The 57515-nt window shown below is 37.0% G+C and overlaps 2 protein-coding genes across 3 annotated transcripts; one reads left to right on the forward strand and one right to left on the reverse strand.

Moving 5' to 3' along the window:
* Nucleotides 1-4688: 4688 nt before the first annotated feature.
* Nucleotides 4689-19686, forward strand: LOC128229988 (ion channel TACAN-like). Its single transcript, XM_052941952.1, has 11 exons — nt 4689-4829; nt 6681-6796; nt 7015-7131; nt 7449-7508; nt 9825-9938; nt 11356-11445; nt 11901-11966; nt 12368-12429; nt 16175-16267; nt 16578-16642; nt 18237-19686. The coding sequence occupies exons 1-11, from the start codon at nt 4689-4691 to the stop codon at nt 18462-18464; spliced, it is 1152 nt and encodes a 383-aa protein (XP_052797912.1). The 3' UTR covers nt 18465-19686.
* Nucleotides 19687-20041: 355 nt separating this feature from the next.
* On the reverse strand, nt 20042-56134 carry LOC128231374 (uncharacterized). 2 transcript variants are annotated; one of them, XM_052944126.1, is made up of 36 exons: nt 56000-56134; nt 55313-55719; nt 52915-52994; nt 52324-52445; nt 51898-52024; nt 51493-51695; nt 50332-50447; nt 50013-50103; nt 49650-49770; nt 47905-48033; nt 47514-47645; nt 47188-47390; nt 46739-46881; nt 46414-46516; nt 46085-46297; nt 45617-45947; nt 45181-45333; nt 44933-45079; nt 44387-44603; nt 44112-44268; nt 43782-43950; nt 43361-43522; nt 42950-43147; nt 42687-42803; nt 40290-40430; nt 39807-40077; nt 37823-37949; nt 36086-36257; nt 35775-35887; nt 35150-35327; nt 27134-27145; nt 25983-26048; nt 23519-23686; nt 22891-23057; nt 21830-21977; nt 20042-21659 (listed from the first exon to the last, which is right to left on the reverse strand). In XM_052944126.1, the coding sequence occupies exons 2-36, from the start codon at nt 55639-55641 to the stop codon at nt 21544-21546; spliced, it is 5442 nt and encodes a 1813-aa protein (XP_052800086.1). In that variant the 5' UTR covers nt 55642-55719; nt 56000-56134; the 3' UTR covers nt 20042-21543. The 2 variants fall into 2 exon arrangements, with proteins under 2 accessions (XP_052800086.1, XP_052800087.1); XM_052944127.1 differs by lacking the exon at nt 27134-27145.
* Between the last annotated feature and the right edge of the window lie 1381 nt (nt 56135-57515).

Here is a 57515-nt window from a genome sequence, read left to right on the forward strand (position 1 = left end):
TGCATGACTGGAGTATGGTCTTTAAATGCTGCAGCCCTAGCAAAAGTATACCATCATTCAAGGCCATGTCTCATATTGACGGTACTATACACAAGGCTTCCTTGCCTGACACAAACGTAAAAAAGACTATTAAAAAAACAGTATAATATCTTATCATTACATATCAGTAGCACACTTGTAAAATAAACAAAATAAACTCAGTGTTTTTGGGGACAACACTTGCGAACCCCATTCACCAGTGTGGACTTAGCACGTGGTTTATGACATCATAATTGGATACCACCAGAAATGAAAAGCACGAAAATCGCTATTATATAAATTATATTGATCTTTATTTTCCTATCGATTTTATCATAACAGTGCAGTCTATCATTGTATAAAAAGAGTTGTTTGTTATTATCTTGCAAACCGCTTTTCAGTACACAATAGAAGTGCAACCATGCATATCAAACAGTGTTTGTGAACACCTGTCAAACGCAAGTTTGAGAGATAATTTTCTATATACAGGATAAAACTTAGTAAGATATGAGGCTGTCTTAATACAGAAATAATGAATTGCTATATTTTGCTATCGCCAAAAGAAAAATGTAGTAGGCATTCACCTTAAGTAGTCATTTAGCTATTGGAGTAACACTGACAAATATATCGTAGTGTTACATTATGGTGTAATTAAAGGCAATTAAAAAAGTGGGTCACATGGGGTCAAAAAAGGGTCACTATGTCAAATCTTAAAAAAAATCTTTGGAACATACTAGAGGCATTATACATGGTCAAATATTCATAAAACTTAATCAGAATGTTTTCCTTGATGAAATCTTGGACTTATTTAAAACTGAATAACATATGATCGAACAGTAGGTCACTAGGTCAAATCTAAGATTTTTTTATCCGGAATGGAAATGATTGGTCGGATTATGTTCAAACTTGGTCATGATGTACCCCTTGATGAAATATGGACCGCTTGTAAAAGTGGGCCACATGGGGTCAAAAACTAGGTCATTAGGTCAAATTTTAGAAAAATCTTTGAAACACATCAGAGGCATTATGTATGGTCTAATATTAATGAAACTTGATCAGAATGTTTTTCTTGATGAACTCTTGGACATGTTTCAAACTGGGTCACATGTGATAAAAATAGGTCACTAGGTCAAATATTTCAAAAATCTTGCCCGAAACTATTTTATGGTGGTGATTGGTCGGATTATGTTCAAACATGGTCAGAATGTTCTCTTGGGTTAAATTTCGACTGCGTTTTAAAAGTGGGTCATATGGGTCAAAAACAAGGTCAGTATGTCAAATCTTAGAAAAAAACATTGGGAACACACTAGAGACAATCTAATATCCATGAATCTTAATCAGACTGTTCTTGATTGTTGTTGAATAGTTCGAAACTGGGTCACATGGGGTCAGAAACCAGGTCAGTAAGTGAAATCTTTGAAAAATTGTGTCCATAACCAAACATTGGTATTGAATAGTCAGTTATATTCAAATTTGGTCAGAATGTTTGCCTTATTGAAATCTTACACGAGTTTTGAAATAGGTCACATGGGGTCAAAAACTAGGTCACTAGGTCATTTCTTACAGAAATCTTGGGAACACTCTAGAGGCAATGCATATGCTCTAATTTCCATGAAACTAGAATGTTTGCCTCGATGAAATCTTGGAATAGTTTGAATCTAGTTGGTTATGTGGGGTCAAAAATGAGGTAACTAGGTCAAATCTTAAAAAAAAACTTGTGGACACTCGAGAGGCTATATTTTTGGCAAAATATCGCGGACCAATCTTCATGAAACTTGATCAGAATGTTTACCTTGATGGAATCTTACATTAGTTTGGAACTGGGTAACATGGAGTCATATACTAGGTTTCTTGGTCAATCCTAAATGCTACATTATATACAATATTATTTTTTTCAAACAGTTGCAATCAAACTTATATATATATATTTCACCATTCCTTGACTTAGCCCAATTGAGCGGGGGATATCAATTCAACGAATTTGCTTGTTGTTCTTAACAGCACAAAATTGTCAATGGTTAAATAACAAACACCATAAAAAGGGTATGACTTTAAGACATTATGAAGATAATTGCATTGAAAACTCATAAAAAATTAAAGAAGATAATAAGTAACCGCTGGTCGATTTCTAAGGTCGCCAACTCAAGTGATTATAAACAATGCTCTCAAGTCAATTGTTGAAATTATTGTACTTTGAACACTTATAATCAGGTCAAGTCAAATTTAAGAACCAAATATATACACTAATACAACTTCACGTGATATCAAAATATCTTAACTATATATTCCTATCTTAACGGATCCTTATCAATAATAATAATAATAATAATAATAATAATAATAATAATAATAATAATGTCAAACTATGTGAATTTTTTACTAAAAAAAGCTTTAGTTTTCGGTAATTATAAACACGTTCTTATACAATCTGAGCATTTGCCCACACATTTTGCCAAAACTATAAAATGTAAAACATAACTGAATAATCGAGTGTTGTGTACATTTTCCATTGGACTCCGCTAAGTTTCGTTAATACCGAACAGCAGTTTTCCTTTTTCGAGGCGTGCGGCTTTTTACTTCGGGCGAAATTCAAATGTGACTTCACAAACTATGTGGGTACATCGAAGAGGATTAGAGATCTCGCATTTCTAATTGCATCTTCGGCACCCCAGCATATCATAACATATAGGTTTTGATACGCTGGGGTGCCGCGGATGTTCTAATTGGTCTTGCAGACGCAACTGATGGAAGAAACGAAAATGCCATCAAGTGGAATATCGTATCATGTATAGATAAATGTCTGCAAATCCGAGCCTGTATACATTGTAGGTGTCGAAACAATATTAACCGTTAAAATTACAAATTGATATCGTACCTTAGATCTAAGTTATTTCTTAACATGCTTGTATCTTTTATTGACAAAAAGGTTGCCTCGTTACAATTTTAAGAACTTTATTTGCTATTCTTAGTGCCGTGACTTGGCACGATTCTGTGATTTGTAATTTTTCGATTTCCAAGTCTTCTATTAAAGGGACACGCTCATGTGAAAAGGACTCATGGCTTTCCATGAGATGCGCATTTGCTTACTGCGGACTTGTGGAAACTTTAAGATAATCCGGGACAGGCTGAACCCGGACTGGGTGACATAGCGGAACCGGATAAGGGGGGGGGGTAATCGCCAAGGGCTCGGACTGCGGTAGTGCGGAACTTTTGAATCGCCAAGGGCTCGGACTGCGGTAGTGCGGAACTTTTGGAACTGCGGAAGTGCAGAACTGCAGAAATGCGAACGGCGGCCTGCAAGACGTATGACTTTCCATACGCTCATGTTTTGTAAAATGAACTTTGTTACAGACGAATTACAGTGTAGTAAATCAATAATTAGTAAGATACTGACGGCTGGAACCTTTCAACAAATGTTGATATATTCTCAAATATATGTCTTTAAAGTCGCCGATCAGTGAATAGCGTTAGTAACGCATTTTAATATAAGGCTTACAGGTTTAATTACCCTCTAGCATATGTATGAGTCCTTGCGGGCGAGCTGTTTTGTCTCAGTCAGCATTCTGTTGTTTTTTCTTGACTGTGTTTGTTGCATTACGCCAGAAAGCTCGGCTGTCTGGTGTTTGTTTGTTTCACGGTCGCACGTTACAAATGGTGGCAGCGGTTGGATAATGACATCTGCCGGAACGGTGTTGCCTACTCTTCTCGGTGGGGGAAAGTAACGTAACGGTCCGCTGTAGACGGCGGAGATGCGTTCATAATAATAATCCGTATAAAACGGAAGTACGTTCATACCGGATATGAACTTGGTTGGTAATATGCAAATTAGCAAAGCCCGGGATCTGTGAGAACATAGAAGTTAGTGTATATAAAGACCAGTGGACCCCTGAAGGGATTTGTTGGTGTTCAGATGGCGGCGCACGTTACACTGGCAAGTGTTTGCTCGCCACTATTAAATCCAGGTTTTTTTAATACTGCCATTGCATTTTTTTTCTAGAATTTCGGTATCAAATAGTAAACTTATTATAATATTGGTGTTTTCAGATGTATTACCGTAAAAAGTACAAAAAATGAGCGAGTCCCTTTTCAAGAGATGAAACATAAAAGATGTCACTGACAAAAATCACCATGGGGCCTCATTCAACAATTTAGCAAGCGTGACCAGTGACAGTGTGGTAGTATAAGCCAACACAGGCCGCCCGCCCCCGCCCCTCCCACTGCCCCCCATTTAAACAAAGGGTAAAACCAAACTTCCTGGTGATGTGAGGATGATATATACATTATTTAAAATGCTTTATTTAGTAGTTCAAGTTTTCACACTAAATATATATAACTCATATAAATAAATACAAATAAATAACAATAAAACAGACTTTGCTTGACTTAGCTAGGTTTTCATAGGCTTTGCTAGGCTTTGCTAGGTTTCGCTGGATTTTTCAATCTTGAAGTAATGTAATTTTACAAATTTAACACAATATTGGCAATAAATTATACATTTTTTTCCAACTAAATATATAAAACTCATAAAAATAAATACAAATAAATAAAAATACAACTGACTTTGCTTGACTTTGCTAGGCTTTGCTTGACTTTGCTAGGCTTTGCTAGGCTTTGCAGTGTTTAGTAGGACCGATTTTCACAAACTATATATTTTCAAAATCACCGTCAAAATGGACACGAAATCGGAAGATTTGGCGTCTGTTAAAAACGTGGAGAACACTGAACAGCCAATCTTGCAAATTAAAAATCCAGTTGTTAAAGTTGCTCTTCAAGACTGGGAAGATCTTGATAAGGATTTGGTGCAGCTTGAGGTAATCTAACTCTTAATGATGAACTTGGGTAACATTCAGACTATCCTCTTAATTTCGGACAGTTTTTTTTCTCTCTATGCGATACTTCTTTATAGTTGTTGTATTAAAATGTGATCCGTACCTGGTATGGATGGTGTATATTGAAACAAATATAACACCAGAACATTTGATCCTAAGGCTAAAAGAAACCTTTATTCCCTGTGGGTGTTAAAGCCAGTATTGGACTCGACCACGTATCATTCTGATTCAGATTTATTGTCTTAATACACTTACAAGGTCTCCAGCGTGTAAGTCCACCTTTATGGCCGTCAATGAGTCTTTTGATTTTTTACTATGGCAGACTGCTGACGTCCACCATCCCAGCAAAACGTAGCGAACGGTCCTTGCGCAGAGAATTCTCGCAGCCACTATTTTGAAATTATCTCTGTTATAAATTCAAATTTCTACGAAAATATTATGCCTACTATTTAACACATATTTATTTATGTCATTATGCCAAAAAACATATTCAGATATCATTAAACACTTACATGTGTCAATTGTTTATCAAGTATTCTGATATCTGTAAATCTGGGACAGATCTGACAGGTTGTGTACATGTATAAAAGGATATTCAGGGTTCGAATTTAGACTCGCATACTCGCAAAATGCGAGCGACATTTGGAAATTGCGAGTGACTTATTCAAGCTCGCAAAATTCTGCGAGTGGGTTTGACCACAAAATGTTAAAAGGAAAGAAGAATAAACATGAACTTAATTCCGCTATGTAGTCGAGTGTAAACAGCCTATAAGTGGCATGTTGACACTACCGGTATAAAGAAGACAGAACGGAGTCACGCTCTAGTAGGTTTTCAAAAATAGAACAAATACGGAAAAGCCCGAGTTTTATCTCGAATCTTTCCGGGATGCACCGAGGCGTGCATAATACAAAGTAAATACGAATGACGTAATCACCTAGCTCAATCATTGGCTAAATTTAGCGCTTTTGCGCACTATATGTAAACCTCATCATCCTTTGAATATATTTCCGCCCAACTGTCAAAATGAATAGACTTCGTTGATCGATATATTTCATGGTCCAAAGTATCCACGCTACGTTTACTGTTGCTTTTTTATTTTAAATTTATTATTTTATTGTTTTTAATACTTATAGACTTAATGAAATCTGTAGCGTGCTTGTCGAATGGGTATTAAATTACCCGATGGCGAGGGTAAATATACAAAGTGAACAATGTCAAATTATTGGACAGCTTTGTTATCAAAAGGCTGCCAGCATCAGACGAGTCTTTCCATACTCCCCAAATAGAATAAGCCATCAACAAGTATTCGAGTCACTCAAGATTGATACTTTTCAATATTCATAATATGTCTTAGGTGTTAATTTCTACTTTAATTAGACAATATTATAAGGGAATAAAGCAAATAATAAAATTGCAAGTTGATTTGTCATTTTGCGAGTTGCCTCAAAATGCACTCGCAAAATTTTGCGAGTGCTCCTCAAAGTTAAATTCGAACCCTGATATTAGTGACCCAGAATATATTTATGTGAAAATAACGACTTTTATGACAAATTCAATCCAGTTTAGATCACTGTCAGGTATATATTGATTGATTGACCAATTTTGTCATTATTATTCAACATCGAAGCATAATATCGCTATATTTTCTTTCATCTGGTGTTAAATGGTAGAGAGTTTAAGCATTACAGGGATACATAAGAAATGCCAAAATATTTAAAAAAGTATCCCTGATCGCTTATTATTGTAGCTACCAACAGGTACAGTATTTCCTCGACTATAAGACAGGGAAATTGGGTCCCGATTTCTAACCCCAATGATTTGAACCATTGCAGTTGGACAATGATCAGTACAAGAAGAAGTTGGAGGAAATGAAGGTCCTGCAGAAAAAATGTCTGGCAGGCATTGCTCATCAGCGGTATAGGCTAAAGAAGATTACAGAGGCCTTAAAGTATGACAGCAGAACATTGGAACCTTTTTATTGTAGAATGGATTCAGTGAAATTAAATCTGTGAAATAACAGCGAAAACATATTTATATTACTATATGTTGTAATTGCATTTTTTTTCATTTTTGTATTTTATTTAAATCCAATTAAAATAATTGATACCTTAGAGCTTAGCTGTAGAATGAGAACGAAATTAATGGCACTTGTATACTTTCATGTAGGCCAGTGAAGCATTTAAGTGAAGATGAAGAGAAGGCTGTGAATGCTCTTCAGATGCACATGTTGAAAAAGAAGAGCACATTTCGGGACTATGAGGATAACTTGCCACACAGAAATGGGTACTCCTTGTTTCAATGGCATTGTTAATCAGATTATTATATTCCTCGTGTGGATAAATGTTCATGTATATGCTCAATAATTTTCTTGAAGATGAAAGAACTTCATCTTATTTGATATTAGAATTTATTCCTTGATTCATACTTTGTAGAAATAGAATTTGATGCTGAAATTAGGGGTTACATGTAATGAATTGAATTTTAAATTAATTTGCTTAAGTCAAGGCTCAGACTCAACATATAGCTTTTAGAAGAAAAATGCTTAACATGTAACCACAACAATTTTATTTTTTTCCACATAATGAATTATTTTCTTTCAGATTGTATCTAAACATAATTCTTGGGCAGGTGAACATCTCCTTACTTAACAAGGAAGACAAGTGAGTACAACACATGGCTTACACATTTAGTAAACTTACAATCATTTAGTATCCTTATTATGCAGAGTAATTAACCTCTACCATAACATCTGAATCACTGAAAAGATTGAAGGTTGACTTTGCAATATGGCAAATGTGAAAGAACATCCATCCTTGATTTTGTGATACTTAAATCTGACTAATGCAATGAAATGGCATGTCATTTTCAAATGTTAAGAAAATGTGTGAGGATTTGTAAAAGTCTGGCGCCAATTATTCACTGATTTATTTTTAGCTCAACTATTCGAAGAATAAGGAGAGCTATACTACTCACCCAAGCGTCAGCGTCGGCTTCACACCTTGGTTAAGGTTTTGCATGTAAACACCTTTAAGTCATAATCTCAGTAAATACATCATGTATTGCATTGAAACTTTAGATTATGCATTTCCAACTATCGAACCTACTAAATTAATGAAGTTAGATAACACTTATATGAATTTAATGCAAATAATGGGCCTTTATTATTTGACTTAGAAATTCTGGTTAAGGTTTTGCATGTAAGCACACATAGGTTAATATCTCAGCAACTACTTGATTTATTGCATTAAGACTTTATACAATGGTACTCAACTATCCAACCTACTTAATTAACCAAGTTAGATAACTCTTGTTTGCATTTAATGCAAATAATTGCCCTTTATTATTTGACTTAGAAATTCTGGTTAAGGTTTTGCATGTAAGCACACATAGGTTTATATCTCTTCAACTACTTGATGTATTGCATTGAGACTTTATACAATGGTACTCAATCATCTAATGTACTTTATTAACCAAGTTAGTTAACTCTTGTTTGCATTTAATGCAGAATAAATGCCCTTTATTGTTCGACTTAAAATTTCTGGTTAAGGTTTTGCATGTAACCACATTTTAGTCAATTTCTCAGTAAATACATCATGTATTGCATTGAAACTTTAGATTTATATTCCCAACTATCTTACCTACTAAATTAATGAAGTAAGATAACACTTATTGAATTTAATGCAAAAATGGGCCTTTATTATTTGACTTAGAAATTCTGGTTACCGTATTGCAAGTAAGCACACATAGGTTAATATCTCAGCAACTACTTTATTTATTGCATTAAGACTTTATACAATGGTACTCAACCATCCAACTTACTTAATTTACCAAGTTAGATAACTCTAGTTTGCATTTAATGCAAATAATTGCCCTTTATTATTCAGCATCGAAATTCTGGTTAAGGTTTTGCATGTAACAGCATTTTAGTCAATATCTTAGCAAATACATCATGTATTTCATTGAAACTTTTGATATGTATTCCCAACTATCTAACCTACTAAATTAATGAAGTAAGGTAATCCTTTGTAAATATAATGCAAATTATGGGCCTTTATTATTTGACTTGGAAAATAATGCACTTACTCAACCACCCAACCTACTTGAATAACCAAGTTAGATAACTGTATTTTGCAAATAATGGCCCTTTATTTCTGGTTTAAATTTTGCATGTAACAACATTTATGTCAATATCTTAGCAAATACATCATGTATTGCATTGAAATCTAATCTAATTTTACAGTGATCCATGTTTCGCCAAATTTCGAAAAGTGGCGGAATAGTCTCTGTGACAGCTCTTGTTGCAATTAAAGCTTGACTTTTCGAAAAATAAGGAGGCTTTACTTCTCGCCGGCCTTTATTGACTTTTTTACTTTCCGTTCATCACAGGCACATTTAAAAAAAATGTTTACCCGGTTTTCACAAAGTGAAACCTCATAATAAGAATGATGTACATGTACATAATTGTTCAGGTGGAAGGGCGTCATCAAACTCACCTATGGTATCAAATAATATTAGTTAGGTTTGACATAAAGTGACCAAACTTAGTATGTAGGAAGAGTTTATGGAGTCCTTTCATTGGATTGCATTTGGGGCCCCTAGGGTGAAGGTCACTGTTACTAACAATAGAAAAATAGTTGGTGTTGAATAACTTTGGTTAGGGTTGACCTACATGCATTGCGACCAAACTTGGTATACAGGAAGAGTTTATGGAGACCTTTCATGAGATAGCGTTTTGGGCCCCTAGGGTCTAAGTTCAATCTGACCCTGAGTAGCATCATCCTCATCCTGTCACTCCTCACATTTCAGGTACCTGTACAAGCAGGACTATGAGAGGTTCAAGCTGACTTTTAGTGGCATCATCCTCATCCTGTCACTCCTTCTCACATTTCAGGTACCTGTACAAGCAGGACTATGAGAGGTTCAAGCTGACCTTTAGTGGCATCATCCTCATCCTGTCACTCCTTCTCACATTTCAGGTACCTGTACAAGCAGGACTATGAGAGGTTCAAGCTGACTTTGAGTAACATCATTCTCATCCTGTCACTCCTCCTTGTCCTTGGAAACTACATTGTCGACTTCTCCAATATCAGGTAGGGCAGAGTAAGTTTACTATATTCTGGTTTCTTAAGCTTGCCTATTTCTTGAAAGATAAGAAGTTGGGGTATTGTAATAATTAGGGATTCAAACGAATGGCAAACTTGATATTCGAATATTCGGTGATTCTTTTGATCGACTATTCGATTACCGAAATACATATTATAGAAGATGTAGTAAACTACTATTATTATTCGCTAAAGTAATAGCCGGCATATTTTTATCCCGTAATTTGTTGTAGTCAGTATGCGTTGCGGACCCTGATTTCCCTAAATGAGTTTTTGAAATTCTCCATTTTCAGGAAGATATAAGCAATACATTTTAAACAAACAAACAACAATTTCAAATAATTTCAATTCCGCTGCCTTTATATTTGTAACAATGTGAAAATAGATGGATTCCTAGTCAAATAGCATTTTGCGCCAATGGAGTGTCTTTCCGTAGGACATGCAGCCTTGTTCTGAGGTTGACCTCTAAATTGACTAAATATAACTATGGATAACCCAAACCAAATGGGAACTAATAAAATAATAAAATGAAAAATGTGGATTTGACTCATCTATTGTACAAGAATAGAGAAAATACATCCTATTAAAAAAGCTATACTATACATTTACATTTCAAAGCATGAACACTTTATCGAAACATGGAAAACAATTTAAAGCACATAAATAATTTATGTTAATTGAAATGTTACAACATTATTGTAGCACAAGGCATTCAAATCATCACGTCGATTTAATGTATGTTGCACAGCTAAATTTGCGGCTAAGACAACGCATCAGTTTTAATGCCGATTCCTAGCCAGATATTGTAAAAGTAGGGGGACTTTTTATATAGTATCCGACAATAAATCCCTAAATGACATATGACGCGTGTTTAGTGTATTGTCATTACATTCACACCTCTGGCATTAGGGGCCAATCGTTGTAAAACAAGACAAACAAACTTTATAAACAACAACAGTGATGTCGGCAAAAGGTTTTATATTCTCTTTATTGACATTCTAATACCAAAGTTTGATCGAATATTCGAATTTTTGTTTGCATCACTATTAAATAACCTTCATTGACCTTATTGCCTTAAATCTTAAAGCTTTGGCATAACTAAAAATCCATTCAAAATATTCAAATGAAACTTGGTACGCACATATTGCCAGAAACAATAGGCACATCTATGGCAAGGCCCATTTCTGGCCTTAATAATTGTTGAGTTATACCCCTTGTTTGACTGAGAGTAACAAAAACTAGTGTTGCTGCGGACTGATTTCATTGTCAACTTTCTAACATCGGGCAAAAAAGAGTTTGTGAAGCATTCTTCTTCAAGTACTTGCAGCTTGTCGGTGCTACCCATTAATATACATTTTTTGTTTGTATGCTGTTTAATGTTTTGATTATTATCATATTTATCTAGATGGGCTGACTCTATTCTCCATTTCCTTCTGGTCTGGTACTACTGCACACTGACAATAAGAGAACAGATACTTATTGTCAATGGATCCAGGTACGCTCTCATATTTCATTAAAGGCAACGTATAGATGTTGTCGTTGATCTGTTATTGCTGATCTCTGTTTCATGTATTTCCATATTGTAGGTCTTAAAACCTGTAGTTAAAAGGTTGTGATTCAACATCAAAAATCAGCAATAATCCTTTTAAGGTACAATTAGCTTTGAAACAATTCTACAAAATGTAGCCAAATGTAATTGTGTTTTGTTGAATACAATAACATATGTCTGTAAATGAATCTTTTAAAGATTTTTTGCTTATTTAAAAGAAATAGATTTAGGCATCTGCATCTTTCAAAGACAACATCAGTAGTTGGTGTTGAACATTGGATGGACAACATCCATAGTTGGTGTTGAACACATAATAGCAGATGTTTTTCTTTAAGCTACATTAGCTTTTCAACAAGAACATTAAATTAATTACATAACCCAGGGTGTTTTGATTAATGCAGAATCAAGGGCTGGTGGGTGCTTCATCACTTTGTGTCCACGGCCTGTTCCGCTATCACACTCATATGGTAGGTACTAAATTTGCCTTTCTGATTGAAATACTAAATGGTCTCTTTATTCAAATACTTAAGTCTAATCTTTGATGTAAAGCTGTTTACAAAAGTAAAAATACGCCATTTGCGATAGAAATTATTCCATGGCTTCTTTATTCTTTGTTGCTAGATAGTAGATACATGTTTAAAACTACTTTTTGAAATTCATTAGGTACTAGTAGTCTGCTATCTACACTAGCAGTTACAAGCTAACAGACCTTAAGATGGAAGAGATTAGTTCTGCCTTTTGGATAAGTGCTTCAAAGTGCATTTTGGGGCAAACATAATTGCCTGAACAATATCAGAGTGTTATGAAATCAGTATGCATGAATGAATGACAATTTTGAAATGATGATACCATATTTGTTAATCCACAGGCCAGATAGCTACTCTTACATGCAGTTTCGAACCCAGTATGGCTGGTTTATCCTTTATGTTGGTAAGAAGCTTAGATGTTATTTTAACTCATCTGGTTTGGAATAAAAAGTCAAAGTATTGTTACAGCCTCTGTGTCATTAGCAGTGATTGATCAAACAATAACCCACTGCAAATGTGGGGGATAAACATAATCCTTGTATATAATCAATACATTCCCCTACATGTGGGGGATAAACATAATCCTTGCATATAATCAATACATTTCCCTACATGTGGGGGATAAACATAATCCTTGTATATAATCAATACATTTCCCTACATGTGGGGGATAAACATAATCCTTGTATATAATCAATACATTTCCCTACATGTGGGGGATAAACATAATCCTTGTATATAATCAATACATTCCCCTACATGTGGGGGATAAACATACTCCTTGTATATAGTCAATACATTCCCCTACATGTGGGGGATAAACATAATCCTTGTATATAGTCAATACATTTCCCTACATGTGGGGGATAAACATAATCCTTGTATATAGTCAATACATTCCCCTACATGTGGGGGATAAACATAATCCTTGTATATAGTCAATACATTCCCCTACATGTGGGGGATAAACATAATCCTTGTATATAGTCAATACATTCCCCTACATGTGGGGGATAAACATAATCCTTGTATATAGTCAATACATTCCCCTACATGTGGGGGATAAACATACTCCTTGTATATAATCAATACATTTCCCTACATGTGGGGGATAAACATACTCCTTGTATATAATCAATACATTTCCCTACATGTGGGGGATAAACATAATCCTTGTATATAATCAATACATTTCCTACATGTGGGGGATAAACATAATCCTTGTATATAATCAATACATTTCCTACATGTGGGGGATAAACATAATCCTTGCATATAGTCAATACATTCCCCTACATGTGGGGGATAAACATAATCCTTGCATATAGTCAATACATTCCCCTACCTGTGGGGGATAAACATAATCCTTGCATATAATCAATACATTCCCCTACATGTGGGGGATAAACATAATCCTTGCATATAGTCAATACATTCCCCTACATGTGGGGGATAAACATAATCCTTGCATATAGTCAATACATTCCCCTACATGTGGGGGATAAACATAATCCTTGCATATAGTCAATACATTTCCCTACATGTGGGGGATAAACATAATCCTTGCATATAGTCAATACATTTCCCTACATGTGGGGGATAAACATAATCCTTGCATATAGTCAATACATTTCCCTACATGTGGGGGATAAACATAATCCTTGCATATAGTCAATACATTTCCCTACATGTGGGGGATAAACATAATCCTTGTATATAGTCAATACATTTCCCTACATGTGGGGGATAAACATAATCCTTGTATATAGTCAATACATTCCCTACATGTGGGGGATAAACATAATCCTTGTATATAGTCAATACATTCCCCTACAAGTGGGGGATAAACATAATCCTTGTATATAGTCAATACATTCCCCTACATGTGGGGGATAAACATACTCCTTGTATATAAACAATACATTCCCCTACCTGTGGGGGATAAACATAATCCTTGTATATAATCAATACATTCCCTACATGTGGGGGATAAACATAATCCTTGTATATAATCAATACATTCCCTACATGTGGGGGATAAACATAATCCTTGTATATAATCAATACATTCCCCTACCTGTGGGGGATAAACATAATCCTTGTATATAATCAATACATTTCCCTACATGTGGGGGATAAACATAATCCTTGTATATAATCAATACATTCCCTACATGTGGGGGATAAACATAATCCTTGTATATAATCAATACATTCCCTACATGTGGGGGATAAACATAATCCTTGTATATAATCAATACATTTCCCTACATGTGGGGGATAAACATAATCCTTGTATATAATCAATACATTTCCCTACATGTGGGGGATAAACATAATCCTTGCATATAGTCAATACATTCCCTACATGTGGGGGATAAACATAATCCTTGTATATAATCAATACATTTCCTACATGTGGGGGATAAACATAATCCTTGTATATAATCAATACATTTCCCTACATGTGGGGGATAAACATAATCCTTGTATATAATCAATACATTCCCCTACATGTGGGGGATAAACATAATCCTTGTATATAATCAATACATTCCCTACATGTGGGGGATAAACATAATCCTTGTATATAATCAATACATTCCCTACATGTGGGGGATAATCCTTGTATATAATCAATACATTTCCCTACATGTGGGGGATAAACATAATCCTTGTATATAATCAATACATTTCCCTACATGTGGGGGATAAACATAATCCTTGTATATAATCAATACATTTCCCTACATGTGGGGGATAAACATAATCCTTGTATATAATCAATACATTTCCCTACATGTGGGGGATAATCCTTGTATATAATCAATACATTTCCCTACATGTGGGGGATAAACATAATCCTTGTATATAATCAATACATTCCCCTACATGTGGGGGATAAACATAATCCTTGTATATAGTCAATACATTCCCCTACATGTGGGGGATAAACATAATCCTTGTATATAATCAATACATTTCCCTACATGTGGGGGATAAACATAATCCTTGCATATAGTCAATACATTCCCCTACCTGTGGGGGATAAACATAATCCTTGCATATAGTCAATACATTTCCCTACATGTGGGGGATAAACATAATCCTTGTATATAATCAATACATTTCCCTACATGTGGGGGATAAACATAATCCTTGTATATAATCAATACATTCCCTACATGTGGGGGATAAACATAATCCTTGTATATAATCAATACATTCCCTACATGTGGGGGATAAACATAATCCTTGTATATAATCAATACATTTCCCTACATGTGGGGGATAAACATAATCCTTGTATATAATCAATACATTCCCTACATGTGGGGGATAATCCTTGTATATAATCAATACATTTCCCTACATGTGGGGGATAATCCTAATCCTTGTATATAATCAATACATTTCCCTACATGTGGGGGATAAACATAATCCTTGTATATAATCAATACATTTCCCTACATGTGGGGGATAATCCTTGTATATAATCAATACATTTCCCTACATGTGGGGGATAAACATAATCCTTGTATATAATCAATACATTCCCCTACATGTGGGGGATAAACATAATCCTTGTATATCATCAATACATTTCCCTACATGTGGGGGATAAACATAATCCTTGTATATAATCAATACATTTCCCTACATGTGGGGGATATACATAATCCTTGTATATAATCAATACATTCCCTACATGTGGGGGATAAACATAATCCTTGTATATAGTCAATACATTCCCCTACATGTGGGGGATAAACATAATCCTTGTATATAATCAATACATTTCCCTACATGTGGGGGATATACATAATCCTTGTATATAATCAATACATTCCCTACATGTGGGGGATAAACATACTCCTTGTATATCATCAATACATTCCCTACATGTGGGGGATAAACATAATCCTTGTATATAATCAATACATTTCCCTACATGTGGGGGATAAACATAATCCTTGTATATAGTCAATACATTCCCCTACATGTGGGGGATAAACATAATCCTTGTATATAATCAATACATTTCCCTACATGTGGCTTCAATATGTTGTGATTCGTGCCACTTTATATGTTGGATTTTACCATATAGGGTGTTGAGCCTACTCTTGACATGGATCTTGTTATTGCAGCGTTTGTCCAGCTGTTGCAGTACCAGTACCAAAAGGGTTGTCTCTACCGCCTCAAATGTCTCGGTCAGCGACATGACATGGACGTCACTGTTGGTAAGACGGCTTAAATAATGTAGAAATATATGCATAATTGTTTGAAACTTTAAAATCAGTCTGACTGATGGAGGTATTTTGTATTCATATAAAAGGGTTCATGTGAGAGAATTAATGTAAGGTTTAACCAGTGTACTTTGCTTTGTCTATATGGGCCGGTTGTTTGTACTCAAAGCAAATTCAAATTGTAGATACTATACAGTATACATTGCAACCAGATAATTGTTTATAAATGTGTATAAAAAATGCTTGCAAGAAAATACCTTTTAAGATTTGCTATACTATATGAAATATGTGTGTTTGTTTGCAGAAGGGTTTATGTCATGGATGTTCAAGGGCCTGTCCTACCTGCTGCCTTTCTTGTTCATGGCTTATGTAAGTATGGCTTCGACACATATTCCTTCAGGCAAGATACTTTAACAGCTTATAATTATAATATGCTGCATATATCTCACCTCCTACATGATGCTATCCGATGGGTCTAGGGTGATCCTGTGGAGGGGATGTATAAAACATTGTTGCTATGCATGACATGTACTGTTGAAGTTTATACTGACACTAATGCTGTTACAAAATAAACATTTTTATGTATTTTTTTAATTAACAAAAACTGTAGTGCATAAGTCTGGCAGGGAACACTGTGTGCATTACAAAGTCAACAAACTCTGTGAGACATTACACTGTTTGTAGCTGGTTGTGTTTCCCACTCGAGCTTCATTCTCGCATGTTAAAAAAACACTGGGGGTGTATGTCCCATACTTTCATACAACCACCAGCTTCTGACAGTTTAACTAATAATATGCAATAGAATTGAGAATTAGCAATTGTGTCTGGGCTGTATGTTGTGATGCACAGGGTTTTTTTGAGATAAAGTTGCACAGAGGTTTGGCGTATAAAGTCAACATGTTGCATGCACAACCAACATCACTACCTCTAAGGTCAAGGTCATGCTTGGGGATTAATCCTTATGGAATTCTGGAATGAAATGCTGCATACATGCACCTAGAGTATAGGTGATTCTTTCCAAGTTGAAGGTACCGGGTATGTTATGAAAGAAGTAATTTTGAAATAACATGACACAGATGTTCGGCACATAAAGGGGACATGTTGGGTGCAAGATGCAGGTCCTTATCTCTGTATGTATCACATGCAAGTCCCGCCCCCACCTCTTATTTCATGGCTCCCCAAAAAGCATCAATCATTGGGTCCTGCATATATGCTTATAGTTTGTTAGCTTAGCTTAAACGTAAGCATATTCCATTGATCTGTGTTGCATTGATAGCTCTTGTTCTGTTTTGCTTTTGACATTTGATCCTTGTGACATTTAACTGGAAAACATAAGGTTTATCACTTGTCACTAAGAAAAAAGAGGTCTTGTCGTAGGATCAGTGTCATTGTCGTCAGTGGCCGTCTTGTCATATGATCAGTGTCAGTGGCGGTCTTGTCATACGATCAGTGTCATTGTCGTCAGTGGCGGTCTTGTCATATGATCAGTGTCATTGTCATCAGTGGCGGTCTTGTCATACGATCAGTGTCATTGTCATCAGTGGCGGTCTTGTCATACGATCAGTGTCATTGTCATCAGTGGCGGTCTTGTCATACGATCAGTGTCATTGTCGTCAGTGGCGATCTTTTTGTAGTCTCATTGTCATTCTCCTCAGAGGCGGTCTTGTCATACAATCAGTGTAATTGTCGTCAGAGGTAGTGTTGTAATAGGATCAGTGTCATTGGCATCAGGCAATTATTTGAAAACTGGTGCTATTTATTTAAATGAAGTTTTGTGCTAGAGACAGTGCGCATATGTACATCAAAGCTTACAAATCTAGCTTTAATAATTGTAAAGGTTTGACTGAAAAAGCAGACAAGCATTAGCATTTGATATGCAGTACTTTTGTGGCCATTAAAAGAACATTTAAGGTATTCTTTTTTTTGAAAATTAAACTGTAACTTCATTTTCCCATACTTTCAGTTGTTCCAGCTATACAACGCTGTGATTCTGTACCAGCTGTCATACGACCCACGATGTACTGAGTGGCAGGTTCCTGTCCTCGCCATCATCCACCTTATCCTCTTCCTCGGCAACATGAGCACGACCCTGCTTGTCCTCAAGCAGAAATTCACAGAGGATATAAAAAATATAAAGAAGTTTTACAAAACCAAGTATCGCTTCAACAACTCCAAGCCAAAAATCATGTAGACTTACAAATAAAGTCAGTGGCATGTTGAAACAAGACTTTGACATAGCACTGGTTAAGAGAGTTCTTAGAGGTTCAATAAAACCAAATTACATTTAGAAAAGCTAAGGTGCACTTTAAATAATTCAGGTTATGCTTAACATGATTCCACGTTTTCTGACAAACATGTACAAAATGGTACAGTATTGAGTAATGTTGAAGACCTTTAGTTAAAGGTCTACAGAGTCTTACAGCTCATAACTGTAAATCCTGGAAAATGGCAGGGGATCTGTTTTAGTACATGTGTAGGACCGATAAATGCCCAAAGCAGGGTAAAGGATCCCTTTTGAAATAGTGTCCAAAGTCATTTATATTAATTTCAAGGTACTTTATTCTGTTATTGATTCAATTGTACCAGCAAAAACAATCTGTACAACTGTACAGTAGTCCGATTTTTATTAAAACTTCAAAAGCCCTACTTCTCAGAGTATTTTCGCAGTATATTTATTTATAGTGAAAGTGTACTTTGTTCTGGGCACATCCAGATGAGATACTTTGAGCAACGTTGAGGATGTTAGTTACAGTTTTTTTCCTTCCTGGGATGGTAAATGTACAAATTGTACTTTGTACTTTGTTACTTGCCATTTGCAGAAATACTATAAAACCATCATACTAATTAGAAATTTTATTTGAAAAAGTTTGTTATTTTTTTTGTGTTCATTTTATTATCAGGTCAGAAATACATCTATAAATAACAAGTGCAATAAAATAGTCTTTCTTTGATGACAAAATAGTCTCTAGATACAATACAAGGTAATTATAAACATGATATTGGCATTTGTGAACGACAAGTTTGGTGTTGTATTTTATTAATTCATTGATCGGGTATGTTTGTTTTTTAATTAGAAGGCTTTGTTATTGTTACGTTCATGGTTGGTTGTTGTGTTCGTTGTAATTATGTCATATGCATGTTATATTTAAATAGAGCGTATAACTAAAACATGATACTTGATCATATTAGTAATACATGTAGCTCATTTTAAATTTATTCCTTCATAGTAGTGTCCAACATACTATAACTCCATCCTCAACATTTAGTAATTTACAACGCCTCATTTGCGCTTGTTATCTATAATGTTGTGTGCCAGTTACATGATGTATATGTTATTTACTGATCTAAGTCATAATGATGTTGCCATACGTGTATATCGATCTTTACATAATTATAAACTAATACAAAAAGTATGTATTGTTCTGGTGTCAGCATAATTATATTTAACCATAATTTATTTCAATTTTATAATCAATGAAATTCCTATGGGCTTGACTTCTACAACATTTCTGAGTTATCCAACATTCGTCACCTTCAAGGATTAAAACCTGTTCGTGCATTGGTAGATTTAAACTAACTGCATGGACGTTCCCCATGGTGATGATAGGTGTGTGTTGGTCAAAGACCGACAAAAGTACTGCTATATTTGGCTCAACTGGGCTGGAGCTTTGCCATGCATGGACGGTTGTATGTTTTACACCTGTAGCAGTGACCAGGGGTAGTTTTATTTTAAATCATCAAGGATGAACAGATAATTAACACTGTAAACTTGTTGAGATATTTTTATTCGAACTACGGAAGTTTAATGCTGAGATTCCGGAAGGAACAATATAATACAAACGTTAAAGCAATACTATACATGTGTATACAGTTCAACAACGGTCGTTTTTGTATATTTTTTGTTTTTGATGTGTACCCACATTCAGTGTACAGTACTTTATTAGAGTATTGATTCTGATCAATGTTCTTTGCATCAACATATTGCATGCACATTTTTACGCAATTATCTGAGGGCAGGAAGAAACACATGACACCAGAAATATATAGAAATGCAAATAGACATATAAAACATGTCTAGATGAATATGTAGTGTAAACAGGATTATTGAAACATTAAAACAATACCAATGGTGTAATCTCTAAAACATGTATGTACTTAAAAATATGTATCAATCGGAGACAAAACAGTTGCGAAAAAATGTTAACAAAATATGAAGTATACAATAATATAGTGGTTTTCCAATGTTAGTCAGAATAAACTGTAGCCTGGAAAAAGAATAGATAATCAACTGAACACAATTAATAAATAGGACTTCCACAGCAATGTTTGTGAATATCTCAAATCCAGCTGACTTGATTAATATGTTTAGGTAAATTGTACGTTTATTGGTTTCTTTCAATATAAATAACCAATTTCTCGACATATATTTCTCAGCGTATTAAAACTAGCAAATAAAATGAATATAACGTAGTGATATTATGCCAAAATAAAATCTAGACGACAGGATAGAGGAAGCTTCGAAGATTGTACTACGTCTTGCTTCTATTACCATTGCACTGCAAGTTGAATTGTTATAAAACCATGTCACATTTATGACGTAATTTATCACGTGGTATACACACTGAGGAATGGCAAAAAATTAAGTAGGCGTTGATTAACTGTTCTATGAGTCGCATTGTCTTTGACAATGTAAATAAAAAATGACTTGATGAAAATGTGCATTGAAAATGATTATAGAAACCGTAAAACAATATCAAATACAAATTATGCAGACAATTTCAATCGTTAATAACGCAGTGCTATACATTTATGTCTTATAAAAAACATATATGTATATATATTAAATAACGAAACAATTATGAAAATATGTAAACAAAATATATACTACGTTTTTTAACCAAAGTTATTTAAAAAACGATTATGTCGTTATGCATGATTGTAAAATGTAAACACATCATAAACAGACATTAAACAAAGTTGAAAGTAGATACGAATAATATATACAATATGTATACAGCCTGAAATACATGTTTATCACAGTTTTCTTGTAAAAAAAACAACAACAAAAAACTTGATGTAAAAAAATCTGAAAGCCACAAGTGAAAACCTGAGTATTTTTCCTCATTGATTTAAAGGTAGGTTAAACGATTGTTTCCAAAACACACGATCGATAATTTTGGGAAGTATCTTTAACGTGTCTACATATTGAGCTTCCGAGAGAAGATCCTGAACACTTCATTCATACTCAACCATTTTGACACTAAACGTCCCTATATAAAGTCATCATCGTCATCGGACGCGTTCTCTTCAGTATCAAGGTCGGGATCAGCGGGGTCAAGGACGACTTGGTCGTTGTCCCCTACGAGCTCAAGGTAACCGGAAGTGTCTGAAAAATATAGATTCGTTAGGCTTTCATTGTTCTACAATTTATAAATTACATAAATTCCAAATGGCTTGACATTGAAGTAAATTGATACAATTTTGATGTACCAATGAAACAACACAAAAACATATATAAGTACAGAAGATTTTCTGAGATTTACTGTATAAAGCAACCTTTTTTGGTGTAGATCTCTGGGTAGTCGGATGGTTTACACGAAATGTCTATAGGAAAGTTGTTAAACTTCCACATTACAATCTCTGCCGGTTTTCCAATGGTAGCCAGAATAAAGCGGTTGTCTAAACTGTAGCCAAGGTTTGTTACCTGGAAAAAGAATAAGACAATCAACGACAATCGTTTCGCAAAAATACGACATCCACAGCCCGGCATTGTTTGTGAAGTATGGGATGTACATCTCAAATCCGACTTACTGATTAGGCTTAGGTAAATTGCTGGTTTAATAATACTATATTTATTTCAAGATAAATATATAATTTCCCATTTTTCAGCATAATCAAACAAACAAATAGATATGAATGTAACGAAGTGATATATGCACTACACAAAATCGTGACGACAGAATAAAGAAAGCTTTGACGCTTATACTACGTCTCGCTTCTGTCACCATTGAACTGTAAGACAGTTATTAATAACCATGTCGAATTGAGATGAAAGCATAGACAACAGAAGTCAACGCTCGTTTTGCTCATAAATGTTGAAATCCGTGGAGTACATCATTTGCTGTGCTTTTTTAATTTTAGTGAAATTTAGTTGAGAAAAAGTACTAAAACTATTTTATATGGTGAGAATTCTTGAAAGTCTTTCGACATACAGAACATCTTGTGTTTTTTTTTATGTCTAAATGTTCCAGACTTTTCAATCGCCAATATGTTGAGGCTTCTTGATGGTACTTTTTCAAATGAGAGTTCTGTTGAAAAAAAGTTGCACTTCCTGGTTGATTACAAAAAATGCAAACATCTATCTTAAAAAAGCAATCACAACAAAGCCACAATTTATTGTTGATTGGATAGTGTAAAGCATTTGGCACCTGAAATGTCACAATCTTTAGCACATTTTGAATTACAAGTTGTATGGGTTAGTTTCAATTGTATTATTAACAAAAGTATCAACTATTATATATTTTCATACAGTATTAGGTTAAAAGGGATTATACTTGAACTTTTGACTTCTGCACTTGTCCCTGTAGTTTCCATTATTTTATGATAACATTTCGTACCCCTTTGTCCAGTGTATATGAGGCAACTGTCTCATAGGACGCCTTATCCCAAAGACGTAGCGTCATTTCCTCCTGCCAGCTGCCAAACGTGAGGATGTATGGACTACCAGGAGAGAAGGAGATCTCAATGCCAGATCGATGACCGTGAATTCGGTGTAGCAGTGTGCCTTGAAACAGGTGTATCTCAATTAGAAAACAAGAGATGTCACGGTTAAGTAACAAATGCACCCGAGTGGGCCTTGTGGGACGGGTAGCCATTATTAAACCACATGAGATATTTGTAAAACATCTATGGCCCCACCTGCGTGGCAGCCAATAAGTCATTTGACATTAAATATCTTTTGAGGCAACCCTTCTTTTAATATTGACCGGACAAGGTTATTGTATTGAATGCCACTGTGGTCCTGAATTTTGACCTGAATACCTCAACAGTGGTCATCCGTAGGGCATAACCAACCTCCCTAACAATCCAAGGTCACCGCGACCATGACCTTCGACCCACTGACCTTAAAATAAAAAGGAGTCATCTGCTAAACATGAACAACCTCCTTTTCAACTTTGAGGACCATATTAGTTTGGTCTTAAGGCAACGTGTAAAACAAGCCAACATCGTTAATAAAGTTCTTACCATTTTTTATGTTGAACACCCTCAAAATGAAGTCATCATGCGCAGACAGAACAGTGCTCGCATCCATAAGCTGGAAAACATCAACGCCTACAGAACAACCGCTTCTCTCCTTGGTCGACGTGTATCGGTTGTGATATTCCGCATCTACTAGCTCTGCAATCAGCTTTCCTACAGGACAATTAACCACAGAAAATATTCATTTAATATTCATTTAATATCTATGTTAATACGTTCGTCAGAAATAGACATGTACATGTTGCGATATCTGGTAGTTGCGTTTTGCACAATTGTCTATGTGGTTGCATGCCAGTCTGTCGAAATAAGTTTCTCTCGTGGTGTTTTGAATACGTTCTTTAGATACGGATGCGATGGACGATTTCACACCACGCGTTGATTTCAAATTTGACAGCGAACTTAATGCCACCATATGTTTATAGAGTTCCTTTTTTGTCCGCTTTTGAAACGTGAGCATGGATCAGTGATTGCCTCTGAGTCATGGAGTTATTTTGGAACGTTTATGGCACAAGAAGGATAGGGTCATAATGTGCAATTGGAACACTATTGGCATAATAAGGAGCGCTAGGGACACCAGGTGCGCTGGAAACACTATTGGCATAATAAGGAGCGCTAGGGACACCAGGTGCGCTGGGAACACTATTGGCATAATAAGGAGCGCTAGGGACACCAGGTGCGCTGGGAACACTTTTGGCATAATAAGGAGCGCTAGGGACGCCAGGTGCGCTGGGAACACTATTGGCATAATAAGGAGCTCTAGGGACGCCAAGTGCGCTGGGAACACTATTGGCATAATAAGGAGCGCTATGGACACCGGATGCGCTGGGAACACTATTGGCATAATAAAGAGCGCTAGGGACGCCAGGTGCGCAGGGAACACTATTGGCATAAGGAGCGCTAGGGACGTCAGGTGCGCTGAGAACACTATTGGCATTATAAGGAGCGGTAGGGACACCAGGTGCGCTGGGAACACTATTGGCATAATAAGGAGCGCTAGGGACACCGGGTGCGCTGGGAACACTAGGGGCACAATAAGGAGCGCTAGGGACACCGGGTGCGCTGGGAACACTAGGGGCACAATAAGGAGCGCCAGGGACACCGGGTGCGCTGGGAACACTAGGGCACAATAAGGAGCGCTAGGGACACCGGGTGTGCTGGGAACACTAGGGGCACAATAAGGAGCGCTAGGGACACCGGGTGTGCTGGGAACACTATTGGCACAATAAGGAGCGCTGGGGACACCGGGTGCGCTGGGAACACTATTGGCATAATAAGGATCGCCAGGGACACTGGGTGCGCTGGGAACACTAGGGGCACAATAAGGAGCGCTAGGGACACCAGGTGCGCTGGGAACACTATTGATATAATAAGGAGCGCTAGGGATACCAGGTGCGCTGGGAACACTATTGGCATAATAAGGAGCGCTAGGGACACCAGGTGCGCTGGGAACACTATTGGCATAATAAGGAGCGCTAGGGACACAAGGTGCGCTGGGAACACTATTGGCATAATAAGGAGCGCTAGGGACACCAGGTGCGCTGGGAACATTAGGGACACAATAAGGAGCGCCAGGGACACCAGGTGCGCTGGGAACACTATTGGCATAATAAGGAGCGCCAGGGACACCAGGTGCGCTGGGAACACTATTGGCATAATAAGGAGCGCTAGGGACACCCGGTGCGCTGGGAACACTAGGGGCACAATAAGGAGCGCAAGGGACCGGATGCGCTGGAAACACTAGGGACACAATAAGGAGCGCCAGGGACACAAGGTGCGCTGGGAACACTAAGGACACAATAAGGAGCGCCAGGGACACCAGGTGCGCTGGGAACACTATTGGCATAATAAGGAGCGCCAGGGACACCAGGTGCGCTGGGAACACTATTGGCATAATAAGGAGCTGTAGGGACACCCGGTGCGCTGGGAACACTAGGGGCACAATAAGGAGCGCAAGGGACCGGATGCGCTGGAAACACTAGGGACACAATAAGGAGCGCCAGGGACAACGTGTGCGCTGGGAACACTAGGGACACAATCAGGAGCGCTGGGGACACTGGGTGCACTGGCAACACTAGGGGCAAAATAAGGGGCGTTAGGGACACCGGGTGCACTGGGTACACTAGGGGCACAATCAGGAACGCTGGGGACACCGGGTGAGTTCGGTGCACTTGTAGCCCCCAAAAAAAACTAATCAAGCTTGAATCATTGATTTTCAACATAATGTGAAGACCGGTGGGATATCATTGGCTATTATTTGACTATATCTGTCTGAAACTTAAAAAGAATAAGAAAAATAACATGTGTATTCAAACCTAAAAGAATCTATGCGTGATTTGTTATGGTTGTAAATGAGCGGTTGTCATCTATGTAAGTAAATGTATATAAAGCAAAGAGATAGTATAAGGAACATATTAACAATATTAAATAATTCTTATTGAATTTGCCCTACCCATTTTTGTATCCCACACTTCGAGAAATGAGTCTTCTTCCTGTCGTTTACTGCCCTTTGGAACCCCTGTAAAATTCGTATTTATTGTTAGCATTACCTTTCAAAGTATAATGCATAATTTCAAACACCAATGTTCGATAATTTACAGGCAGAAATGTACAAACATGGTATTCAAAAATATATCATCTCATATTTTATCTATATTCATTCTTTTAAGCAAAAAACGGCTAGTTGTGCAATATTTCAGGAAACACACGAATAAACACTAGCATATGTTTAAATATAACTACGCTAAAACTATGTTATGTAAATTCTGTAAGATCTCGATGAATAACATATATTTGTCTCCTTAAATTCGTTAAATATCCAATTTCATATTAAAACAACGACCATTCCACTTGCCCATAAAGAAGAGACGTATTTTGGGAACGAACATGAGCGAACACTTGTGAATTATTTCAAGCACACAGAAAGAAAACCACACGAGGTCCGAACGGGTGGATTGAATAAAACAAAATGAAAGTACATGAGGAGGAAAGCGAAAGTTTCGTTCAAACAATGACTGAAAAGCGATTTCCCTGTAATGTAGAAGACTCGTTGTTTGAAGATATCCTCATAGATGAAAGATGAAAATATATCATAAAAAAGCGGACTTCAACTTTTACAGATGATAGCATAAGACCACAGGCTTGTTCCAATAAAGGTCTTAGATGTAAATGTGAACTTATCTTACTAAATTAGTTATTTTGAAGTGTATTGGTACAATCTGAACAATGTTAAAGTTGAAAACGGAGTTGAAGATATGGACAAATTATCCTGTTGCCAACAGAAGCATTTCTACAGATTTAAGATTTTTGAATTTACGACTAAGATCCTTCATTGACACAGGGCCAAACCCTCGAGACCGGTTTCACGAAAAATGTAAGACCAATCCAATTAGATAGTTGAAAAGTGATTGCTTAGTTAGATAAACGACACAGTGTCACACAGGTTTCTTTGTGAAACCTGCCTATGGCTTCACAAAAAACATCAACAGCATAACGAACTAAGCAAGTGATTTTCTGGCACTTGATTGGACTGTTATTGTTTCTGTTTCTGCGTCTTAGATTTTACGTGCATTTGCTTCCAGCGATCTAAGTCATATATCTTACCTGGTATGAGACCTAGGGTAAAAATAGTGAAAAACACAAATATGTGCAATACATGTTAGTGTTGGGAGTTATAGCAACACCTAGTCAATTCAGGGGAAAAGTAACCTGCCTTTGTCATCCTCGAACAATAACTCTGGCAAATTATAAATATAAAATGGTTAATATAAGATATTGATAAATAAACATTGACATGATTATCAGTTTGTTTGTTTCCCATGTTTAGTATTTGCTGTCCCGTGAGGTTATGTTTCACATGTTTAGTATTTGTTGTTCTGTGAGGTTATGTTTCCCATGTTTAGTATTTTTTGTCCTGTGAGGATGTGTTTCCCTCGTTTAGTATTTGTTGTCCCGTGAGGTTGTGTTTCCCTCGTTTAGTATTTGTTGTCCTGTGAGGATGTGTTTCCCTCGTTTAGTATTTGTTGTCCCGTGAGGTTATGTTTCCCTCGTTTAGTATTTGTTGTCCTGTGAGGTTAAATTAACCTTGTTTAGTATTTGTTGTCCAGTAAGGTAATGTTTCCCTCATTTAGTATTTTTTGTCCAGTAAGGTAATGTTTCCCTCGTTTAGTATTTGCTGTCCTGTGAGGTAATGTTTCACATGTTTAGTATTTGTTGTCCTGTGAGGTAATGTTTCCCTTGTTTAGTATTTGCTGTCCCGTGATGCTATGTTTCCCATGTTTAGTGTTTGCTGTCCTGTGAGGTAATGTTTCCCTAGTATAGTGTTTGCTGTCCTGTGAGGCTATGTTTGCCATGTGTAGTATTTGTTGTCTTGTGAGGCTATGTTTCCCATGGTAAGTATTTGTTGTCTTGGGAGGTAATGTTTCCACTGTTTAGTACTTGTTGTCCTGTGAAGTTATGTTTCCCTCGTTTAGTATTTTATCCCGTGAGGTTATATTTCCCTCGTCTAGTATTTGTTGTCCTGTGAAGTTATGTTTCCCTCCTCTAGTACTTGCTGTCCTGTGAGGTTGTGTTTCACATGTTAAAGTATTGGCTGTCCTGTGAGGTAATGTTTCCCTCGTTTAGTACTTGTTGTCCCGTGAAGTTATGTTAACCTCGTTTAGTATTTGTTGTTCTGTGAGGTAATGTTTCCCTCGCCTAATATTTGTTGTCCTGTGAGGTTATGTTTCCCATGTTTATTATTTGTTGTCCTGTGCGGTTATGTTTACCTCTTAAAGTATTTTTGTCCCGTGAGGTTATGTTTCCCTCATTTAGTGTTTGTTGAACTGTGTCGTTATGTTTACCTCGTCTAGTATTTGTTGTCCTGTGTGGTTATGTTACCCTTGTCTAGTGTTTGTTGTCCCATGAGGCTATGTTTCCCTCATTTAGTATTTGTTGTCCTGTGAGGTTATGTTTCCCTCGTCTAGTATTTGTTGTCCTGTAAGGTTATATTTCCTTCGTTTAGTATTGGTTGTCCCGTGAGGTTTGTTTCCCTCTTTAGTATTTGTTGTCCTGTTGGGTTATGTTTCCCCCGTTTAGTATTTGTTGTTCTGTGAGGTTATGTGTCCCTCGTCTAGTATTTGTTGTCCCATGAGGTTATGTTTCCCATGTTAAGTATTTGTTGTCCCGTGAGGTTATGTTTCCCATGTTAAGTGTTTGTTGTCCTGGGACGTAATGTTTCCTTCATTTAGTATTTGATGTCCAGTGAGGTTATGTTTTCCCCGTTTAGTATTTGTTGTTCTATAAGGTTGTTTTTTTGTCCAGTGAGGTTGTGTTTTCCTCGTCTAGTATTTTTTGTCCTGTGAGGTTATGTTTTCCTCGTCTAGTATTTTTTGACCTGTGAGGCAATGTTTCCCTCGTATAGTTTTTTTTTGTCCTCTGAGGTTATGTTTTCCTCGTCTAGTAATTGTTGTCCTGTGAGGTTATGTTTCCCATGTTTAGTATTTGTTGTCCTGTGAGGTAATGTTTCCCTCGTTAAGTATTTTTTGTACCGTGAGGTTATGTTTCCCTCGTTTAGTGCTTGTTGTCCTGTGTTGTTATGTTTTCCTCGTCTAGTATTTGTTGACATGTAAAGTTATATTTCCCTCGTCTATTATCTGTTGTCCCGTGGGGCTATGTTTCCCTCATTTAGTTTTTGTTGTCCTGTGAGGTCATGTTTCCCTCGTTTAGTATTTGTTGTCCTGTAAGGTTATGTTTTCCTCGTTTAGTATTTGTTGTCCCGTGAGGTTATGTTTCCCTCGTCTAGTATTTGTTGTCCTGTGAAGTTATGTTTCCCTCCTCTAGTACTTGCTGTCCTGTGAGGTTGTGTTTCACATGTTAAAGTATTGGCTGTCCTGTGAGGTAATGTTTCCCTCGTTTAGTATTTGTTGTCCCGTGAAGTTATGTTAACCTCGTTTAGTATTTGTTGTTCTGTGAGGTAATGTTTCCCTCGCCTAATATTTGTTGTCCTGTGAGGTTATGTTTCCCTCGTTTAGTATTTTTTGTCCTGTGAGGTAATGTTTCCCTTGTTTAGTATTTGCTGTCCCGTGATGCTATGTTTCCCATGTTTAGTGTTTGCTGTCCTGTGAGGTAATGTTTCCCTAGTATAGTGTTTGTTGTCCTGTGAAATTATGTTTCCCTCGTTTAGTATTTTATCCCGTGAGGTTATATTTCCCTCGTCTAGTATTTGTTGTCCTGTGAAGTTATGTTTCCCTCCTCTAGTACTTGCTGTCCTGTGAGGTTGTGTTTCACATGTTAAAGTATTTGCTGTCCTGTGAGGTAATGTTTCCCTCGTTTAGTATTTGTTGTCCCGTGAAGTTATGTTAACCTCGTTTAGTATTTGTTGTTCTGTGAGGTAATGTTTCCCTCGCCTAATATTTGTTGTCCTGTGAGGTTATGTTTCCCATGTTTATTATTTGTTGTCCTGTGCGGTTATGTTTACCTCTTAAAGTATTTTTGTCCCGTGAAGTTATGTTTCCCTCATTTAGTGTTTGTTGAACTGTGTCGTTATGTTTACCTCGTCTAGTATTTGTTGTCCTGTGTGGTTATGTTACCCTTGTCTAGTGTTTGTTGTCCCATGAGGCTATGTTTCCCTCATTTAGTATTTTTTGTCCTGTGAGGTTATGTTTCCCTCGTCTAGTATTTGTTGTCCTGTAAGGTTATATTTCATTCGTTTAGTATTGGTTGTCCCGTGAGGTTTGTTTCCCTCGTTTAGTATTTGTTGTCCTGTTGGGTTATGTTTCCCCCGTTTAGTATTTGTTGTTCTGTGAGGTTATGTGTCCCTCGTCTAGTATTTGTTGTCCCGTGAGGTTATGTTTCCCATGTTAAGTATTTGTTGTCCCGTGAGGTTAGGTTTCCCATGTTAAGTGTTTGTTGTCCTGGGACGTAATGTTTCCTTCATTTAGTATTTGATGTCCAGTGAGGTTATGTTTTCCCCGTTTAGTATTTGTTGTTCTATAAGGTTGTTTTTTGTCCAGTGAGGTTGTGTTTTCCTCGTCTAGTATTTTTTGTCCTGTGAGGTTATGTTTTCCTCGTCTAGTATTTTTTGACCTGTGAGGCAATGTTTCCCTCGTATAGTATTTTTTTGTCCTCTGAGGTTATGTTTTCCTCGTCTAGTAATTGTTGTCCTGTGAGGTTATGTTTCCCATGTTTAGTATTTGTTGTCCTGTGAGGTAATGTTTCCCTCGTTTAGTATTTTTTGTACCGTGAGGTTATGTTTCCCTCGTTTAGTGCTTGTTGTCCTGTGTTGTTATGTTTTCCTCGTCTAGTATTTGTTGACCTGTAAAGTTATATTTCCCTCGTCTATTATTTGTTGTCCCGTGGGGCTATGTTTCCCTCATTTAGTTTTTGTTGTCCTGTGAGGTCATGTTTCCCTCGTTTAGTATTTGTTGTCCTGTAAGGTTATGTTTTCCTCGTTTAGTATTTGTTGTCCCGTGAGGTTATGTTTCCCTCGTCTAGTATTTGTTGTCCTGTGAGGTTATGTTTCCCTCGTCTAGTATTTGTTGTCCTGTAAGATTATGTTTTCCTCGTTTAGTATTTGTTGTCCTGTGAGGTAATGTTTCCCTCGTATAGTATTTGTTGTCCTGTGAGGTTATGTTTCCCTCATCTAGTATTTGTTGTCCTGTGATATTTATGTTTCCCTCGTTGAGTATTTAATGTCCTGTGAGGTAATGTTTCCCTCGTTTATTATTTGTTGTCCCATGAGGTAATGTTTCCCTCGTTTAGTATTTTTGTCCAGTGAGGTTATGTTTCCCTTGTTTATTCTTTTTTGTCCTGTTATATTATGTTTCCCTCGTTTAGTATTTGTTGTCAAGTAAGGTTATGTTTCCCTCGTTTAGTATTTTTGTCCCGTGAGGTTTTGTTTAACTCGTTTAGTATTTGTTGTCCTGTGAGGTAAGTTTCCCTCATTTATTATTTGTTGTCCCATGAGGTTATGTTTCCCTCGTCTAGTATTTGTTGTCCTGTGAGGTTATGTTTTCCATGTTTAGTATTCGTTGTGCGTGCGGTTATGTTAACCTAGTTTAGTTTTTGTTGTCCTGTGAGGTAATGTTTCCCTCGTCTAATATTTGTTGTCCCATGAGGTTATGTTTCCCTCGCCTAGTATTTGTTGTCCTGTGAGGTTATGTTTCCCATGTTAAGTATTCGTTGTCCAGTGCGGTTATGTTAACCTCGTTTAGTATTTGTTGTCCTGTGAGGTAATGTTTCCCTCGTCTAATATTTGTTGTCCTGTGAGGTTATGTTTCCCTCGTTTAGTATTTGTTGTCCCGTGAGGTTATGTTTCCCATGTTTAGTATTTGTTGTCCTATGAGGTAATGTTTCCCTCGTTTAGTTTTTTTTTGTTCTGTGAGGTTATGTTTCCCTCGTTTAGTATTTGTTGTCCTGTCAGGTTATCTTTCCCTCGTTTAATATTTGTTGTCCGGTGAGGTTATGTTCCCCTCGTTTAGTATTTGTTGTCCCGTGAGGTTATGTTTCCCATCTTTAGTATGTGTTGTCCTGGGACGTAATGTTTCCCTCGTTAAGTATTTGTTGTCCTGGGAGGTAATGTTTCCCTCGTTAAGTATTTGTTGTCCAGTGAGGTTATGTTAACATCGTTTAATATTTGTTGTCTTGTGAGGTTATGTTAACCTCGTTTAGTATTTGTTGTCCAGTGAGGTTATGTTTCCCTCGTTTAGTATTGTTGTTCTGTGAGGTTGTTGTTTTTTGTCCCGTGAGGTTGTGTTTCCCTTGTTTAGTAATTGTTGTCCCGTGAGGTTGTATTTCCCTCGTTTAGTATTTGTTGTCAAGTGAGGTTATATTTCCCTCGTTTAGTATTTGTTGTCCTGTGAGGCTGTGTTTTCCTCGTTTAGTGTGTGTTGTCCTGTGATATTATGTTCCCTCGTTTAGTATTTGTTGTCCTGTGAGGCTGTGTTTCCCTCGTTTAGTGTGTGTTGTCCTGTGATATTATGTTCCCTCGTTTAGTATTTGTTGTCACGTGAGGTTATGTTTCCCTCGTTTAGTATTTGTTGTCAAGTAAGGTTATGTTTCTCTCAGTTAGTATTTTTGTCCCGTGAGGTTTTGTTTAACTCGTTTAGTATTTGTTGTCCTGTGAGGTAAGTTTCCCTCATTTATTATTTGTTGTCCCATGAGGTTATGTTTCCCTCGTCTAGTATTTGTTGTCCTGTGAGGTTATGTTTCCCATGTTTAGTATTCGTTGTCCAGTGCGGTTATGTTAACCTCGTTTAGTATTTGTTGTTCTGTGATATTTATGTTTCCCTCGTTTAGTATTTGTTGTCCTGTGAGGTAATGTTTCCCTCGTTTAGTATTTGTTGTCCTGTGAGGTAATGTTTCCCTCGTTTAGTATTTTTGTCCCGTGAGGTTGTGTTTCCCTTGTTTAGTATTTTTGTCCTGTTATATTATGTTTCCCTCGTTTAGTATTTGTTGTCAAGTAAGGTTATGTTTCCCTCGTTTAGTATTTTTGTACAGTGAGGTTATGTTTCCCTTGTTTAGTATTTTTGTCCTGTTATATTATGTTTCCCTCGTTTAGTATTTGTTGTTAAGTAAGGTTATGTTTCCCTCAATTAGTATTTTTGTCCCGTGAGGTTTTGTTTAACTCGTTTAGTATTTGTTGTCCTGTGAGGTAAGTTTCCCTCATTTATTATTTGTTGTCCCATGAGGTAATGTTTCCCTCGTTTAGTATTTGTTGTCCTGTGAGGTAATGTTTCCCTCGTTTAGTATTTTTGTCCAGTGAGGTTATGTTTCCCTTGTTTATTATTTTTAGTCCTGTTATATTATGTTTCCCTCGTTTAGTATTTGTTGTCAAGTAAGGTTATGTTTCCCTCGTTTAGTATTTTTGTCCCGTGAGGTTTTGTTTAACTCGTTTAGTATTTGTTGTCCTGTGAGGTAAGTTTCCCTCATTTATTATTTGTTGTCCCATGAGGTTATGTTTCCCTCGTCTAGTATTCGTTGTCCTGTGAGGTTATGTTTCCCATGTTTAGTATTCGTTGTCCAGTGCGGTTATGTTAATCTCGTTTAGTATTTGTTGTCCTGTGAGGTAATGTTTCCCTCGTCTAATATTTGTTGTCTCATGAGGTTATGTTTTCCTCGTCTAGTATTTGTTGTCCTGTGAGGTTATGTTTCCCATGTTTAGTATTCGTTGTCCAGTGCGGTTTTGTTAACCTCGTTTAGTATTTGTTGTCCTGTGAGGTAATGTTTCCCTCGTCTAATATTTGTTGTCCTTTGAGGTTATGTTTCCCTCGTTTAGTATTTGTTGTCCCGTGAGGTTATGTTTCCCATGTTTAGTATTTGTTGTCCTATGAGGTAATGTTTCCCTCGTATAGTTTTTTTGTCCTGTCAGGTTATGTTTCCCTCGTTAATATTTGTTGTCCTGTGAGGTTATGTTCCCCTCGTTAATATTTGTTGTCCTGTGAGGTTATGTTTCCCATCTTTAGTATGTGTTGTCCTGGGAGGTAATGTTTCCCTCGTTAAGTATTTGTTGTCCTGGGAAGTAATGTTTCCCTCGTTAAGTATTTGTTGTCCTGGGAGGTAATGTTTCCCTCGTTAAGTATTTGTTGTCAGGTGAGGTTATGTTAACATCGTTTAATATTTGTTGTCTTGTGAGGTTATGTTAACCTCGTTTAGTATTTGTTGTCCAGTGAGGTTATGTTTCCCTCGTTTAGTATTTGTTGTTCTGTGAGGTTGTTTTTTTTTGTCCCGTGAGGTTGTGTTTCCCTTTTTTAGTATTTGTTGTCCCGTGAGGTTGTGTTTCCCTCGTTTAGTATTTGTTGTCACGTGAGGTTATATTTCCCTCTTTTAGTATTTGTTGTCCTGTGAGGCTGTGTTTCCCTCGTTTAGTGTGTGTTGTCCTGTGATATTATGTTCCCTCGTTTAGTATTTGATGTCCTGTGAGGCTGTGTTTCCCTCGTTTAGTGTGTGTTGTCCTGTGATATTATGTTCCCTCGTTTAGTATTTGTTGTCACGTGAGGTTATGTTTCCCTCGTTTAGTATTTATTGTCCCGTGAGGTTAAGTTTCCCTCGTTTAGTATTTGTTGTTCAGTGAGGCTGTGTTTCCCTCGTTTAGTGTGTGTTGTCCTGTGATATTATGTTCCCTCGTTTAGTATGTGTTTGACGTTGATTACTGAGCCTCTATTCAGGGACTTGGTAAAATTATATGCCACTAGACTTGTCCCCGTAGTTTCCGCTTTTTTTATACATCGTATACTTCTGCAGCTCGTATTGGTTTACTCCATTTCCCTCAAAGTTTTTTAAGTTAGCAAATCAAGAAGTTTCATTGTATTCGATTCAGTTTAAGGTGCATACGTTAAAAATAACCTAAAGTGCTACAAATCCAAAATCCTGCAATACTAACAATAACAAATAATCCTAACTAGCTTAGCTATAAACATATACTGTGATCATCTGTAGCAATCAAATTTTGATAAAGGCGAAATTATTTTCGGTTTGTCCATGAAAGCAATGCATCTTGAGAGACCTAATACGAAATAAGCATCCAAATCAACGTACATTGTATATTAGTAAATAATATTTTCTCAAAAATAACAAAATGCCAATCTAAATAATTACATAAAATTAAAACTCATTCAATAGTTTCCAATAAAACAACAATACCTTCAACTTTAAACAGGACATATTTTCCATCCTCGCTAACGGCCACAGCGTCTTCATTGAGAAAAGGCGTACGTTTAGACCTGAACGTATGCAGGACTTTACTTTTGTTCACGTCAAATGCGATCACCTCACAGCCGTCCTCGCTCCAAGCAGCCACGATGTTTCCAGCAGCACTTGCCTGAAAAGTTCTGACAGTATAAATAAATATTTACTCCTCCAACAATTTTGCACATTGCAGCTTTATATATAAATTATAAAACTCTTCTTTACTCTTTATACCTGTGGGATATTGTCAATTAATATTGAGTACAACATTCAACTAACAAAATACCGATGTAAGACTAAGCTCAAACTATTAATACAGTGTTTATATGATTATCCATTTCTGTTGAAAGGAAATATAAAAAAACAAAACGCGCACACTTTTTTTTTAAGAAAAAAGAGTTTGATTGTTGTTAAAATCGAATGAGAAATATCGCACGCAAGTTTGTTGAAGTTGAGATGAATTATAATATCGTAATGCGAGCATCAAACAACAAGCAGGAAACTGTCCGTGGGATTAGATAGCCACACCATTTTATAACCATACGATGTGTTAAGGCACAAATGCTCCTGGGTGACTTACACATGCACCATCCAGCTTGTACTGTTGGCCAGATTGGAGAACACAGGATGTCTTGCCTGTCTGGAGGTTGTACGTCTTCACATTGTGGCGACCGGCGCTCAAGCATATCACCTCTATTAAATGGTGAGGGAAAAAATCTAATTACAAGTAACACATATTTTGAGAAGCACGTTTAATATGGGCAGGCATTAGGCAAACTCAGATTAGTATTTGCATGATCATGCATCCCATTTGCAGTGAATTAGGTTCAGCTAATACTTAAATGTATTCAAATAATGTTTTATAACATGAATGACACGATCATTATTTACCATTGCGTTTATGGACAATTTCAAATCTCCATCTTGTGCTCGGCAAATATCCCTCCATTTCCTTGGTAACGCTGAGAGAGTCAAGATTGATGATCTTTAGTTTCTGTACAACGTCATGAACAACAATGATTTCTTCGTCGTTCAAAACTTCCATGTGAAATATTGAACAGTCCTACAAGTATAGCATAAAACATATAACGTATAGTATGAAGCACGGATATTGGTCCTACAAGTATAGCATAACACACGGATATTGGTCCTACAAGTATAGCATAACACACGGATATTGAACAGTCATATAAGTAAAGCATAACACACGCATATTGAACAGTCATACAAGTAAAGCATAACACACGGATATTGAACAGTCATACAAGTAAAGCATAAAACACGGATATTGAACAGTCATACAAGTAAAGCATAAAACACGGATATTGAACAGTCATACAAGTAAAGCATGAAACACGGATATTGAACAGTCATACAAGTAAAGCATGAAACACGGATATTGAACAGTCATACAAGTAAAGCATAAAACACGGATATTGAACAGTCATACAAGTAAAGCATGAAACACGGATATTGAACAGTCATACAAGTAAAGCATAAAACACGGATATTGAACAGTCATACAAGTAAAGCATAAAATACGGATATTGAACAGTCATACAAGTAAAGCATAAAATACGGATATTGAACAGTCATACAAGTAAAGCATAAAACACGGATATTGAACAGTCCTACAAGTATAGCATAGCACACGGATATTAAACAGTCATAAAGTACAGTATAAAACACGGATATTGCACAATCCTACAAGTATAGCATGAAGCACGGATATTGGTCCTACAAGAATAGCATAAAACACGGATATTGAACAGTCCTACAAGTATAGCATGAAGCACGGATATTGGTCCTACAAGAATAGCATAAAACACGGATATTGAACAGTCCTACAAGTATAGTATAAAACACGAATATTGAACAGTCCTACAAGTATAGTATAAAACACGGATATTGAACAGTCCTACAAGTATAGCATAAAACACGAATATTGAACAGTCCTACAAGTATAGTATAAAACACGGATATTGAACAGTCCTACAAGTTTAGCATAAAACACGGATATTGAACAGTCCTACAAGAATAGCATAAAACACGAATATTGAACAGTCCTACAAGTATAGTATAAAACACGAATATTGAACAGTCCTACAAGTATAGCATAAAACACGGATATTGAACAGTCCTACAAGTTTAGCATAAAACACGGATATTGAACAGTCCTACAAGTATAGTATAAAACACGAATATTGAACAGTCCTATAAGTATAGTATGAAGCACGGATATTGGTCCTACAAGTATAGCATGAAACACGGATATTGAACAGGTGTTATACTAACTTGGAAGAATATTATTTCTGGGATTGAATTTAAGTATAGCATGAAACACGGAAGTATAGCATATTGAACAGTCCGATAAGTATAGCATGAAACACGGATATTGAACAGGTTTTATACTAACTTGGAAGAATATTATTTCTGGGATTTATTTAACCAAACTGTGCTTAAAAAGTTATGTTGGGAAACTGAACAAATTTCATAACCGATAGTCGAATGGACGTGGACAACCACACCATCGATCATCGAATCGAAAATCGGAAGTTTATTTCGATATCGAATATCAGTAAGAAAATATGAAAATATGATTATGTTTATTTGATTATTTCAACTTACCAACTCTCGCTCTTTCACAGAGCACTGCTTGAATACATCGTATATGAACAGAAACTGGCTATCGTTTTCTTTTGTCTTGAAACCAAACCCAACAGCGTAGCGAGAATTCTTCAGTGAACACAGTATCCTGTACACGCAAGAGTATAAAGGCCATATGTATCACAGTTGCCATACAACAGCTTTATATATACGTTGTATAGAGAGGAGTAAGACAAGTCGCTTGTATAATTGTTTCAAAAAAGCAAAACGAATAACTATATAATCAATTTTTCAAACTACACACTTTTAGATTCATTTTTAAATAAAAATAAATAATGTTATATCCGTACATGGATATGGTTATACCTGATTCTATTTCCGCCCATGGATATGGTTATACCTGATTCTATTTGCGTCCATGGATCTGGGTATACCTGATCCTATTCGCGTCAATGGATCTGGCTATACCTGATTCTATTTGCGTCCATGGATCTGGTTATACCTGATTCTATTTGCGTCAATGGATATGGGTATACCTGATTCTATTTGCGTCCATGGATCTGGGTATACCTGATTCTATTTGCGTCCATTTATCTGGTTATACCTGATTCTATTTGCGTCAATGGATCTGGTTATACCTGATTCTATTTGCGTCCATGGATGTGGTTATACCTGATTCTATTTGCGACCATGGATGTGGTTATACCTGATTCTATTTGCGTCCATCCATGGATGTGGTTATACCTGATTCTATTTGCGTCCATGGATCTGGGTATACCTGATTCTATTTGCGTCCATTTATCTGGTTATACCTGATTCTATTTGCGTCAATGGATCTGGTTATACCTGATTCTATTTGCGACCATGGATGTGGTTATACCTGATTCTATTTGCGACCATGGATGTGGTTATACCTGATTCTATTTGCGTCCATTTATCTGGTTATACCTGATTCTATTTGCGTCAATGGATCTGGTTATACCTGATTCTATTTGCGACCATGGATGTGGTTATACCTGATTCTATTTGCGACCATGGATGTGGTTATACCTGATTCTATTTGCGTCCATCCATGGATGTGGTTATACCTGATTCTATTTGCGTCCATGGATGTGGTTATACCTGATTCTATTTGCGTCCATGGATGTGGTTATACCTGATCCTATTTGCGTCCATGGATCTGGTTATACCTGATTCTATTTGCGACCATGGATGTGGTTATACCTGATTCTATTTGCGACCATGGATGTGGTTATACCTGATTCTATTTGCGTCCATGGATCTGGTTATACCTGATTTTATTTGCGACCATGGATGTGGTTATACCTGATTCTATTTGGGTCCATGGATGTGGTTATACCCTATTCTATTTGCGTCCATGGATGTGGTTATACCCGATTCTATTTGCGACCATGGATGTGGTTATACCCGATTCTATTTGCGACCATGGATGTGGTTATACCCGATTCTATTTGCGACCATGGATGTGGTTATACCTGATTCTATTTGCGACCATGGATGTGGTTACACCTGATTCTATTTGCGTCCATGGATGTGGTTACACCTGATTCTATTTGCGTCCATGGATGTGGTTATACCTGATTCTATTTGCGTCCATGGATGTGGTTATACCTGATTCTATTTGCGTCCATGGATGTGGTTATACCTGATTCTATTTGCGTTCATGGATGACTTGTGGTTATACCTGATTCTATTTGCGTCCATGGATGTGGTTATACCTGATTCTATTTGCGTCCATGGATGTGGTTATACCTGATTCTATTTGCGTCCATGGATGACTTGTGGTTATACCTGATTCTATTTGCGTCCATGGATGTGGTTATACCTGTTATACCTGATTCTATTTGCATCCATGGATGTGGTTATACCTGATTCTATTTGCGTCCATGGATGACTTGTGGTTATACCTGATTCTATTTGCGTCCATGGATGTGGTTATACCTGTTATACCTGATTCTATTTGCGTCCATGGATGTGGTTATACCTGATTCTATTTGCGTCCATGGATGTGGTTTGACTCATCTTTTGGACCTTTTTAGTTCTGTCCCAGACTCTGACAATCCAATCTTCAGCTGACGTTACAATTGTCTTCAGATCATTGGAACACACATTTTGCACATCCACCGGATGTTCCAACTCGTCGGAGATCTTGGAAGTCTTGCAATCAAGAAACTTGACAAAGGTGAAATTAGCAAAATAGAAAGTCTTCGAGTCATAAGCACAATGGAGACTTCTTGTGTAATCATTTGGATCACCTGAAATATTTTTGCTCTCAAGTAAGATATCAAATATCGGTACATGCATTGTTAAGATTGTGTAAGTTAATGAGTAATAGTTGACATGTCCGTTCATCTAGTAAAATTAGTGCACCAAAAGCGATTTTCCTACAAAGTAAAACTAACTGAATCTCGATTAACTTATCAACAGGAACACCGAAGCGCTAACAAGAGTATATATAGACATATACCTTTGACAACATTGATCTTCTTGAACGTTCTGAAGTCAAACACGACAATGTCATTGTTGTAGACGTTGCTATAGATGAGGTGTTTCTCGTCGACAGTAAAGGCCAGCTCGTTCACCTCGTACTCTACCTCCTCTTCTATTTCTAGATCAGAAAAGAAGATAAGTAATTAATTATTAAAATGTTTGCCATGAAATCATTCCACTGAGCGTGTTTAGTTCTGTATGAATGTCATTGCTCGACTAGACTTTTTTTGGTACGTAATAAACAAAATCTACAAGAATGATACATTTTGTCATAGATTCGCCTCTGTCCGTCAACGGCATCCACCGACGACGTTGTCATGCTATTCGACGCTTGATAACTCTACTATATTTTCTCAGGATGGCTATATTTTTTTTATCTAGTTTGCACATGCTCTGCCAATTAACCCAAAAACTAAACATATACCTGCCACCATGTAATGACTATATAATTTTGGGGTGTTAAGAAATCATACAAAGTGCAAGGTATGAATTTCTTCTTTACATAAGAAATGTCAATAATTTTGTGTCAACGTAAAATTACAATAACAAGGTTCTGAGTATCCGTGAGAGTTTCTTCATCTGTGAATATTCTGTAAACATGTGCGTGCATAATGCCTCTTAATCGCGACAGTTATATGTATTTGCAAAAATGAATCAGTGTGTGCTTTTTTTATATAGTTTCTGCAAAATTTCGCGACATCCCCTCCTGACCCCTAGGAACTTTATAACCTAAAAATGCTAAAGCTTTCCGTTAAACTGTATGTTCTGTTCTGTTCTGTTCTGTTCTGTTCTGTAAACATATGTATATTATTTCCAGAACTACTCAATAATTGTATCCAATTGCCAACGGACTTTTACTCTAGTACAATACAGTACATGAGTATGTTTTTTATCTTTACTAAGTGCAGCGGGAAACGAAACCACGCGTGCACAGCACGTACCATTAGCATACCCCTAATGTTTCAAGACTCCATGTAATATAGTTGTTGTTTTTTTGTTGTTGTTGTTTTTTTTTTTTTTGGGGGGGGGGGTTGAGCGACACAAGTCCAGAAATGCTACTTTTTGCTAATTCAAGGGTCATAACTGGTTTTACTAAGAGTGACGGGAAACGTAGTGAAACCCGGGGCACACTATTACGTCACCCCATCAACCTTTTTCATGACTCCATGAACTGTCACTAGCCCTCTCATTTATTCTTGGTTCATCTAACATTTTACGAGAACTAAACATCGATTATAAAACTTATATTTCATTACATGTATTGCAATTTGAAATCACGAATCCACAACACTCATGACCGGGGTATGAGACACTGGCCTACTTGTGAAGTCATATCGATTTTCAATCATTGTTCATTTCCTAAAATAAATACGGATCTACCGAATATGAAATATAGCCGTGCACTGACCGTGTAATTATAAACCTGTTACAGCCTCAACACATGGAAAATACAGATATAATACGACCGACATATATTGTCGGAAAGATGATAATAATCAGACCAGAACCTGCAGTAGAACATACCTTATATAACGAGACCAGAACTTTCAAGAGAACATACCGCATATAAGACCAGAACTCGTGGGAGAATATACCTGATATAACGAGACCAGAACTTTCAAGAGAACATACCGCATATAAGACCAGAACTCTTGGGAGAATATATCATATATAAGATACCAACAAGCTACTTCACCAGTAAAAATTAAAGAGACAAAATGTGCATCACAGTCATGCAAGATCGAGTCTTAATAATAAACGGCCATTATTTCGTTATATGCAAAAAAGAGTTATCTTACTTGATTAATAAAGTAGTTTTGATAGTTGGAAACATATGTTACAAGTTTCAATGCAATACATGATGTATTTGCTGAGATGTTGACATAACCACACGGTTACAAGCAAAATCTTAACCAGAATTTTTAAGACGAATAATAAAGGGTCATAATTTGCATGTTATGTCGGTAAAAAGGAATACAAAGCTTATGTTTCAAATATTATATATAGAATTCGACAATAAACAAATATTGACTTGACTTGACTTGACTTGAACACTTCAAGTTATTGCTGATATATTAAACTATATGCTTACATGCACAACCTTAATCAAAGTTGAATAATAAAGGCCCATAATTTGCATTATTTTCAGATCAGTGCTATCTTACTTCATTAATTAAAAAGGTTGGATAGTTGGAAACACATATCCAAAAATTGCAATGCATTATATGATGTACGAGATAATGACTTGAAGGTGCGTACATACAAAACTTCAACTAAGGTGTGACGCCGACGCAGACCCAGACGCTAGGGTGAGAAATATAGTAATTATTTTCGATTAGTCGAGCTAATAACGAGTGATATTTAGTTTTCATACCATTATCTATGAATGGTTCAAATCCACGAAACAGATCGGAACATTGCTTCTTCCTTAGATCAACGACAGCAAAGTACAACTGGTCCTTCGTCGTGACCGCCGCGAAATTTCTGGAACCTAAAATGAGAACATTTCAGCATGTTTTATCGTATGCCAACTAATATGCAGTGTTCATATTTTATTAAGATGCAGTTTACAAAAACAGTATACACAGGTAAAATAGGAGCGTAATGCCACACGACTCGAATTCTTTATTATTTTACCTGCAGCAATACTCGGAAACTCAAACACCAGATCGCCTTCAGATTCAAAGCATTGGAAATCATGAATCGGCAATCCATTCATGAGGTCAAAGCCCTTTGTTGAAAGCCCTTCAAACACTATCAACACCGATTTGTTTTCTCCGCATAAACAGGACGGGTTGTCATCTGATATGGACTTTAAGTCGAACACTTTCTCTCCTTAGTAAATTGAAAAGAAGAATTAGAACATCTGCAGTTTAAAAAGTTGGAGGAGCACTTTTCGAGACTATTAGTTATATGCATAATATCCGAAATTGAATATTTTCCTTGTCAATACAAAAACAGTACAGTCGAAAAGTGTGTAAACAAATATCAGTAAGAGCTACATGGTATTTCATTGCTTTTCATGGGAAGAAAGATTGCGATTCTTACCTGTAATAGCATTGCGGATCGTCAGTTTCTGATAGGTGTCTATGATCATATACGTATCATTGCAACAAAACCGCACCTTCGATATTTTGCCCAGGCCGTCATACATCTGTATCTGCTGCCCTGACTGAACGTTCCACAGCCTCACTGAGCCATCGTCCGAACCTTAAATGTAACAAGTATGAGACTATTTTCGAGCTCTATGCAATACGCGTCTTCACATACAACGGTGTGAGTACATTCACTCATCATGCTTATTTTACATGATAATAGAAACACTTTACTATTAGTGGTATCAATTGTCCAATGTAGGCAATAAACAGCGTCTTATTCAGAATAATTGCATATGAAGTTCGATTCTGTTGAAATGTCCCACATATTAAACGTTTCACAACAAGAAGTCTTAAATAAACAAAAAACCTACAAGAAAGGGCAACTTTGCTGTCTCGAGAAAGGTCCAGGGACAATATATCTCCCTTGTGTCCGGCCATACTGTGTATTAGCTGTCCGCCAGGCTGGGACAGTATCTTTTTATCTGGTAGAATTGTGGCTACTGTATGTTCTCGGCACGCCCGCAGAAACTCCCCTGTGTTCTGTTGGAGAAAAATGTGTATTGTCAACTAATACATATCCATACATAGGTGGAAACAAAGAAATGGAAATAATATGTTTCTTCTCAAACACAGAAGTCATTAGGCAAAGAGGCATCAGCGAATGTAAACGGAACGTATCAAAGCAATCGAGATTAACAAACCTTGTTTTGGGGAAGTCTTCCAAGCATTTGAGGGATGAACTGGTTTGAATCATTGAATATTCCTTGCTGGGAAAGACGCAATGCATCGTAGACACTTTCAATGGCTTCGTCGTCTGGGAAAACCGTACGTGCAAGTGCTAGATCCTCCATTATAGACCTAGACAAGCAGCAGAAGTGGCATGAATGTAACATGATGAACGTGGTACTAGTATAACAAAATAACCATGGACGTTCAACCATTAGCAATTCAACAAAACTTCTAACAATGCAGTTACCAAAGATTTGTCGCCTTCAGTTTGTCCATCAAAAAATCAAAATTGCAAAGAGATTCTTTTTTGGCCAAATCCTTTTGCGTTCCGTAACATCGGTGATATGGTAAGTTGTTCAGCTTTCTGAGGTTATAAGAACTGCCGAATTTGTTGGGCTGCTGTGACACGAGACGATCTGCTGAGCCTTTTTCGCCTTTAGCACTGACGTAGTCCTTCTTTACGCCTTATCATGATAATACGAAAAAAAACACACACATTAAGTTGTAGTCAATGATGCTAAAATAAATATGAATTTTGATATGCTTCGTTTTTTTATGAACACAGGAAACAAAATTTGAAACTTTTAACCGTTCTTTGAAAGAAGAGTGCTAGTTTTTTGTATTTCAAAAGAAGTTTTACATTGATTGTAAACTCTCAATCATAAAATTTCCTTTCCTAATATTTCAGTTAATTATATGTTTAAAACAAAGTCGCAATTAAAAGGATATATAGTTGTTTAGAAACATCAGCAGCTAAAAGAATTGCAGTGATACATTTTAAAACTGTTCATACCGGCCCATGTTCCTGCAAAGAAGGCTGCGAGTGAAGTGTGAAGTTTCTGGGTTACGTTCTCATCACCAAGGTAGCGATTCCTGGCAGCCTCGATGAATTGTCGATGGTACCAGTACATTACCTGGACGTTGTCGGCACCTCGGTCAACTAAATACAAAGACAAAATGAAAACAATGAAACACCTAGGTAAGCAATGTAAATTAGTTTGATATAAAAAAAACCACAATAATTGTTCATAGCATTTGTACCTAGGTATTCCTCAAGGTCAGCCCTCAGCCTGATGACCAGCATGGGTGGTAAGCGCCTTATGGGCGGGGTCCAGTACATGTATACGTCATTGAGCACCTCGTCGTCACATGACAGGATGTCCTCCAGCTCAGTCTCCGTCAGACCGGACCTAGCTATATATCGGGATAAACGAGATATGTAGTAATTAAGACTGGTTTCACATTATTCAGAAATGTGGATACTGGCATAAATACTCATTAAAATTAAAAAAAAAATAACAGTCGTAAATATTTTTTTAGTTTTCTATGCACTAATCAGGAAGACCGACGAACACAAAGACAATATAACATATACACGTTTGAAACTTTTCAAGTGTGTTAACTTTATTTTTACAAATACATGTTCAAACCTTGCGCAGTTATAATGAAATACTAGCAGAACTAAGTTGAAACTTACAAATGGTCAGGTACCCGAGCGCATGTGAAACAAAGATTTTCCCGTGCATCACCTCCAAACGTTCAAAAAGTGTGTCGATACTTTTTCGGATGGAAGGCTCGAGAGCAGTGGTACCCTTTGTTGCAAAGCTGGTCCACATGCAAGCCTTGTCAAAGGACAGTTTCAAAAACAGCGGAGAAGGGCATTTCTTGCACATGTGCAGCAGCAGATTTTTTTGATCAGGGGTAAGGTTTCGCTTTTTTAATTTCAACCATTTGTCGATAATTTTCTCAAAGTCATCAGACGTTAGTGTCGGTATTTTAACTAAATTAGCATCTGCTCGTATTGTTGACTGCAAAGGAACACAATGAACAACAAGATTTAACAAAATATGTTTTAAATCATAATACATGTACATGGATGCGTTTTGAGATTAACGTTTGAAATGTCCATACCAGTAAGTTCCCAGGGTATAAGTCTGCCCCTTACCTTTAATATTGGATACGCCTCAAACTGATTTTCCGGCAACGTTGACACAATGACTTTCACATTCGGTCGCAGTTTCATTGGTAGCCACTGGAGTTGCCTAGCATTGTGCGACGTGTCCAGTTGGTCAAGTGAGTCCAATAGAATAACCAACGGCCTGTCGTTGTTTGGGGAAAACAAGCTCAAAGCAAACTCATCTGTCAACATTCGGAGATCCTGTTAATGCAAACACACGATACATTGTTTTGATCCTGTCTCGTTCTTATTATTTAATATAATTTTATAATTGTAGTTGGAAGTGGACCAGCTTATAAAGCGTAAATACGACCCACCTTTGAAACATCCGTGTCGATACCGTATGCTTTCCTTATTTGAGACGTGATACTGGTCAGAAGACCCACGATGCTGGAGCTGTCCGGGGTGGTTCCAATAAATCTGAAAACAGCCAAATAATGTATTCTCAACGACTCGTGTATATCCTCATCCGTTGTTTGTTTTATTAACATAAATTAAAGAATAGTGATGCTATTAAAGAATAGTGATGCTATTAAAGAATAGTGATGCTATTCTCTATTTAGATTGTTCTACGCTAAGTAAAATTTTAACGTAATTGTGATTTGTAATTGCTAGCTTCACAATATCAACAATAACACATACCTAAGAACTGTTGCGCATTTATTGTTTGTCCATTTGGCACAGCACTTGGCTGCCATGGCCATAATTGACGTTTTGCCTGTGCCCGACTCCCCAAAAAGAACAAAGGGTTCGTCGCCGAGGCCTTTCACATAATTCTCGATTTTCTAAAGAAAAAAGAATGGATGAATGGGATAAGAAGTGGAATCCAGATTTTTGCAAAAGCCTTTTTGTCCGCCAATCCTGTCGTTATGTTAGTACTTATACTGGTCGCAATGTGAAGGTTTAATCGAACAAGTTGTAATTAAATTAATGTCACTCACAACCTTCTTCCTGTCATCACTCAGATTATAGCAGTAGATCGAATATCTAGGTTTCTAACATACCATTGATACCAAATAGTGCATTTAAAAACAAATGCTTGCGGTGTATCTCAAACAAACAATTTGGATACAAAACTATTATATATATACCTTTAAAGTTTCTTCCCGTCCGTGGAATTGTTTGCACTTCTTTTGACAAAATTGTATGTGTTCAGTGATTTCCTTTGTAAGCGTATCATGACTTGCTGTTTTTGCATCCACAGCAGTTTTTATCAAAGCACACATCTTGGACACGAAGTCCTCCTTCATTTTGGCAAGATATTTCTTGTGCTCTGGACTATTTGGGTTAATACCTGAAAATGATCAATGAAAACAACATGTGAAGGACTTTCGTTTTTTTGTGTGGTCACTTTGTTAAAAAATTCATTTTGTAATTGGTTCTTTCCATATTTTTATTTTGAGAAAATAAAAAATACCCTTTTCTTTATCCCATTTTACTGTGTAATCCAGTATGTTGTCCCCCAGTTTCGACTTCATTTCCTCTTTTAAAGGAATCTGCATTTCTCGAATCTTTTGGAGCTTCCTCTCAGAATTGCTGTATGAGCACTCTATTGTCATTATGAAAATAGCATATATACATGGTAGTTTTCCTGTGTTGTTACATGCAGTAAGCCATGCAGGTGAATACATTTTAATTGCAAATAAATAAATGAATAAATGGCAAAAAAATCCTTATTTTCTGATTATTTTAGCTTAATTTATTCCACAGAAGTTCGACTTTATTATGGAAGTCGACAGCTATAAAAAAAAAAGGTTAAAGCGCCCACAACAAACTGACCCAGCATGTCGAGCACAAACTCCACCCACCTATAAACCTAGACAGGAGGAAGTTGCTCTCCTGGTCGCCGATGTCCTCGATGGTCCTGTGTATCCAGAGACACGTGTTACCAAGCTCGGAGACAGTAAGAAGACCACTGTGTACCTCCGTCTCCGTGACTGGGTGAAATGATTGAAATCTAGTATACTAATGTATCATCATTATACAGTACACTTATATTAGGATACACTTAGGTTAGGTATTTAACATGACAACGTTATGCAATGACAACCCGGGAGCATTTTGACTTCATGGTATTCTTGGTTCACCTTCCACTGCAGTACAAGAGATCACGACTCGAGACTAGACAGATGGATGATTGTAACGATCCTTCTGTTGTGTCCTAACTTGGCTGCTGAATGTTGGACATGCACAAAAACATCGGTAAATCAAGCATATTATGTGTCATGGTGCACTATATTCACTCCAATTTGCAACCATTGAATACCCAAAGTCCATTTCATTAGCTACATTGAAACAGGGTATGAACTAAGGTAACAGGGGCGCTAACGATCCACTTCTCTAATGGATATTGAAAAAAACTGATAGAAAGAAACAATCCAGCTTTGTAAAAGATTAAAAGTGAGTCAACTCTTCTATACAAATATCAAATAAAATTCAACATGGAATCTTTTACGTACATGATTGCTCTTTAAAACTGTATCTCATTTTTTTGTCAATTAAAAACTTGAATGTTTATATTGAAACGAAGGAGCTTAACATACATAAACAGTCAAAAAGAAATTGAATAACTTTCCTCATGAGCGATTTATAAAAATATCTGAGATAGAGATTTAGAGTTCATAGTCTTGACATTGGCTGTGCGGACTTCAGATGCATTGCTTGGAAGATAAGAAATGTTTTTATCAGTATATCACTGTAATTTTGAACATTTCAATAACTTTCCTTTTCCATTAATGTATGTTTTCAAAAACAAGGAACAAGGTGATACAGAAGGCTATCCCGTCAAGGTGATACAGAAGGCTGTCCCGTCAAGGTGATACAGAAGGCTGTCCCGTCAAGGTGATACAGAAGGCTGTCCCGTCAAGGTGATAGGCTGTCCCGTCAAGCTGATACAGAAGGCTATCCCGTCAAGCTGATACAGAAGGCTATCCCGTCAAGCTGATACAGAAGGCTACCCCGTCAAGGTGATACAGAAGGCTACCCCGTCAAGGTGATACAGAAGGCTATCCCGTCAAGCTGATACAGAAGGCTATCCCGTCAAGGTGATACAGAAGGCTATCCCGTCAAGCTGATACAGAAGGCTATCCCGTCAAGCTGATACAGAAGACTATCCCGTCAAGCTGATACAGAAGGCTATCCCGTCAAGGTGATACAGAAGGCTGTCCCGTCAAGGTGATACAGAAGGCTATCCCGTCAATGTGATACAGAAGGCTATCCCGTCAAGGTGATACAGAAGGCTATCCCGTCAAGGTTATACAGAAGGCTATCCCGTCAAGGTGATACAGAAGGCTATCCCGTCAAGGTTATACATAAGGCTATCCCGTCAAGGTGATACAGAAGGCTATCCCGTCAAGGTGATACAGAAGGCTATCCCGTCCCCTTTATACCGATACCATTCCCATGTATTTATCTACTCAATAAAATGTCCATGAATTTCGCGTACCTAAACTGGGGGGGGGGGGGGGTCCTGGTCAATCCCAAGTTAATTAAACTTCATGTAAAATGTAAAGCAGCTCTTTTCGCAGTTCTCTACTTGATAGTTTAAACTTACTGGAGCGGATATATTTGCGAGCAGTTTCCGCGTCAAACACCTCCTGGGCTACATTCTCCAATGTCTCCTGTATTACCTCGCTCTCCTCCCACCATACTTTCTTCGCGGCGTCCTTTTTGTCCTACAGTAATAAAATAAACCAATTTTGAAAATGCAGGTTGACCTGACTGACATTGAACGCAACACCCTCAAGCCCAACAAAGAGTATTGAATCTAGTCTGTTTAACATTATTATGCAATTATATACTATATACTAGAATTCATATCTCTGACATTCTAACTGGGCTTTTATTCTTTTCCACCTTAATCACTTATACTTATCCATATATAAGATTCGAAAAAAAACTATGCGATATTGAGTACCTTAACAGTACTGAGGAAGTCTGGCAAGTGAATGCTGATAGGGAACGCCACATATACCGGAGGGTCCGCATTCAGGTCCTTCGCATACCATCTATTTCAACACGTACATAATTAAATATATTCATGTCATCACAAACATCATGCATTGCGAGATAACTATATCATAGACAAATATAGTGTTTTCAGTCACAGCATGTTCTATTATTATTGCCGATAGTGTCGCTCGTCATACGTTGAAGTCAATGGAAACAGAATGGACATCTTCTTGAAATGATAAGAAAAGTTAAATATAAAGTGAAAATACAAACATGGCCCTTACTTCTTAAACAGTTTCTTCGTTTCATCAGAATCAACGTTCTGCATGATGGTCTCAAATTCTGCGGCTTCGATTGTCCTCGGGAAATCTTTGTAACCGTATTTATGAGACATTAAGGACTGAAATATATTACTGAGAAGATTACCTTCTATTGGAATGTATATAATGTGAATGGGACCACCAACACTAAATATTGAGTGGAGGAAATTGATACATGTACAAAAGATTTATTTTAAGAATCATGAAAATGTACTAGTAATAGAAAATAGAAATTGAAAACAGACATGGGCCCGATTTCACAAAGAAGCTGCAAGTCGTATATTAACACTCCTACTGCGCTTACTAAGATGAATCATTTCACTTGCATTCATATTCCAATTAACGAAAATTCTTCGGAAACTGTCTAACAGTACACAAACGACCCTTGTGATTGGTCAAGAGACATTTAATGGTTGTTAAGATGTAGGATACATCTATGAATAAAGTGACGTCAATGACGAACAACCGAATCCATACTACTTTAAATTGTCTTGTAAGTCTTTCTCACAAACCGTGCGACGACAAAATGTTTCCACAGGGATGATCCGCAATACATAAACATTCAACGGACTAAGCATGAATTTTAATGGAATGTTATTATGATCGCCTATTTTTTCAGGTGGGAAAATATTTCTTGTCTCAAGATTGTTCGTGCAGACTTGCCCCTGGTCTTGGTGAAACAAATATGAGACCAATGATGGGTGCCAAGCCCTATTAAAAACTTTTGAAAATACACAGAAGACGTCTCTAAATTCTAATCCTTCGTCAAGAGCTTGACACAATGAATGAAAGACGAATGCTATTTGGTTGAGAGTCGAGCCGTATTTGAAGCTTCGTTAGAGCTTTGTTCTGCAAAAGGAAGTTTAAGACGTGTTTGCGGGTTACTATTTCGAGAACTGTGCTGACGACACCTTAAAGAGAGACAGGTTTGTGGTTTTCCATAACCCTTAAGATCATTTTTCTTGAAGATGGCACAGACATGCGCAAGTTCCCGCTGGTGTTGGGGCATGTACTACATTACCACTTCAATAATTATATAGTCGGAACGGCTAGACGGTAAAAGTTAAAACCGTACAAAGTGAACAGGTATGTAATCATTACGTCTTCGTAAGAATTAGTACTTACCACGAATGAAGGTCCAGTAGAAACGTTCTGACTGTTACGAATCTCCCTGATACAGATATCGGTGCCCATGTGGTCGTCTGTGGCCTGGTCCCGGATGCCCCATCGCATGTCTACCACCTGGAAGTCGTACCCTAGTCCCTGGCAGAACTTCTTAACTACAGGGTATCCCGTCTCCATGAGCGTGTTACGCTCGTGCTGGGTGTCTGAACAGGTTCGATATGTATGTTTCGTGTGTATAAGGATGATAGAAAACAGGTTCTTTTGCATTTTACAAGTGTTAAAACAAAACTCATTATAATTTAATGTGAAGAATACAGAAATTCCATCCAAAATGTTGTCGTGTTATTCTATATATATGTATAAACTTATTTTTGTCCAACTGTTGCGTTCAATTAAATATTTAACCTGTAAATGTGCTGGAGGTGAATATGCGGACCACCCTGGCAGTGGAAAGACATTCAATGTCCATGTTTCCAAGATATAATTCTTCATCCGGTGTCCGCGGCCCTGTATATTTGTCTTTTCCGAATAGCTGAAAATAATAGGAACACAACTTTTTCATAAAATGAATATAAGTAATGGTAAAGGACACGTGCCAAGTTTAACATGAGACTCTTTGTAAAATATCTGCATTTTCATTGAACAGACCTTGGAATCGCGTTCTATGTTGAGTTTATAACTACTCTGATAGAGAGACCCTCGGATGGAATGGTGCCAATAACATTGACCAATCCGAGGTTTCTAACGCAAACATCAATCTGGTCATTTCTCAGGTCTGATTTCTCAAGATGGAGCGCGATTCCCAGAAATGATTTGGCAAACTTATTCTACTTTTTGTCCGGTCAGCTGAAAGCGGTTACGCGCCACCAATTTGCGTTGGTTTTCCATGCGGGCCATCGTCTTCTGCCTTTTCAACTGGTATCGAGTCTTCATTTGGTCCAAACCGAGGATGTCTGTAACATTTAGTAACAGTCAGTAACCGCTGCTTCTGTTGCGAATTTGTCTACTACGCAAACGAGAAGACAAATGACATGTGACGGTCAGATCAGTGGCGTGTACGCTCATGTACTGTTCTCATACGTGAGAGTACGAGATAACATTTTACACTAGGTGCAATTGTACTTGCTTTGATAATTTATACATAATTATATCGGTATATTAAACGTGACTTTGCATTTGTATTGTTTCGCATATATTCATTAACCCTGTTTAAGGCAATACAAATTCAGCCAAATTTTGCGAAGGGTGAAAGACCCCAAAACTCCCTCTTGGCGTTAACTTTTTTTTTTTTTTTTTTTTGGGGGGGGGGTCCAGTGACAAAAGGTGGCACATGCACCCAATGTGCGCTCCTAAAGTGCACCCCTCCCCTCGTACGCCAAAACCTGGAACCGCCCCTGGAAACAATCTGAACGTGCCACCTACTGTCAACATCATCGTCATCTTCCATGCCTTGTTCCATCCGTCTCACCAGGTGCTTGGTTTCATTCCGGTTCGCACGGGCGCTGTAACCATAGGAACATTCATAAAATAAAACGTATGACGTCATAGGAGATTAGTATGACATACCAGGTATGGTCCAGTTTTATTTCTCCATAATTTACTTCGTCGTTTCATTTTGTATTTGTAAATGCTGTAATTGCCAGCGATCGACCATTTTTCTCTGAGAAAAGCGCGAAACTCATGGTTATATTAATCTAGGTTTAATACTGGCCTTACTAAACATCAAAGAATTGTCATTGTTTTATTCGAATATCTTTACCAACTTTCGTTTGTGTTCTACCTAACTGTCACCGCCGACCACGACATTAAAGCTATAGCACAACCAATAAAACGTTTATGTAATCATATGTATCGGGTATGTAATCATATGTATCGGGTATGTAATCATATGTAATCATATGTATCGGGTATGTAATCATATGTATCGGGTATGTAATCATATGTATCGGGTATGTAATCATATGTATCGGGTATGTAATCATATGTAATCATATGTATCGGGTATGTAATCATATGTATCGGGTATGTAATATTATAGTATATGTATCCCGAGAGTCTAGACTATATTAGAAAGTTGCGGAATACAACAAGTTGGTCTCCTCGAGGGCATACATAATACATAAAAAGTCGATACTAAACTTAATTCTTACTTATGCCGACGGAGGTCACGGATGCTAATTAAAGTAATTATACTATGAATGAGAACACGTTAAAACACGTTAAACGTAAAACAAGTGTTTCGAAACGAATGTAATTATTTATGAGATGAAAGTTACAACAAATATAAATAGCGTCGAACGACTGAGAAGAAAATGATGTGCATGGGGAAGTTGCCACTATAATTACAAGTGTAGTTGATAAAAAGAAATTATGGTCATGTCCGTGTGTTGCCTGAACTATAATTCCTCTAAGCCTTATTTACGTAATAGTTAGATGACATGGCATGGAGTAAACACTTCAGGTCATCTAACTGACTTAGAATACAACCTCATTGGCTTTTACATTGACAATGCGAAATCCGACGCAGTATCGGATGAGCGGCAGTAAGCGGACTTTTAAACACCCGCGAAAAGGATATTCTTAGTGATTACCTACTTGCAATTAGAATACATCCTACTGTATCTTTAAACGGTCCGCTGTAGGCGGCGGATGTGCGTTCATACATGTAGTATAACATTCCGCTATAGACGGTTGAACGTTCATAGCACGTATGTTTACTTGGTTGGTAATATGCAAATAAGCAAAACCCGGGCTCCGTGTAGATTGAGAATTTACTGTACATGAAGACCTTGTTGGCCTCGCACGTTACACTACATTTACAATTTGAAATTTCGCGGGTGTCCAAAAGGACCACCCACTCATCCGATACACAATCCATGCGTATGATTTTGCGTTGACAAAGTATCAGCCAATGAGGTTGTATTCTACGTCAGTTAGATGACTTGAGTGAAAATCCTAATGATTAAGAAGGGCTAGCTCCGCCCATTCTTAACCATTAAGATTTTAATTCATGTCCTCTAAATATTACTTAATTGGCTTAAAATGTAGGTTGTATTCTACAGTAACGTTACTTTTTTCATAATTGAAAGCGATTGTGTTTTTGTATCGCCCCCATGGGATGGTTGTTTTCGAAATCAGATAAAAGTACATTTGAAACTGCCCCAGATCATCAGTTCTTAGCGTTGTTAACATTAGTAATTAATATCAGTTGGTCACATTTTGGTCATTGTGATTTTCAATAGTCATATCACTCTGTTGTATATACTTTTTAGTCAACGACCGTAGACATTTTCAATTTAATATTTTTTGTCCGATATAACCTACATGGATGCATGGTAGCTTTTTTTGCAAGTTAAAAATATTTGAGTGCGGAAAATGGTACATTACAAATATGGCCACTTTCATAAATGGCGTCGTTGGCATTGGCATTGTGATACATGTTATTCTTCAACCATAATCGGTGCAATATGCGTCACCAAAAATGTTTCAACTTGTGTAATAAGACATTTGGGCCACCCAATCGGTGATGAAAGGTAGCCCTTATATAATTGTGTTATCATTTGAAAGATTGGATCATGCTCGATACGTTGACAAACAAATCGCCTAGTTCATGTTCAAAAGCAGTAAAACGTCGCCTTTACGGTTGTATTTTTTTGCCATCCGATTGCATATATTATAAATATTCTTAATCAGCGAGCCAAACTCTTTAAAATGATAAGAATTTTATATACGGTCATCAGGCATGCAAAAGTATGGCATATAGAATTTTGAAATTTCTATTTTAATGAAAGAAATGGAATATCTTAGAACACGGCCGTACCTTTTCGCTCTGGACTGTCGCCGTTTAACTTGAGACGAGAACTCGCTCTCCCCTTCCTGTCCCTTACTTTCGATTTGTCCGCCCACGCCTCCATTTACCGCAACCGACGCCTCCCTCGTTCCGTTTCCGGTTGACACATGGCCGCTAGGTGCAGGTTGGTCGTCCTTCTGTCTGCTAATAACACCTTGCTTAACCGGAAGTCCCTTCGGTGGAACGGAACTTCCGGGAAGGCGCTCGTGCTGTTGCTGTTGTTGTTGTTGTGGTTGCTGCTGCTTCTGTGACGGAGTTTTGTTTTCATTTTTGGATGCTTGAGATGACCCGGAACCCATATTTGCACCGGAGTTCTTCTTGATTTGTTATTTGTTTATGCGGTCAAGCTCTTCATTGCCGTTGCCTTCCCTCCCGACCTAAATCATGGTTATGTGTTAATATCAATATCCTGGCATTTAGTTAAGATTACTTCAATTATAAATGAGCGTTCAATTTGAAGATTTCCTATTCAATTATTGTCAGTCGATGAATGGCATGTAAAGTCTATATGGAAAATAGCCACCATTTTGAAGAGAAAAATCACCACAAACTAAAGCATTCATTGCGAAATACTTGGAACATACGATAATTTAGTTTTTTCACGTATAAGAATATTTTTTTCAATTTTGAAAAATCTTGCAAAACGGATTCACTTACCGACAGTCACAACCATGTACGTTATATCCATACATGAGAACAGTCAGAAATGAAAATTCTGTTTATATAATGCTGTTTATATGAAACTTAAGTACACCAAAACACTAATGTACACAACCAAACCCCGTTACCCGTATCGAGTTCAATATACCGGTATCGATCTACACCTATTAATAGGATAATACACCTTCAGAGAGCGCCGTATAGACATGTAAAGGTACTGGCGAAGGTATTTGATTTGGTCATTGTATGGAATAGAAGAACCATTCATTTTAATACGAATAACTTAATGAACGAGCATGCATTTTATGTAATACATGTGGTAAAAATAATTCTGCGTTAAATGTTAAAATCTATAGCGTTCAATAGTAGAATGCTGTCATGTCAGTCACTTTTAGACCTCCGTGTCCACAACGCTCAATTTTCCTGCCTTAGTATAATGAATTATAAATTCCAAATTCCAATTCTTGCATAGCCAATGCAATAATTAATTTGACCGATGGGAAATAAATAATTAACAAATAAAGTGTAAAGAGTAAAAGTTTTTTTATAGTTATATAAGTGATATATTTCAATCGTTTTAAAATACATGGTCACCATTGTAATATCCAAATTGTGAAGCATCATGGGTAAATCATATTAATGGGCTATTATATAAATGCATATCATATAACATTACTCTTATTCTTATTCTAAAGCATTGTTTATGCGGTCAAGCTCTTCATTGTCGTTGCCTTCCCTCCCGACCTAAATCATGGTTATGTGTTAATATCAATATCCTGGCATTTAGTTAAGATTACTTCAATTATAAATGAGCGTTCAATTTGAAGATTTCCTATTCAATTATTGTCAGTCGATGAATGGCATGTAAAGTCTATATGGAAAATAGCCACCATTTTGAAGAGAAAAATCACCACAAACTAAAGCATTCATTGCGAAATACTTGGAACATACGATAATTTAGTTTTTTCACGTATAAGAATATTTTTTTCAATTTTGAAAAATCTTGCAAAACGGATTCACTTACCGACAGTCACAACCATGTACGTTATATCCATACATGAGAACAGTCAGAAATGAAAATTCTGTTTATATAATGCTGTTTATATGAAACTTAAGTACACCAAAACACTAATGTACACAACCAAACCCCGTTACCCGTATCGAGTTCAATATACCGGTATCGATCTACACCTATTAATAGGATAATACACCTTCAGAGAGCGCCGTATAGACATGTAAAGGTACTGGCGAAGGTATTTGATTTGGTCATTGTATGGAATAGAAGAACCATTCATTTTAATACGAATAACTTAATGAACGAGCATGCATTTTATGTAATACATGTGGTAAAAATAATTCTGCGTTAAATGTTAAAATCTATAGCGTTCAATAGTAGAATGCTGTCATGTCAGTCACTTTTAGACCTCCGTGTCCACAACGCTCAATTTTCCTGCCTTAGTATAATGAATTATAAATTCCAAATTCCAATTCTTGCATAGCCAATGCAATAATT

This window comes from Mya arenaria, chromosome 4, assembly GCF_026914265.1.
Source record: "Mya arenaria isolate MELC-2E11 chromosome 4, ASM2691426v1".
Classification (NCBI taxonomy): domain Eukaryota; kingdom Metazoa; phylum Mollusca; class Bivalvia; order Myida; family Myidae; genus Mya; species Mya arenaria.

Excerpts from the sequence above, each read along its gene's own strand:
- LOC128229988 (XM_052941952.1), top strand. The coding sequence starts at position 4,689 with ATGGACACGAAATCGGAAGATTTGGCGTCTGTTAAAAACGTGGAGAAC. Across the intron at positions 9,939-11,355 it reads GTCGACTTCTCCAATATCAG|ATGGGCTGACTCTATTCTCC; the intron begins GTAGGGCAGAGT and ends ATATTTATCTAG. Across the intron at positions 11,446-11,900 it reads CTTATTGTCAATGGATCCAG|AATCAAGGGCTGGTGGGTGC; the intron begins GTACGCTCTCAT and ends TGATTAATGCAG.
- LOC128231374 (XM_052944126.1), bottom strand. The coding sequence starts at position 55,641 with ATGGGTTCCGGGTCATCTCAAGCATCCAAAAATGAAAACAAAACTCCG. Across the intron at positions 52,025-52,323 it reads TTCAGCTGACCGGACAAAAA|CTATTCGGAAAAGACAAATA; the intron begins GTAGAATAAGTT and ends TATTATTTTCAG. Across the intron at positions 35,328-35,774 it reads ACAAGCTGGATGGTGCATGT|GCAAGTGCTGCTGGAAACAT; the intron begins GTAAGTCACCCA and ends AGAACTTTTCAG.